This window comes from Vulpes vulpes, chromosome 7 (genome assembly GCF_048418805.1).
Source record: "Vulpes vulpes isolate BD-2025 chromosome 7, VulVul3, whole genome shotgun sequence".
NCBI lineage: Eukaryota > Metazoa > Chordata > Mammalia > Carnivora > Canidae > Vulpes > Vulpes vulpes.
This window is the reverse complement of record NC_132786.1, coordinates 65,649,370-65,721,458: the sequence shown is the minus strand read 5'-3', so window position 1 is coordinate 65,721,458 and position 72,089 is coordinate 65,649,370. Positions and strand designations below refer to the sequence as shown.

Sequence of the window (72,089 nt, the reverse complement as noted above, 5' to 3'; positions counted from 1 at the left end):
TTCCTTCTAGTCGTTTTGCTCAGTGCAGAGTGGCTAAAAACAAGTTGTACTGGAAAAAGGAAGGAAAAAGAGACCAAAAAAGGTGGAGGAAACAAACAAAAAACAAGGAGGGGTATCCTCTGATTCTATATACTGTAAGTCCCTATACTTCCCCTAGAACTTTCCAGTGCTACTTGGTCAAGAACTTGCTCTTCCCCTATCCTTCCAACTGATGTTCTGGGGGAGGGTCCTGCTGTGCTGATTCTCAGGTGTGTGCACCTGGGGGAGCTTCCCCACCCCGTTTCAGGTGCATGGTACAGTGGGAGTTGTTTACCCCTTGCTCCCTGGCAGCCCCACTCAGTCCCAGGTACAAGGTGACACTAGGAGGAATAACAACTGTGGTGGCAGCAAGCTCTCCAGCCCTAGAGTCAGCTCCAGCAGTAACTACCACAGTCTCCTAGTCCACAGGGGCCTTCATGCTCTGGGGGTGGTGGTTGCTGATCTGCACAGCTTGGGGCCTCCCAGCGATAGGAGCGTTTTGCTGTTCCGTGTCCTCCCGGCCTCTGCCTGTCCTGTGGGATAGCCCGATCTTGGGCTGTGTCCCCTGTCGCCCTGGGCTTCGGGGCCTGCGCTGCTGGAATCGGGCTCCCATGCCGCGCAGCCCCCTCTGTGTGGAGCCGCCACCTGAGCCACCGCATGAGCTGCTCCGGGGCCCTGATGGGGCGTGCACTCCATCCCTTTAGGGAACTCGGCCAGTGGTTTTGGCGCGCTCTCCCCTGGGGATGCTCTTGCTCTGTTTTTGACCCTGGAACCGTGAGGGTTTCATTGCTCCTCCTGGAATCCTGACCGAGGTCCCTGCGACAGCCTTTCCGACCAGGAAGGTTGGTAAAGTTCCTGCTTCTCTGAGACTTGGCTTTCCTGTCCTGGGGGCTCTCACCCCCCCTCCCCCCCGGCCTTAGCCCGGTTCCTCGCAGGGGCTCCTCCCCATTGGATGCTTTTTTATTTCTTTATTTTTTCCATCTTCCTACCTTGATAGAAGCACGAACTCTTTTCACTGTAGCATTCCAGCTGTTCTCTCTTTGAATCTCCAGCCGAATTCATAGGTTTTCAGGACGATTTGAAAGTTATCTAGGGAAGTTGGTGGGGACAGTTGACTTGGGGACCCCACTCTTCCGCCATCTTGCCCCGCCTCCCATGTAATTCATTTTTAATTTTGGCCTGATTAGATCTAAATTCTGCAGTCAGGAAGTCTCTTGAATCCTTTTTGCTTTTTTTCCGGAGCCACCTGTAGCTTTATAATTTTGCTTCTGAATTGGCTTTCTGACATTGAATTGTGATCCAAATTCTGTAACTCTGTGGCAGAGAGCACTGTTTCTGATTCTTTCTTTTGTGGTAAGTTCTTCTTTCTAGTCAATCTCCCAGTGCAGAGTGGCTGTATGAGTGGGCTGTGTCAAGAATATCAACTACAACCTAAGTAAATTTCACCCTAGATGATTCTGCTTAGGTCAGAGACCAGAAATTGAAAACAAAGATCAGGACAAAATAAAACAAAGGAATCCTGAAGCTAAAAAACAAATTTTAAAACAAAGTAGTATAAAATAAAGGCCAGGAATCATAAAGAAGAAGAGAGGGGAAAGAAAGAAATGAAAAAGAAAAAAGAAAAAAACAGGAGAAGAAAGAAAAAAGTGGGGCACTGCGAGATGGTGGTGGTGACAAGGTTGTAGTGGAGGGAGAATGTAGTCTACCTGTGGGGTTCTAGAGGGTGATCCTCTTGTTTCTGAGTATATTAAATTCTGTATGTTATAAGGTGCTCAGTCTCAAATTTTTTTTTTCATTTTTTGATGTCAGTTTATTTTATTTTTTAATAATAAATTTATTTTTATTGGTGTTCAATTTGCCAACATACAGAATAACACCCAGTGCTCATCCCGTCTAGTGCCCCCCTCAGTGCCCGTCACCCATTCACCCCCACCCCCCGCCCTCCTCCCCTTACACCACCCCTAGTTCGTTTCCCAGAGTCAGGAGTCTTTATGTTCTGTCTCCCTTTCTGATATTTCCCACCCATTTCTTCTCTCTTCCCTTCTATTCCCTTTCACTATTATTTATATTCCCCAAATGAATGAGAACATACAATGTTTGTCCTTCTCTGATTGACTTATTTCGCTCCGCATAATACCCTCCTGTTCCATCCACGTTGAAGCAAATGGTGGATATCTGTCATTTCTAAAGGCTGAGTAATATTCCATTGTATACATAGACCACATCTTCTTTATCCATTCATCTTTCGATGGACACTGAGGCTCCTTCCACAGTTTGGCTATTGTGGACATTGCTGCTAGAAACATCAGGGTGCAGGTGTCCTGGCGTTTCATTGCATCTGTATCTTTGGTGCAATTGCTGGGTCATAGGAAATACTTGTAGAGGGCCCCAACACTGACCACCAATATAAATGATATAAAAGAACGGGGCAGAATGGGAATGAGGAATCTCACAGAAAGAACCAGCATAGTCTACCACTTGGTTCTGGGTGCATACTTATCATGTTTTAGAAGGTATTCCACCATTGCAGAACAAAATGAGGCAGAGAAATCAAACAACACAACACAAAACAAAACAAAACCATCTTGTGTATCTCCCAAAATTAAGTTGAGTATGTGGAAGGGAATCTAAAAGTGGAAAATATATCTAGGACCTATAATTGTAGAAATATGAAAGTCAAAAAGGAGGAATCTTAAAAATGAAGAGGTGGTAAAAGATTGTAGTTAAGGTGGGAAAAGAGAAAAAAATTGGAAATTTACAGTCTGATATAAAAACGAGTTGTACTGGAAAAAGGAAGGAAAAAAAGGAGGGGTAGTCTCTAGTTCTATATACTGTAAATCCCTTGACTTCCCCTGGAGCTTTCCGGCACTGCTTGGTCAAGAACTTGTTCTTCCCCTGTCTTTCCAGTTGGTCTTCTGGGGGAGGGGCCTGCTGTGTTGATTCTCAGGCATGTGCATCTGGGCGAGCTGCCCTACCTCCTGCCAGGTGCCAGGCTCAGTAGGAGCTGTTTATCCTGTGAGGCTTCTGTTCCCTGGCAGCCCCGCCCCTCCCAGGCACACGGTGAAACAAGGATGAACAAGTACACTGGTGGTGGCTAGCTTTCCAGCTCTGGAGTCAGTTTCCCCTGTAAATACTGCAGTCTCCCAGTCTGCACTGGCCAACGTGCTCTGGGGCAAGGGGTGCTGATCTGCACAGCTTGGGGGCGCCAGGCAGCAGGAGAGTCCTCGCTCCCCTGTGCCCTCCCCACCTCTGCCTGTCCCAGGGGGAGTGCAGGATCACCGGCTTTGTCATCCCAGTGCCCTGGGATCCAGGGCCTGTGCTGCTGGAATTGAGCTCCATGGCTCCCGAAAGCAGCAGGGCACAGACCCCTCTACCTGACCAGCTTCTCCCAAGTCCCTGCCAGGTGCGGGCTCCAGCCCTTTACTGAACTAGGCCCACAGTCTAAAGCGCGCTTCCCCCCGGGGTGCACCTCCTCTATTCGAGACCCTGGGGAGCCTGGAGGCTCCACTGCCCCTCTTTTGGTTGTGCCCGAGTTCCCTGCTGAGCCCCTTTCCATCTGGGAAGATTCTGGTGTGGATTTTTTAAAGTTCCTGTGTCTCCGGGACTGGGCTTTCCTGTCCAGGAGGCTTTCCACACCAGGCCTTAGCCCAGCTCCTTGCAGGGCCCCTCCCCCACTTGATTCTTTTCAGTTTTTCTTTTTTTTTTTTTTTTCAGCCTTCCTACCTTGTTAGAAGCAAAAACCCTTCTCTCTGTAGTGTTCCACCTGTTCTCTCTTTAAATCTCAGGTCGAATTCATAGGTTTTCAGGATGATTTGAAAGTAATCTAGGTAAATTGGTGGGGCTGGGTGAGTTGAAGCACCTACTCCTTGGCCATCTTGACCTCTCTCCACTGCTTTCCATTCTTCATTTCCTATATTGATTTTTTTCACCCCTTACTTTTTTTTTCTTCTTTTTTCCTTTTGTATTTCTTTCTTTCTTTCTTTCTTTTGAATTGGGGTGAAATTCACATAACTTAAATCAATCACATTAAAGGGAACGACTCAGTGACACTTAGAAAATTCACAACCTTGTGCAGTCACTACCTCTGTCTCCTGCCAGAATAAAACCACAAACATGTAGGTGGTTATGATCCATTTCTTCCATCCCTACTGCCTAACACCCACAAATATGCTGTCTCTGGATTTACCTCTTCTGCACATTTCATGGAAATGGAAACCTACACTATATGCCTTCTGTATGTGCCCTTCCACATTGTCTTCTCTTTGCACCTCGGGGAGCCTGACCCCAATGAAGGCTCAACAATGTCCCTGAGGGGCTTGGTTAATGTCCTCTCTAGGTCTTGCTACTCAGATAAAACTCTACAGGCCATGAATGAGCTCATACCTAGTAAAGACTCCTGTCCAGCTGAATCCACCTTGAGGATCCTTGCTCCTAGGCTGCCATTATTTCCTGCTTCCATCACCATTGGCAAATCCATAGTCCCCAGTTCTCCATGCTGACTCATAAATACACTGGAGTTGGGTTTTAGCTGATGTCATCATCTGCTTAAGGCAATGCACAGGGAAATGAAAATGAGTGGCAGGCATAATTCTGCATGTTTATGTAAAGAGGAACAACTCACTTACCAAATAGTTTCCGCTCCCCAGGGGAATTAAGGCCAGGGTTTAGGTTGGCAGCATCTGCCCCTGTGTGAGCACTGACTCTGGAGAGGGGCACAAACCCTTATTCCATAATATCTGGGAAATTAAGTTGAACACCCACCTCCAAGAAGGCTGGTCAGCTTTCCCTATACCTCTGTTCCAACCAAAACTCTCCAGAGAATGTCTACCTTTTGAGTCGACTAGAGGGAGGGACAGGGAGGGTTTAGTCAAGGGACTTACTCAGGCGGTAAAGGAAGTGGGGGTTCTGAACCCAAGTCAGACCCCCGTTGAGGGCAGACTACCATGGCCTCAGAGATAAAGGAAGAGGTTGTCTGAGTTCCTGCACAGGAGTCTCCAAAAGAAATGCCAGAATCTGACCAACTTAAACCTGGTCATGAGAAACTTTCCCAAAGAAAGCAGCCAGCCTTTCTAGGACTGGAGGGCTTTGATAATGGAGCAACTTTATCTGAATCCCCAGCTTCTGCCCTTGGCCTGAATCCTAGACCTGGAGAGCCATGTCTCCTCCTCCGGGCTCCTGGCATCCACGGCAAGCATCCCTCCAAGGGCTGCCTTGCTTGGTCTCCCTCTCGCGCCTTATCTCCTGCTACCAGTCTCTTGCTCCTCAGCACTCAGTGTGTCCATTCTGTTGACCACACCTAGTAGGAAGCCCTTGTTTTTTTTCCCTTGCAACTGCCAAAGAGGCACAGTTGGTTTTTTTTTTTTTTTACATAAATTAACAGGAGAATGCTACAGAAACCACAGAAGTCAGCTGCTCCTCTCTCCCATCACTTCAAGGAGGCTTGTTTTGTGTCCCACCTGGAACTTGCCGAGAACTAAATTAATTCCCTTGAGGCCATCAGAGGCTTCCTGGGAAGCCAATAGCTGGATTTGGGCCAGGTGAGTGGTTCCATTTACAGGGCACTCATTACATCTTTCCTCTCTACACCCTGTCCCTATTCCTGAGTGACAGGGAGAGCTCAGGGGCTGTCACAAAGGGGGCTTGTGTCCCCCCTCCTCCAGCTGCAGGAGCTTCCTTGGGAGAGACAGGAGACAAGAGGGTTTAAGGGGATGGGCAGATATAGTTCTGACCTCATTTCACTAAAGCAGAGGGTGGATTTTCTCCCCAGGACGCCTGTGTTCATGACAGAACAGAGCCTGACATCAGGCAATACTCTTACATAAGTAGTTAAGGAGATGGAGCCCATTCACCCTGGAGAATGTGTCCGTGGCATCTGAGGACAGGTGAGGATAAGAGAAAGGATATCCTCAAGTGGACAGACACAAGAGCAGGTGGGGCTGCCATCTCTCTGACTCTAGGATGAATAACTTCTATGGGAGTATGAGGGTTAAGAGAGTTACAAGGGACCTTTCTCTCCCCTGGCCATGTTTCCTTCACTCCCATTATCCTACTGGTGGTGCATGGCCTCCCTCCAAGACAGAGACACAAACACAGAATAAGAAAGAGAGACAGAGACAGAAAGATACAGTGACAGAAATGAACTCAGTCTCCAATGCGTGAGGCTCAGGTCTCTCCATCCCCAGCAGGCATGGCAAACAAACGTGGTCCAGGCATCTGCCCACCCAGCTGCTCCATTCTCTTCGTGTTTCTGCAGCTCCTGTCCTGCAGCATCCCTGGAAATGGTAGGAGACCTCCACCTGCCCCATGCTAAGAGGATGCCATGTGCATGGAGACGATGCCAGAGGGGCTGGGCTGGCACCTTCCACCTCAGCTGTCAGCCAAGGGTCCAAGCAGTCCTTCCCAGGGGACGCTGGGGATGGGTGGGAGGGCCCCTGGTCTCCTCACACCAAGCCTGGCTAATGCCTGCCCACCTGCTCTCATTAGGGAAAGCCGACTTCTCTGTCTTTGCACCTGACAAACCTCTTCTGGCCGTGGTTGGGAAAGAGGTGGATCTACCATGCCATCTGTCTCTCAATATCAGTGCCGAGGACATGGAGCTGCGGTGGTACAGGGACCAGCCATCCCCAGCGGTGCATCTGCATAAGAATGGGATTAATGTGCAGGATGAACAGATGGCAGAGTACCAGGGAAGGACCACCTTCCTGAGCACCAGGCTGGCCCAGGGCCAAGCCGCAGTGAGGATTCACAATGTCACTGCTCTTGATAATGGGACCTTCCACTGCAACTTCACAGATGGCAACGTGTCTGCAGAGACCACACTGTGGCTGAGGGTGGCAGGTGAGGGCCAGCTTCTGGCACTCTTGGTCTCCGAGAGTGCTTGCCCCCAAAGCTCATGCCCAGCTGCTGATCATCCCTTTATGGCCCAAGCCTGAACATGTCCCATAAGAAGCACTAACATGCTTGCAGCAGGAACAGTGTTTCTAGAAAGCACAGTTTCAGGCACCTGGCTTTGTTTTCTACGTTTGCTCCTCTCCCTTACCCAGCCAACTCATAAAGAGGGAAGCAGAGATAGAGAGGGAAGGGCAGAGGGAGAAAGAGAGACAGAGACACAGGAAAAGACACTAATTTTGTAATAGAGATTTTTTTTCATTTCTGGGCCTTTTCTGTTTGGTCTTGTGCTTTCTTGGAACGAGGGTAACATATGGCAAAGAAATATTACACACAGTAAGTAGTCTGTGAGAAACCCCTAATACCGGTGGAATTCTCAGCATCTGTATTCTTCTGATTGGAAGTGATGGTGGTTGTGGAGACTGGCATGGGCATCTCTTCCCACAGGACTGGGCTCAGAGCCCAGAATCCAAGTGGGACCTGGCCAGAGTGAAGGTGTCTGGGCACAGTGCACTTCGGAGGGCTGGTACCCAGAGCCCCAGGTGGAGTGGAGAGACTTCGGGGGACAATCCCTACCTTCTTTGACCAACCTGTCTGCCTATCCAACAACGGGCCTCTTCAGAGTGGTGTCCAACGTGACTATCCTGGACAGGGATGTGGAGGGCCTCTCCTGCTCCATCATCAGCTCCCTCCTCCAGAGGAGGAAGGTGGCCAAGAGCTACTTGCCTGGTGAGTGTTCTGTTCTGTTCAGGCCTCAAAAGCTTGGGGCACCCCAGACAATAAGTAGCTCATATCCAATACCACACATTGTCACAGGATATTTTTCTTGCAATGAGAACTTTTAAGATCTACTCTCTTACACTTTCTAAGTATACAGCACAGCATATTAACTTTAGTTGCTATGCTGTACATCACCTCCCCAGAACTTATTTTATAGCTGTAAATGTGTATCTTTTGTCTGTCTTCATCCATTACACCCACCCCAATCTCTCACCTCTGGAAAACACCAGTCTTTACTCTGCATTAAGTACTTGGCTCTCTGGCTTTCTGGGGGTTTGGGTTTTTCTTGTTTTATTTTATCTTAGATTCCATGTATACATAATACCACCCAATATTTTTCCCTCTCTGACTTTCTTCATTTAGCAGCATGCCCACAAGATTCATCCATGTTTTTCAAATGGCCCAATTTCCTTATTCCTTATAGCGAAATATATGTATTGTATAAATATATTTTTAATCTATTCATCCATGAATGGACTGTTTCCATATCTTGCCTATTTTAAACACTGCAGACTCTGCCTACAATAAACATAGGGGTGCATATATCTTTCTGAGTTAATATTTTTATTTTCTTTGGATAAACAACCAGGAATTGGATTCATGGATCATGTGGTAGTTCAATTTTAATTTTCTGGGAAACCTTCATCCTGCTCTCTACAGTGGCTGTACCAATAGTCCCTTTCTCATTAAAGCTAAACAATATTCCATTGTCCAAATGGACCTTGCCTTCACATTCAGAAGGAGATCTTGGGGGCTTCCCAGTTTCACTTCATAACTTCATCTAAACTTTTCATTTCTAAAAATAAAAAAAAACCTCAAACGCACAGAAAATTTGCAAGAATATCATGCAGAATGCTGTGCAGACACACCCAGGGTTTAACATTCTGCCATACATCTACTGTTTCTCCTGATTTTGCACCTGTCATAATTTGTCTGTACAAACACGAGTAGTGTTCTCTGAGTCATTTCAGGTTAGTTTGAGACATCATGCTCCCTGACTCATGAACCCTGCAGTGTGTGTGTGTCCTAAGAACACGGGTGCTCTCTTACCCTGATATCTTGCCTTCCCAGACTTCCTTTAGCTCTGTTGTCTTGAGGTTTGCCATCAATGACGTGGAGAACTGTGCTGCCTCTGATCCTCACTGTAGCAGGGCTTGCCGTAGCTGGATCTACTGTCTCTTCCAGAAATGTAAGGGGGAGAGGAATAAGGTGAAGCTGGAAAAAGAGAGACGGTATAGAGCAGAGGAGCAGTGCTCCCAAGGTTAGCAGGCCCTGGTAGGGCAGAAGCACCCCTTCCAGCCAGGGCACAGGTGTGGATCCCTGCATAAAGTCTCTCCTGTGCACACCCTCAAGCATTGGAGGAATGGGAGAGGCCTGGACATAAGTACATAGCTCGAGGACTGCCCACTTACCATGTGCCCAGTAAAATCCTCTGACTGTGAGAGGTGTTCAGCTGCTCTTCAGCAGGTGACTTCAGGAATGATGGAGGGTCTCTGTCTCAGAGACAGAGATATCTGAGCTTGAGCCCCAGAGGGTCTATCCATCCGGGGTGATGAGAGCATGCTGAGAATTGCTCAAGTGACAAAAGCATCAACGTGCCTGTCATGTGACAGCATCCTGCTGTGGGTGCAGGAATATCATCAGTTTGCATTGTTGCACTTACCCATCCACTGCCCTCCCTGCCTCCTATGTCCTTGCCCATAGTGTTCAGACCCCAGCTTGGGAACAGAGCACAGAGGTCCCCATGACAGAGGTGGGAAGCCTAGACCATCTGGATGTGCTTCACAAAAGCCTTCCTTAAAAAGAAAATGACCCTGGTTATTGCTTTATTGGCCACTGAAGGACCTATATTTGTTCCTGTTTCACAGGATCACAGCTAAAATTCATTAAGTCTTGTTTCACTTAGCTTCCACGAACTTGAACTTTGGCCCCATTGGATCAGCTCAATCCCGCAGTTTCACATCTTTCTGTTTTCTTGCAGGCAGGACAAAAGACGTGATCATCAGTGGTGAGGCCCATACTGGGGCCTGGAAGCCTGTTTCCCTGGCCTGTGTGTTTATGTGCACATGTATGTGTGTGCTGTGTGTGCATGTTGTACCTTAATGTGCATATGTTTGCATCCGTGTGTACATACTCATGCATATGCACTGGTGTATGTCTGTGTGCCTGTGTGTGTATGGTGTGGGAGTGTGTGTGTGTGTGTTCCTTTTTATTCCAGAGTGCTGAAGTGCTGTCCTAAATGCTTTTGAGTGGCAGCCACGTGGCTCTAAACATCAAGTTTTGGCTGTCGTGGGAGACCTTAGCTCCTGTTTATTAGCTGAGGTACAGACCTGCAGAGTGGAGGCAGCAAGACAGCCAGCCACTGGAAGGCAACCTGTTACCACAGAGAGTACAGAACCAGTGACTTTCTACCCCAGGACACTCTCTTGGTAGGAGATTGGGGTAGAGAGGGTACAGTCTGTCCATGGACAAGGAACCCCCAGAAAAGGGAAGGGTATAGCTGCAGACCATGAACCAGGCAGATGAGAGGTGTCAGGGCATCTGGAAACACATGTCCTGAGCACAGACGCTTGTTGAGGGTCTAGGAGGAAACAGAGAGAAGCCAATCATCCATTCATTCACTCATTCATTCACGTAAAATAGTGACCAGTCACCTCCTATGCCAGCAGTCAGCCATCTATTAGTGAATAAAATGGCTTCCTCCCTCCTGACCTCATGGAGCATAGAATGTATGTGAGGATGCAAGCCATCAGCCAGTAGTTTTTCTTTAACCGAAACTAGAATTAATCAGGGTAAATATTGTAGGAACAAACTGGAATACAATAATGAAGTGGCCATAAGAGTTCACGTGGGATGTCCAGGCCCCTGAGGATGGTGGGATGGTAACACCCAAATGAAGGGCTGGGTGACAGTGGGGCCACCACCTTGGGAGAAATAGAGGTGGACCCCCAACCACGGCAGGGAGAATGGGGTCTGTGGTATGTGAGAGCTGAGTATGTAGAGGAGGCACCAGGGTTTGTGGGTGTCCACACCTGCAGAGCCTGGAAGGCTCAGGCAGGGGTCTGGATGTTATGTGAAGCATGGTTCAAAATGAGTGAGGGGGTTTAAGCAGAGGAGATGTGCTGATGGAGGAGAGGAAACAGCCCCAGAATGGGTCCTGGGGCCACAAGTAACAGGGTCCAGCAAGGGCAAAGCAGAGTGAGGAACCCAAGGTGACCCTAGGTAGCATGAGTTCCTCGGCCCATGGTGGCTCCATCTAACAGAAGGTTTGGGGCAAAACAAGATATATTTAAGCAAAAGAATGAAAATCATCTTAGACCTCTTAAGACTGAAATATTTTCAATATACAACTGGGGACATCAGATAAATCCTTGGATATACAAGTCTTGCACTCCAGGAGAAATGTGGACTGGAGCTAGGAATTTGGAGTCCGTGGCATATATCTGGCATTGAAATTGAGGAAAGTGAACCATGGAGTGCTCCACTTATCTGCACACCTAAAATTACTCTTCAAAAATTTTTCTTGAATTAAATATCTGAGCACAGTTGGGCAGAGTTGTTGGAGGGCCAGGGGAAGCTTCACTGCTGAAATCTGCAGATACAGTGTGTTGAGGGAAGAGCTGGTTGTGTTCCATGCAACTGAAAAGTAGAGTAAAAACTAGAATGGGAACATGACCCTGAAAAACTGGCTAGTGGGACACATGAAGAGACATGCCTCCTGGAGACAGCTGGGAGGAAAACATCAAAATTATTGTCTGTGCAGCTGAGCCAAAATTGGTGAGTGGGGATCAAGTGAAGTTTTTTTTGGGGGGGGGGGTTGTTTTGGTTTTACTTTAAGGTCCTTGGTAGTAGAATATGTTGGTTCTCTATCTCTCTATCTCTCTGTGTGTATCTATCTGTGTTATCTGTTTCTCCTTGTCTCTCTGTCTCTGTCTCTCACTATCTCTCTCTTCATCTATGCCGGATTCTCTATGTATTGGTCTCTGTCTCTGTATCTCTCCCTATCTCACCTTGCCTCTCCCTGTCTCTGTCTCTATCTCTCTGTCTTTGTCTCTGTCTTTGTCTCTCTCTCTCTCTCTCTCTCTCTCTCACACACACACACACACACACACACACACACACACACACTGAGACACAGAGCCCCAGGAGGTGAGTAGACTGCACTGTGTGCTAGCTATGTACCCTCTTTAGTAGAAATCCTCCCCCGGTTCCCACCTAGAGCTGCCTCAGCCATTCTTGGTGGCCTATTTGCATGGGGTCCTGGACAGAAAAAGCTGGAAGCACAGGGACACCCAGGGAAGCTGTGGTCACCTCTCCCAGAGGTCCTGGGGTCCCCTCCAAGCAGGAATGTAGGCTAGGGACACAAACCTCCAGACCTGACCCTCTTGTCTTCCCACAGTCAGCCCATCCCTGGACCCTGACACCGCAAGCTCCAAACTAGCTCTGTCTGAGGACGGGAAGAATGTGAAATGGCTATTCTTTGACCAGGAGCTGCCTGACATCCTCTCAGATTCAACCAGGACCCCTGTGAGCTGGCCCGGGAGCAGTTCTCTGCTGGAAGTATTAGTGGGTGGGGTACAGGAAGTCCTGGAACTTGGGTGTGTGTCTGGACATCTTGGATCCAAAGGGAAGGATTCCCAAGGCCCCCAAGCATGGATTCTGGGCCCTGGAGCTGTAAAAGCAGACATTTTGGGCACTCACCTTCCTGAGGCTTCGCCTGTACGCTTCTGAACCCCTGCATCAGGTGGGCACTCTTCTGGACTGTGATGCTGGCAGAGTCTCCTTCTACAATGTGGGCAGTGGATCCCTAATCCACACATTCTCTGGACTCTCCTTCTCAGTGCCCCTGAGGCCATTTTTCTGCCTTTGGACTCATGGCGCCAACCCCCTGACCATTTGCACAGAATGCCAGGACTTAGAGGCATTGGGCTCTCCTCAGAGCTAGGGACAGGAAAAGGTGGGGGGCCTCCTCCATCAAGACCCATGATCTCTCTGCTCTGGCCTGTCATAGATATGGGGAAACCATATCCATTCTACATCCCAGCTATACCCATACAAGGGTGCACTTTTCTGAATTATCCTGTCTTATCTTCCTTTTCCTCCCCTGTTCTATACTAAGAATATATTATGGGCTGACCCATGTCACCTCAAATTCACATGCCAAAGCGCCAACCCCCAGGACCTCAGAATGGGGCTGTATTTGGAAATGGGGTTTTTACAGAGGTTTTTGAGGCATAAGGAGGTCTCTAGGATGTGCCTTGATCCCATATGATGGGAGTTCTTATCAGAAGAGAGGATTGAGCACAGAGACACACAGGCTGATGACTGCCTGAGGACATGGGGAGGACGCAGCATGTACATGCCAGGGCGAGAGGCCTTGGGGGGAACCAGCCCCACCCAGGCTAGGATCTGGGACTTTCAGACACAAGGATTGAGACACAATCAATATTTGTTGTATAAACTGCTTGTCCAGTGGTATTTGTTACACAGCCCAGGCTGACTGGGATACCAGATTATTATACAGTGTGGTGCTTTTCTGAAATGTACTTGGGGGCATTTGGAAAGCATTGAACCCAGTGTCAGACGTGAAGAAATTGCTCAGTAAATGCCAGCCTTCCTCATCCCTTCCCTCTCTCCTTCCCCTCTTTCAGTCCTTCCCCCTCCTCATTCCACCTTCCCCTCCTCTGACCCCTGCATACCATACTCCTTCTCTCCCAATCTCCTCTCTCTTAATCTCCTTCCTCTGTTCTCCTTCTCACTCTCTTTTTCCCTCTTCCTTTGCTTCTTTTTCCTTCCCTTTCTCTCCTCCAACCCTCTTTCCCTTCCTACTCCTCTTCCCCTCTCCTGTCTTCTGCCTTCCCCCTCCTACCTACCCACTCCTTTGTTTTCCTCTTCCAATTCCTCCTCACAACACCCTGGACATCTGGTCTACCATGGCACCTCCCTCTTCTCCCCTAACCATGGCAGGTCAACGCAGAGCTACATGGAGGCCAGGCAAAAGATTCCAGGGCTCAAGGTCAGTCATGGAAGAAAATGAAAATGAAAACACTATAATCCAAAACCTTTGGGATGCAGCAAAGGCAATCCTAATAGGGAAGTATATATAGCAATATAGGCCTACCTCAGGTATCAGGAAGTGTCAAATACAAAACCTAAGCCTACACCAAAAGCATCTGGAAAACGAACAGAAAATGAAGCCTAGTATGGGGCAAGTTGGCAAAAGTGTAGGGCCCACAAGCCACCTGTCCCCACCAACTTACCTAGATAACTTTCAAATCATCCTGAAAACCTACAAATTCAGGCTGAGATTTAAAGAGAGAACAGCTGGAATGCTACAGTGAGAAGACTTCATGGTCCTTTCAGGGTAGGAAGATGGAAAAAAATAAAGAAAGAAAGAAGCATCCAATGGGGAGGGGCCCCTCCAAGGACCCCGGCTAAGGCCCCGCGCCAGTGCCCCCAGGACAGGAAAGCCCCGTCCTGGGGAAGCAGGAACTTTACCAACCTTTCCCAATGGAAAGGTGCTCACAGGGAACACAGGCAGGATCCCAGGAGAGGAAAGGAAGTGGAGCCCCCAGGTTCCCGGGGTTACTAACAGAGGAAGTGCACCCTGGGGGGACAGCGGGCCACACACCTCTGGCGGAGCTCCCTAAAGGGCTGGACCACGTGCCCAGCAGGGCCTCGGGAGCAGCTCAGGCGGTAGCTCCGTGGAGGGGGCTGCGTGACCCAGGAGTGTGATTCCAGCAGCCCAGGCCCCGGAGCCCAGGGCTCCGGGGGACACAGCCGAGGATCCAATGCTCCCACGGGACAGGCAGAGGCCGGGAGGACACAGAACAGCAAGGATGCTCCTGCTGCCCAGTGGCCCCAAGCTGTGCAGATCAGCGACACCCACCCCCAGAGCATCCAGGCCCCTGCGGACTGGGAGCTGTGGTAGTTCCTGCTGCAGCTGACTCTAGGGCTGGAGAGCTGGCTGCAATCACAGTTGTTGTTCCTCCTGGTGTCACCGTGTACCTGGGACTGAGGAGGGCCACCAGGGAGCAGGGGCCTCACGGGGTAAACGGTTCACATTGTACCATGCACCTGGCAAGGGTGGGGCAGCTCCCCCAGGTGCACACACCTGAGAATCAGTACAGCACGCCCCTTCCTCCCCCAGAACACCAATTGGAAGGATAGGGGAAGAGCAAGTTCTTGACCAAGCAGCGTTGGAAAGTTCCAGGGGAAGTATAGGGACTTACAGTACATAGAATCAGAGGATACCCCTCCTTGTTTTTTGTTTGTTTCCCCCACCTTTTTTTTTGGGGGGGGGTCTCTTTTTCCTTCCTTTTTCCAGTACAACTTGTTTTTAGCCACTCTGCACTGAGCAAAATGACTAGAAGGAAGAACTCACCACAAAAGAAGGAATCAGAAACCGTACTCTCTGCCACAGAATGGCATAATTTGGGTTAAAATTCGATGTCAGAAAACCAATTCAGAACCACAATTATAAAGCTACTAGTGGCTCTAGAAAAAAACATAAAGGATTCAAGAGATGCCATGACTGCAGTATTTAGACCTAATAAGGCTGAAATTAAAAATCAATTAAATGAGATGCAATCCAAACTGGAGGTCCTAACGACAAGGGTTATTGAGGAAGAAGAATGAGTGATTGGCATAGAAGACAGGTTGATGGCAAGGAAGGAAGCTGAGGAAAAAAGAGAAAAACTATTGAAAGATCATGAGAAAAGGTTAAGGGAAATAAATGACAGCCTCAGAAGGAAAAATCTAGGTTTAATGGGGGTTCCTAAGGATGCCGAAAGGGACAGAGGATCAGAAACTGTATTTGAACAAATCATAGCTGAGAACTTACCTAACTTGGGGAAGGAGACAGGCATTCAGATCCAAGAGATAGAGAGATCTACCCCTAAAATCAATAAAAATGTTCAACATCCGACATTTCATAGTGACCCTTGCAAATTCGAAAGATAAAGAGAAAATCCTTAAAGCAGCAAGACACAAGAGATCCCTAACCTTTATGGGGAGAGGTATTAGGTTAACAGCAGACCTCTCCACAGAGAGCTGGGAGGCCAGAAAGGGCTAGAAGGATATATTCATGGTCCTAAATGAGAAGAACCTGCAGGCAAAAATACTCTATCCAACAAGGCTCTCATTCAGAATAGAAGGAGAGATAAAGAGCTTCCAAGATAGGCAGAAACTGAAAGAATATGTGACCACCAAACCGGTTTTGCAAGAAATATTAAGGGGGACACTGTAAAAGAAAGAGGAAGTCCAAGGAAACAATCCACAAAAACAGGGACTGAATAGGTATCATGATGACACTAAATCCATATCTTTAAATTGTAACTCTGCACGTGAATGGGCTTAATGATCCCATTAAAGGTGCAGAGATTCAGACTGGATAAAAAAGCAAGAACCATATATTTGCCATCTACAAGAGACTCACTTTAGACCTAAGGACACCTCCAGCCTGAAAATAAAAAGTTGGAGAACCATGTACCAAATAGTCCTCAAAAGAGAGCAGGGGTAGCCATCCTCATATCAGATACATTAAAGACTGTAGTAAGAGATGAAGAGGGACACTATATCATACTTAAAGGATCTATCGAACAAGAGGACCTAACAATCATCAATACTTACGCCTTGAATGTGGGAGGTGCCAAGTATATCCATCAATTAGTAACCAAAGTAAAGACATACTTAGGTAATAATTCACTTATACTGGGAGACATGGACACAGCGCTTTCTGCAGTTGATAGATCTTCTAAGCACACCATCTCCAAAGAGACAAGAGCTTTATTTTTTATGTAAAATTTTTTATTTTTATATAAATTTATTTTTTATTGGTGTTCAATTGGCCAACATATAGAATAACATGCAGTGATCATCCCATCAAGCGCCCCCCTCAGTTCCTGTCAACCAGTCACCCCTACCCCCTGCCCACCTCCCCTTCCACCACTTCTAGTTCATTTCCCAGAGTTAGGAGTCTCTCATGTTCTGTCTCCCTTTCTGATAAGTTACCTATTCAGTCCCTGTTTTTGTGGATTGTTCCCTTGGACTTCTTCATAAAGAGGAATTTTAAGAGTTCCCCCTTAAAATTTCTTGAAGAGCTGGTTTGGTAGTCACATATTCTTTCACTTCCTGCCTATCTTGGAAGCTCTTTATCTCTCCTTCTATTCTTTTTTTAAAAATTTTTTTTTTATTTATGATAGTCACACACACAGAGAAAGAGAGAGAGAGAGAGAGAGAGAGAGAGAGGCAGAGACACAGGCAGAGGGAGAAGCAGGCTCCATGCACCGGGAGCCCGACGTGGGATTCGATCCTGGGTCTCCAGGATCGTGCCCTGGGCCAAAGGCAGGCACTAAACCACTGCGCCACCCAGGGATCCATCTCCTTCTATTCTGAATGAGCGTCTTGCTGGATAAAGTATTCTTGGCTACATGTTCTTCTCATTTAGGACCCTGAATATATCCTGCCAGCTCTTTCTGGCCTGCCAGGTCTCTGTGGCGAGGTCTGCTGTTATGCTAATATTTCTCCCCATGAATATTAGAGATTTCTTATCTCTTGCTGCTTTAAGGATCTTCTCTTTATCTTTGGAATTTACAAGATTCACTACTAAATGTTGAGGTGTTGAGCAGTTTTTATTGATTTTAGGGGAGGATCTCTCTATTTCCTGGATCTGAATGCCTGTTTCCCTTCCCAGATAAGGAAAGTTTTCAGCTATGATTTGTTCAATTACATATTCTGGCCCTCTGTGTCTTTTGGCACCCTCAAAACCTAGTTAAAGGTAGGTTTCTCTTACTGAAGCTGTCATTTAATTCCCTTAATCTATCCAGGACAAACAGTGTATGTTCTCATTCATTTGTTCTCATTCAATAGTGAAAGGGAATATAAAGGAAGGGAGAAGAAATGTGTGGGAAATATCAGAAAGGGAGACAGAACATAAAGACTCGTAACTCTGGGAAAGGAACTAGGGGTGGTTGAAGGGGAGGAGGGCAGGGGGTGGGGATTAATGTGTGACGGGCACTGAGGGGGGCACTTGATGGGATGAGCACTGGGTGTTATTTTGTATGTTGGTAAACTGAACACCAATAAAAAATTAATTTATTAAAAAAATCTATCCTAATGATCTTTTAATTGTTTGTCTCTTTTTTCCAAGGTTTCCCTCTTTGCCATCAACTTGTCTTCTATGTTACTCACTTGTTTTTCTACCTCATTTAATCCTCGTCATTGGGACCTCTAGTTTGGATTGCATCTCATTCAATTGATTTTTAATTTCTGCCTGATTAGATCTAAATTCAGCAGTCATGAAGTTTCTTGAATCCTTCATGCTATTTTCCAGAGCCACCAGTAGCTTTATAATTGTGTTTCTGAATTGGCATCCTGACATCGAATTGTAACCCAAATTCTGTAACTCTGGGACAGAGGACTTTTTCTGGTTGTTTCTATTGTACTGAGTTCTTCCTTCTAGTCCTTTTGCTCAGTACAGAGTGACTAAAAACAAGTTGTACTGGAAAAAGAAAGAAAAAAAAAGAAAAAAGGGGGGAAACAGAAAAAAACAAAAACAAACAAAACAAAAAACAAGAAACATTTCAAAATAAACAAAAAATAACAAGGAGGTGTCTCGTCTGATTCTAAATAGGTAAATCCTTCCACTTCCCCTGGAGCTTTCCAGTGCTGCTTAAGAACCTGCCCTTCCCCTTTCCTTCCAGCTAGTCTTCTGGGGGGGGGGGGGGCTGCTCTGCTGATTATCAGGTGTGTGCACCTGGGGGAGCTGCCCGTCCCCTGCCAGGTGCACGGCTCAGTGGGAGCTGTTTATCCTGTGAGGCCCCTACCCCTGGTGGCCCCGCTCTGTCCCAGGCACATGGTGACATAGGGAGGAACAAGACTGGCAGCAGCCAGCTCTCCAGCCCTAGAGTCAGCTCCCTCAGTAACTCCCGCAGCTCCCAGTCTGCGAGAGCCGGGAGGCTCCAGGTGTGGGGGGCACTGACCTGCACAGTTCGGGGTGCCCGGCAGCAGGAGCATCCTTGCTGTCCTGTGTCCTCCCGCCCCCCGCCCCCGTCCCAAGGGGATCGCCAGATCTTGGGCTGTGTCCCCTGGGCTCAGGGCTCCAGGGCCTGCGCCACTGGAATCGCTCTCCCAGGGTCGCACATCCCCCTCCTTGGGAAGCCGCTGCCAGAGCTTCTCCCAGGGTCGCACATCCCCCTCCTTGCTCAGCCGCCATCTGAGCTGCTCCCGGGGCCTGCTGGGTGTGAGCTCCAGCGCTTTTTGGAGCTCGGCCCATGGTGTGCGGCGCTCTCCTCACTTCCTCTGTTAGTGACCCCGGGAACCTGGGGGCTCCACTGCCCCTCCTGGGATCCTCCCCGAGTTCCCTGTGAGCGCCTTTCCATCAGGGGAGGTTGGTAAAGTTCCTGATCCTCCCGGTCTGGGCTTTCCTGTCTTGGAGGATCTCCTGCCCGGCCTTAGCGCGGCTCTTCGTGGGGGTTCTCCCCTCCCCCACTGGAGTCTATTTATTTATTTTTCCATCTTCCTACCTTGATAGAAGGGCAAACTCTTCTCACTGTAGAGTTCCAGCTGTTCTCTCTTCAAATCTCAGGCTGAGGTCGAGGAGGGGCAAGACGGCAGAAGAGTAGGGTCCCCAAGTCACCTGTCCCCACCAAATTACCTAGATAACCTTCAAATCATCCTGAAAATCTACGAATTCAGCCTGAGATTTAAAGAGAGACCAGCTGGAATGCTACAGTGAGAAGAGTTCGTGCTTCGATCAAGGTAGGAAGACGTGGGGTGGGGGAGAAATAAAGAAACAAAAGGCCTCCAAGGGGGAGGGGCCCCGCGAGGAGCCGAGGAGCCGGGCCCAGGCTGGGGCGAGTGTCCCCAGGACAGGAGAGCCCCGTTCCGGAGGAGCAGGAGCTGCACCAACCTTACCTGGCAGAAAGGGGCCCTCAGGGAGGTGGAGCAGGACCCAGGAGGGCGGGGATGCCCTCGGGCTCCCTGGGACACTAACAGACACCTGTGCCCTGGGAGAGCGCCCCGAGCTCCCTAAGGGCTGCAGCCCGCACCGTCTCCGGGCGGGACCCGGAGCAGCTCGGTGGGGCTCGGGCGGCGGCTCCACGGAGGGGGCTGCGGGGCGGGAGCGCGAATCCAACAGCGCAGGCCCCGGAGCACAGGGCACCGTGACACAGCCCAGGATCCGGCCTCCCCCAGGACACGCAGAGGCCAGGAGGGCCCAGGACAGCGAGGACGCTCCTGCCCCGAGCTGAGCAGATCAGCGACCCCACCCCGGAGCCTCCAGGCCCTGCAGAGGGAGAGCCCCGGAGTTACTGCGGGAGCTGACTCCAGGGCTGCAGAGCTGGCCCCGCCACTGGGGCTGTTCCTCCTGAGGCCTCACGGGGTAAACAACCCCCACTGAGCCCTGCACCAGGCAGGGGCAGAGCAGCTCCCCCAAGTGCTAACACCTGAAAATCAGCACAGCAAGCCCCTCCCCCACAAGGCGAGAGAGAGAGAGACCCCACCAAAAAGGAGAATTACAGACCAATATCCCTGATGAACATGGATGTAAAAATTCTCAACAAGATACTAGCCAATAGGATCCAACAGTACATTAAGACAATTATTCACCATGACCAAGTAGGATTTATCCCCGGGGGATGCAAGGCTGGTTCAACACAGTAAAACAATCAATGTGATTCATCATATCAGCAAGAGAAAATACAAGAACCATATGATCTTTTCAATAGATGCAGAGAAAGCATTTGACAAAATACAGCATCCATTCCTGGTCAAAACTCTTCAGAGTGTAGGGATAGAGGGAACATTCCTCAACATCTTAAAAGTCGTCTACGAAAAGCCCACAGCAAATATCATTCTCAATGGGGAAGCACTGGGAGCCTTTCCCCTAAGATCAGGAACAAGACAGGACTGTCCACTCTCACCACTGCTATTCAACATAGTACTGGAAGTCCTAGCCTCAGCAACCAGACAACCAAAAAACATTAAAGGCATTCAAATTGGCAAAGAAGAAGTCAAACTCTCCCTCTTCACTAATGACATGATACTCTACATAGAAAACCCAAAAGCCTCCACCCCAAGATTGCTAGAACTCATACAGCAATTTGGCAGCATGGCAGGATACAAAATCAATGCCCAGCAGTCAGTGGCATTTCTAGACACTAACAATGAGACTGAATAAAGAGAAATTAAGGAGTCAATCCCATTTACAATTGCACCCAAAAGCATAAGATACCTAGGAATAAACCTAACCAAAGAAGTAAAGGATCTATACCCTAAAAACTATAGAAGACTTCTGAAAGAAATTGAGGAAGACACAAAGAGATGGAAAAATATTCCATGCTCATGGACTGGCAGAATTAATATTGTGAAAATGTCAATGTTACCCAGGGCAATTGACACGTTTAATGCAATCCCTATCAAAATACCATGGACTTTCTTCAGAGAGTTAGAACAAATTATTTTAAGATTTGTGTGGAATCAGAAAAGACCCTGAATAGCCAGGGGAGCTTTAAAAAAGAAAACCATAGCTGGGGGCATCACAATGCCAGATTTCAGGTTGTATTACAAAGCTATGGTCATCAAGACAGTGTAGTACTGGCACAAAAACAGACACATAGATCAATGGAACAGAATAGAGAACCCAGAAGTGGACCCTGAACTTTATGGTCAACTAATATTCGACAAAGCAGGAAAGACTATCTACTGGAAGAAAGACAGTCTCTTCAATAAATGGTGCTGGACATTTATTGGACATCCACATGCAGAAGAATGAAACTAGACCACTCTCTTTCACCATACACAAAGATAAACTCAAAATGGATGAGAGATCTAAATGTGAGACAAGATTCCATCAGAATCCTAGAGGAGAACACAGGCAACACCCTTTTTGAACTCAGCCACAGTAACTTCTTGCAAGATACATCCAGGAAGGCAAAAGAAACAAAAGCAAAAATGAACTATTGGGACTTCATCAAGATAAGAATTCTGTAGGTTATAACAAAGGATAGCTATGTAGCAAAGGATACAGTCAACAAAACTGAAAGACAACCTACAGAATGGGAGAAGATATTTGCAAATGACGTATCAGATAAAGGGCTAGTTTCCGAGATCTATAAATAACTTACTAAACTCAACACCAAAGAAACAAACAATCCAATCATGAAATGGGCAAAAGACATGAAGAGAAATCTCACAGAGGAAGACATAGACATGGCCAACACACACAGGAGAAAATGCTCCGCATTACTGGCCATCAGAGAAATACAAATCAAAACCACAATGAGATCCCACCTCACACCAGTGAGAATGGGGAAAATTAAGAAGGCAGGAAACCACAAATGTTGGAGAGGATGCAGAGAAAGGGGAACCCTCTTGCACTGTTGGTGGGAATGTGAACTGGTGCAGCCACTCTGGAAAACTGTGTGGAGGTTCCTCAAAGAGTTACAAATAGACCTGCCCTACAACACAGCAATTGCACTGTTGGGGATTTATCCCAAAGATTCAGATGCATTGAAACGCCGGGACACCTGCACCCCGATGTTTCTAGCAGCAATGTCCACAATAGCCAAACTGTGGAAGGAGCCTCAGTGTCTATTGAAAGATGAATGGATAAAGAAGATGTGGTATCTTTATACAATGGAATATTACTCAGCCTTTAGAAATGACAGATACCCACCATTTGCTTCAATGTGGATGGAACTGGAGGGTATTATGCTGAGTGAAATAAGTCATTTGGAGAAGGACAAACATATTGTCTGATTCATTTGGGGAATATAAATAATAGTGAAGCGGAATTAAGGGGAAGGGAGAAGAAATTGGTAGGAAATATCAGAAAGGGAGATAGAACATGAGAGACTCCAACTCTGGGAAACAAACTAGTGGTGGTGGAAGGGGAGGTAGGCGGGGGTCGGGCGACTGGGTGATGGGCACTGTGGTGGGCACTTGACGGGATGAGAACTGGGTGTTATTCTGTATGTTGGCAAATGAACACCAATAAAAATAAAATTGTTACTTTGTGAGGAAAAACGGGTGTATTCAGGGATAAGAGAAGGGCAATTCAGGACAGTAATGGTTTTTCGTTGGCTCGACTGCAGAGGTGGGGAATTTCTGATAGGAGCTGCAATGCACACCTTGTCCTTTTGGGGCCTGTAACTGCTGTAACTGATGCTCTTCTCTTGGGGTTTGTAATGACAACTCTTCATGTGAGGGACACCCAGAGGTAGGCGTGCCCTTCTGCCTGCCCCCACCCCTCCCAGGGCAAGTGCCCCAGAGCTTCCGAACAAGGGTCAGCCTCACCGACCTCCTGCACCTGCTGCATGGCCAGGCAAGGGTGGGGGGCAGCCTGGGACAGTGGTGTTGGGCTTTTGGAGCACTTTCAGGAAAGCCTGTGAGGCCCTGACTGTCCCCCACATCCAGCTGGGTTTCTGCACCCTACAACCAGATGGATGCTGTGCGCAAGATTATAAATCCGAGAAACAACCAAGGAGCCGACAAGGATGCAAACACACAAGGGTTTATTTACAAGCTCGATCTTGAGTCCAAGTATACCCAACACAGCAGAGCAGGGACTTGGATGCAGAAGTGGGTTACAGCTGGTTTTTTATAGGCTGGTCTAGGGGATTTTCAGAAGGGGTGGAGGAATTTCTCAAGTTCTGTTTACATTCTAATATGGGACTTTCTACCACGGGCGTGGGCTCTGTTGTCTTTCTGATATGGGATTCTCTGCCGAGGACATTGAGGACATTCTGCAGTTTTTCCTATAAAGTTCAGCTCTTATTCACCGGGGCCTAAGTTGGCTGTACTTGTGCTAATGCTAAACTTGAGGTGGAATGGCCTTGATTTTTCTCGGCCTCCACAATGGACACAACGGCTTTGCTCCCTTTAGGAAAGATGCCCCTTCTGTAACCTTCCCACCTTCCAAGCAGAAGGGCCAGCTGAGGAAAGCAACTCACCTGTCCTTCGGCTCACACTTCTCTCCCTAGGGTGAAAGGGAAAGGCGGAGGTGGGGACAGGAGATGCTGAGCAAAATCTGAAGGACCCTGAGGAACCTGGTGGGGGAAGGTGCCAGAGCTTCTCTGAGGTCCCGCTGCCTGCAGTTGTACGTGATGGGATGCCAACCATGCTTTGAGGACATACCTGTCCACACCTGCAGGAGCCCCAGATACACAGGCCAGGCTGACAGAGCAGTCTCCACGCTCGTCACCCCCGGCTCCTGCAGCAGGAAGGTACAGGGGCTCCCTTCCCTGCACCACAGCCCTCCACTCCTGATAACTGAGAGCATGGCCCCTGCCTAGCTCTCCAGGGCTGGGAGGAGCCCCTGGATCTGCAAGTCAGTACCTTCCCTGCTGAGGAAACCCAGGGAGGAGCCTGAGGGCCCTTCTGGGAAGCAGGACCACCCTTGCCTCCAACCCTGTGGCTTTTCACTTTCAAAATGAATCAGGGAAATTACCTCCTCGACAGGCTGACTGCTGTTCCAAGTTTCCAGATGGGTGCCAAAAGTCTGAAATATTACGTGGATGTGGAAATCAGTTGCAAATGTGAAAACTGACTACAATTTGTGTGTCTTTCAAGTTTTACTCCAACCTATAGCTAATAATTACACTGGCAGCAGTGAGAATGGAGGGGGTCCTCACAGGTGAGGCTGGTAGTCTTGCGCCAGGGTTGATGCCCTAACCTGCAGAGCTGCCTCCAAGAGAGCATTTTATCAAACTCCAAACCCAACCCAACCCAAAGCCCCAACCCTCACTGACTGCACAGTCAAGTGTTTCTGTGGTGTCTGAAAATGTCTCAAGCATGTTTGTATTTTCCTCTCCTAAAATTTCCATCCATGATAATTTGGAGCCTGTAGAAAAAATCATTTGTAGAAACCATCATCAGTCACCCTCCTCCCCTCTCCTAGCTCTGGGAGGAGACTATGTGCCATTACTGCATCTGTGAACCTGGGGATGGGATGTGGGCCTCCTGGTGACGACCCTGGACTCAGCTGCAGTCACCTGCTGTACTGCCGTGCTGTTGGCCTCCTGGACAGAAGGCCAGGTATAGCCTCCTAAGGAACACACACCGCCTGTCCTACAGCTTGCATGCATAGAACGTGTCTAAAATTCAATTAGTTCAAAGAATAAAATCAAAACAAGAAAAACAGGGATGCCTGGGTGGCTCAGCAGTTGAGCATCTGCCTTTGGCTCAGGGTGTTATCCTGGGGTCCCGGGATTCAGTCCCATGTCAGGCCCCCTGCATGGACCCTGCTTCTCCCTCTGCCTGTGTCTCTACCTGTGTGTCTCTCATGAATAAATAAAATTAACAAAAAACAAGAAAAACATTTCCTGATACATGAAATAAATGACAAATGTCACAGGCAACTTTATCTGAAGACATCAAGTCCAGGCTGTGGTCTTGTAAACAGCACACCTCAGATGTTGCAACAGACATCATATGGTTCAAAACATGAAGTAGTGAATTCTGGGCCTTTTATAGAAGTCTGCCTGCCCCTACCCGAAACAAACCAATTAACCTCAGGATTGTTTTGTCCTGATTGAAAAGCAGCAGTATCATGTCAGCACAATGCTGATTTGTGCTGCTCTAAGATTCTTGCATTTTGTCCACAGTTATGTTGAGTAAAACTGAATTCGAGACATTTTGTGTTTTAGGAAGCTCAAATACCTCACATGGTGACAACAGACTAACATAATCCAACCCCATCAGTGAAGAGCAAACAGATTTAGGGCAGGAATAAAGCACATGGTGACCTCAGCCCCCACATGGACTGAACGGCAGTGTCAGAGGTCAAGGCCCATGTTAGGAAACTGAAACAGGAAGGAGGAGATGCCACAGGCTGCCTTCAAACAGCCAGCTGCTACTGACAACAGTTGCAGAACAGGGCCCCTGACACTGTCCAGATAATCTACTCACCTGATGCTGAAGAACCAGGCTCCAGCCATCCCACCACTGCTGGGGCCACCTGAGGAGCACAGGAGAGGTCACTAGCCTGACTACTCACCTACTTCCCTTTCAGGAGCAACTCAGTGTGCAGTCCCAGTTACATTCTCTACAAGAGTCCAAAATGCAGAGGCAGAGCCCATCCACCCACACTAGGGAGTAGTACGAGGAGGAGGAGTGAATACACAAAAGGGAAGAGTAGTAAGAGATACAGTTAGAGCACCTGGGGTGGGGAGCAGTGGGGGGTAGAGTTAGAGCACCTGGGGTAGGGAGCAGGAGGGGGGTGACATCAGGGCCCTCGGGGGATCAGAAAGGCATCAGCACCCTTGGGGATTCACAACAGCATCAAGGGTGGGGCACGTTTGATTTCCCCTTGGCTGCTCAGGGCTCTCCACACAGAGATGTGGAGAGAAAGACAATGGGTCTGCGGCCCTCGCTTTGCCGGCTCCTTAGAAATACTTGAGAAGCACGTTTCCCATAGAGACTTTGAGGAGCCTGGGGTCAGTGTGTGTACACGCACGCATGCACGTACATGTGGGTAGGCACACGTGTGTGCATTTTCTGAGTCCCTGGTGTGAGCCCAGAGCACAGCTGTCACTCAGAACCATATGCTCCATGTCTGGGAATGTCACTCCTCCTGGGCTGCTGTGACAAGTGGCAGCTTCTGGGAACACAGCCTGCCCACCTGCACTTGCCCTGGGCCCAGGGCACGGGCTGCCTTTCCTCCAGCATTCTTCCTCACTCCATAGGATGCCATCCAGCCAACACCTCTGGGCAGTACATAACCTCTCAGTGACTGTGCTTGTTGACACATCTACACATCTGCTGTGCCCTCCCTGCCCTCTTCAGCACTGAGCATGAGCAGAAGAACTGCATGGGGCTCAGACCTCTGGAGTGGCTGTGAGCTCTGAAAGCTCCATCCTCATCCTGCCAGGAAAAGTCAGGAGCAACCACTCACACACCAGCATCAGTCAGAAACCTTGATGGGACAGGTGCAGTGGAGGTTGGGAAGTACAGACCAAAAAATGCAGCTAGAGACTAGGAACAGAATTCACCAAGAAGTGAAGAATTAGAAGACCCCTGTGAAGGATACTTTCTGGAAGTGCTACTTCTTGTGTCTTTTTTTTTTTTTTAAAGATTCTAAAGATTTTAAATATTTTTTAAAGATTTTAAAGATTTTATTTATTTACTCATGAGAGACACGAAGACAGGCAGGAAGACAGGCAGAGACACAGGCAGAGGGACAAGCAGGCTGGGGGGAATACGGGACTTGATCCTGGAACCCCGGGATCATGACCTGAGCCAAAGGCAGGTGCTCAACCACTGGGCCATCCAGGTGCCCCTTCCTGTGTCTTCTCGAACAAGTCAGCTTCCAGAAGTCACAGCACTCCAAAATTCACACCCACACCAAACCTCAGAAATGAGACCTTAGTGGAAATTGTCACACGATGCAAAGGCTGATCCTGGCTCAGGGCGAGCCAGATGTCCTTATGAGAAAAGGAGATTTGAGATGACCGTGTAGTGACAGAGGCAGAGACTGGGGAGACATGGCCACGAGCTCAGAATGCCTGGGGGCCCTCCAGGTGGAGAGCACGGCCACGACACCTTGACTGCAGACTCCTGGCCTCCAGACCTGGGAGGGGACAGAGCTTGGTGTCCCGAGACCCTCATTTATGGTATTTCATTAGCAGCCCTAGAAAACTAGCACTGTGCCTGCCCATTCACTCTTCAAACCGTCCAGGACCCAGAACGTCAGCACGGGGCCTGCCGTGCAGTCTGAAAGGGACACTTTGTCAAGGCCTAAAAGCACCTCTGTGCACAGCCCTCCTGGATGCTACTGCAAAGCAGACTGCAGGTGGCCTGTTTGGCTGTGATAGGGGAAGGGGTCACCCACTTCTCCACTTTGGCCTCATCCTTCCCTGAGGGGCCCTTTCACTAAGACACCCAAAACTAAGCAAAAAGCAGCAAGACTGCACATCTTCAAAATACATTCTAAACCATGAGTTCTCTTTTGTTTCTGGATAGAAATAGAGCAGTTAAAGAAAAAAAAAAATCAACACTTTTAAAAATAGGTGCAATATGTATTATTTTCACACTTGGCTACAAACTGGACAAGAATATTCCAGGTGTTCACAGAAAGACCTACAGAAGTACTGGAGGTCACAGTACAACCAAAAGACATAGGCCCGTATTCCAGAGAAGAATGGAACGAAGTGACATGAGAGGAGCCCATGCAGAGCAGCCCACAGAGGGGAGGCAGATTCAAAAATCAGCACATTTCTTTCACAGAGTTTTAAATTGCCCTTTTACACCTAGCAAGAACAGAGAAAGAATGAAAATTCAGCTAGTGGGGATGCTGGCCATGCAAAGCAGCCACTGGGTGCAGCCAGCCGTGTGGGTAAGAGCCTTCCTGTTACTGTGGACCCTCTGAAAGGCTCCAGTAGGAAGGGGGAGCCAAGGCCTGGGGGGAGCAGGGAACTGGGACCTGAGGGGAACAGGGGAGCAGGGAGCTGGGGCCTGGGGGGAGTAGGGGAGCAGGGAGCTGGGGCCTGGCGGGAGTGGGGGGAGCAGGGCCACCACCAAGCCCAGGGCAGGGGCTTGGGGGGACTTGTTGGATCTGCAGGCAGACCTCCCTCTCCTGGAGCTCCCCCTTCCCTGCCTGTATTATGGCAGGAAGGAATCACATCACAGCAGCCCTGCACCCTGAGGCAAGCCCACAGCTCCTGGCACAGGGCCTCCAACTACTAACTGGCCCCTGGGACGACTTCCCAGATTTTTATGTAGGAAGCATGCAAGTGTTGAGGACAAAGTCTTCAGGGAAGCCACTGTCATCAGAACCAGTCACCTCTCTGCTTTCCAGTCCTAGGTCAGTTTTTTTGTACGTTGGTTATGCTTGTCAATGGTTAAGGTGGTCCGGTCAATGGCTGCGGTGATGCCATCCAGGACGTCATCCTGCCTCTCCAGCTCCGTCTCAGTGTCCAGTGCGAGACTCTTCAGCTTCCTCAGGATCTGCAAGAGCAGCATACATGGCAGGAGGGGCTGCCTTCTCTTAAGCTCTCAAAAATAGACACTATTTCTTTCCATCACTTTTGCACTACTTAGGAAATTCTGTGAGTCAGTGGGGATGACAATCCCTCTGCCCTCTGGTCTCAGCTCTGCTGCTGACCAGCACTGACCCCCAGGGCTGCGGAGCCTGCCCTCTGGCCAGCTCCAGCCCCCTCCCTCCTGACGATGCCCCGGGGCACTGCTGTTCCAGCCACAGAGCAGGGGAGGGCTGGCTCAGGGCACAACCAGGCTCCGGCTCTGACCAACCACTGTCTCTATTACCTGTATGCGCCCACGTAAGCCAAATCCCTTTCTTCCTGTTTGAAACATTTCACAGATACATACAAATAGCCCGAGGCCTGGAGCAGCCTCAAAGCACAGCCCCTGGGGCCCCTGCAAAAAGAGGTGGGCTGGCCTGGAAGCATAGGCCCCAGGGCTCTGGGAGGCCAACATCTCTGGGACTCATGTCACATGTCGAAACGTCTCATACCCTGGTAAGAGCAGCCACTTTACTGCAATCCTATTGAGGCCACTTGCATTGAGAAATGTGCTTTAACTACATGCATGGTGAGCCTGCATTAAAAAATTTAGTATCCTCAAGGTAACAACAAAAAGGAATGATTTTAAGAGAGATCTTAATGACCAACTACTTGCAATAAATGTTAATACCTCTTTTAGGGAAAGTTTCAGATCACTGGTTAGGTCAGGACAAAGGAACTGCAGAACATGAATCATCAGAGGAGCCCGGGGGCCTGTTCCCCATGTCAAAGTCCTCTGTCCCTTAGGGACGGATGTCAGTGTGGGCAGACTGGGTGAGCATGAGAAGGGCCCCAGATCTAACTTTACTGGCACCACACCACGCCGCACTCAGAGATCACTGTCGCAGGCACAGCCAGGGACACTGCAGCCTGAGACCTACTGTCATCATGGAGACGACACAGCACCCCAGGGGAAGGCGTGACACTCCCTGTGCATTCACACAAAGTGACGCTGTGCTGCCCACCACGTGAGAGAGCTGCTTCATCGGATACAGGAGGAATGGAATGGAGGAGGCAGGGAGGTGGCTTGGAGTTTAGTAAGATCAACTCCTTCCTCAGGAATGGTGAGGCTGCAATGAGCTCACAAATGTGAACAAGCTGTGAAAACTATAAAGTGGGATGTGAGGCGCCCCCGCCAAGTCCTGGAAGGGCTCCGCTGCAGGAGGGACCTGGTGGTGAGGAGCGCTAGGGCCATCTGCAGTCACAGGCACTCCTGACAGAGGCAGGACTTACCCCACATATCTCTGCACACAAGCATCATCCCTGGGAGCTCCGTCTAGGCGCGGAGGAACAAATCCTGACCCAAGGTCGCAGGCTCAGACACCAGCCTTTTGCACCCTCTGGGAGCCGCTGAGTCACTGGAAAAACTGGACGGAGCTCTGGAAAGTATACTGTGGGGTCAGTCGGCTCTGAGGGACGGGCTAGATGACCTAATACAGGAGGTCTTTTCCATCGCGTTCCTATGACCTCATATGGCTGAGGCCCAAACAGCATAATAAACAGTCGCTGCTCACCATCACCACCGTGTGAGGCAGGTCCTCGCACTCCGTCTTCTCTGCTCAATGACCCCTCCCAGTTGGCCTGTACTTTCAGTGTTCTAATGAGGTTGCTCCAGCAGGTACATTCACATTATGGCCCTGAGGAGACTGGCGTTGGCCACATGCTTGGTTATACCTGACTTCACACTCATGAGTGGTACTTCCACCCCCCTGCCTTGTGCTGGGCAATGAGGCCACATGCGCTGTCCACCACCTCTATGTCCTTGTCAACCATGTAGTGTCCTTCAGAACCACCCGGCTCTGAACTATGAGCAGTCACCACCACAGCTGTGTGGATGGCCGGGTGCAGCCTCACCACAAGGCAACAGCTACTTCCTTCAGAGCGGGGCATCCACTGTCCTGTCCTGTTCCAAGACTCACACCACAGATAGAAAATCAGGACATGGGGCCAGAGAAGAAAGTAAAACCTGTCCTGAGCCTAGATGACAAGCACCGCTGGTGATGCTGTGGCACCTGTGTGAATACCCATACCCATACGCTGGCCTGGGGACATGACACTGGGGGTAGAAGTGCATATCCACACAGCTGTTTCCTGGTTTCTCATCCACAGTCATCCCAAATGAGGGCATGGAATGTCTCTGTGAACCCTCACACTAACTGTTGCACACACGGGGCTGAGAGGCATGTGCAAGGCCCCAGGCTCTGCAGTCAGTGTGCACTGTGTGGCCCTGGTGTGATGAGCTCGTGGACGACAGGTGTCACAGCACCAGTGACACTGACAGGAACTCCACACATTCCTTAGAAAGGCAAAAGGGCCCTTGCCAGGGATCAGCAAGCCATTCAAACAGCCATGAGGGGAGGGCACCAGCCCAGGCCTGCTCTTGGAGCTCTGAGAAGCTATGGCAAAGGCCCCACATAAGGAGGGCCACACCTGGACTTTAAACTTTTTAATGCTCACATTTTCAACAGTAAAAACAGTAAGCATTTTTTAATTTAAGTAATCTCTACATCCTGATATGTGGCTTGAATTCACGACACCAAGATCAAGAGTCACAGGCTCCTCCAACTGAGCCATTCAGGTGCCCTATAAAAAATGGTAAGTGTTATTAATTTGAACAACGCATCCTGTTTAACTCAATTCAATAAAAATATTATCATTTCAACATAGAATCAATATAACGAATTATTAACGAGATATGGTCTTCTATTACGTGAAGTTCTAGCAAGCTGCTGAGTGGTATCCTCACAGCACATCTCCACACCCTCCCCCTGAGCACCGTCCCCCATGCCAGCCCCTGTGTGGGCATCTCCCCTCCCTATCAAGGCAGCAGCAGAGGGAGGAGTCTGTGCCTCCTATGCAGAGATAACAGACACACAACTTACTTCGTGAGCAAGACCAACTGATGTGCCTGTGCAAGTTGAGCATTTTATGGAGTCTATTGTGTAAACACGGGCTCGTTCCTGTTGAACTGTCTGGTTCTGAAAATGTCTCACCGAGACCCCTCCTCTGTGGCCTGTGGAGAGCCCGGCTGACCCGCCAAAACTGCACTTGAAATGAATACTACAAAAACACGTGTGATCTGTGTAGCTACCAAGTCTGCAAAGAAAATCACCGAGCAAGTCTTCAAACTAGGAACCTCAAGTCCTGGTCCAGTGTTTTTCTCTTTAAGGAATGAATGAGAGAAATTAAATGCCATCATGTGCATTCCATATAACACGGGGTGGAAAGAATGGGGAACAGGAAGTCTGGCCAGACCTTCACACAGTTGTTACTTCTGCGGCCCAGGATGACAAGCTGTCTAGTCATCGGTGTGTCATGCCGCCAGCCTCTGAACTATCAGCTGGCTGTCCCTGGGCTCTGCCTCAAGCCCCTGCCATGCCAGTAAGTCAGCCCGGTGACCAGCCATCTCTGCAAGCACGTCCACCTGACACAGAAACTGTCCAACTGAGCTGAGGAGAAAGTGACTTTTATAAACTCCAAAGAAATACACAGGCACAGGTGAGACACAAATGTGTGCCGGCATGGTCTGGAGAACTCAGCGATCTGCAGCCCAGAGGGGCAGAGGTGCTCAACTGTGTCTGCACAGCAAGCTCCGTTCTCCACGGGCAAGGTGCGGGTGTGTCAGTGACCCGGGCTGGAAGTAGGAGGCACCACGTGCTCCCCAGGACACAGCAGACATCACTACGTTCTCCTCTGCTCTGGCCACATGCCCTGACAGCTTCTACCTCCTGGCACCACAGATCTTGGGACAGCAGCACAGATACGAGCGGAGATGGACATGTTTCCACCTTGTTTATAAAAACGGAAAAACAGCTCATCCAGCAGAGGAGGTCCGCTGACCAAAGCAGATGCATCTCCATGTATGCACCTCACACCAACCATCATGATGTGGGAAGCAGGGAGTCGGAGGCCCAGCTCTGCTGCGAGCTGTGCCACCAGGACCCCCAGGGCGTCCAGCCTTGTGGAATCACTGCATAATGGCAGCAGGGGAGTGGTGGTGCACGGAAGCATGGGTCTTGATGTGTCCAAAACATCTTTTATGTACTGGTGGCCTCATGTAGGGTCTGAAAGAAAAGAATGTTTGGTTGTTCTTCATGATAAAGCTCCAGGATTCCAAGTATTACTGTATTAATACGAAGCACCTAAAGTGAGGTTAGTATTAGCTAGACTGTCTGCCCTGATCTTGTTATTAAGCTGACTCACTGAAAAACTGTGAATTTTCTTGCAGTGAGAAATTAGCAACCATTTAAGAACAGAGCTGGGATAAATCAAGCTGTCTGCAACTCCAAATAGTTCTTCCAGTTGGGGCCATTAATATGCTATAGAGAAGGTAAAGAGGGAAAAATTGGCTTCCAGCACAGCCAAAGCTCTGGAGGCTGTAAAGAACATTCTAGGCTACAATCTGTCACATTCAGCACATACAGACCACCCCCACGTCCCACCCTGTCCCTTCTGCTGCATTCCTTGAGGCCCCAAGGGCTATCTGTGGATAGCAGCACAGGATTCTTTTCTAGGGAGGCACCCACCACAGTCCCCACCTCAAGATCTGCAGCCTAACTGTGAGACCCTGAGAGCCCTCACTCACAGTTGGCTGATCAGCCTCCAGTGGCCTCTCTAACTCAAGGTCCAGTCAGGGTACATGCACGTGAGGACCCACAGTGCTGTAGGGGAACCCTGGAAACCAGCCCACTATCAGGTCACTATGGGATCCAAATAGGGCTTAGCCCAGAACACAAGCAAATAGAGGTAAAGGCCTAAAACCCACACATCGCATTGAAAGAAATTAAAGACAACCTAAATAATGAGGGATGTGCTGTGCTCCTGGATGGCAGGACAACAAGACGCCCCTAAGTTACCTACACATTCAACGCAGTATCAAATTTCCAGCAGCCTTTTATTCCCCCAGAAACAGAAAAACGGATGCTCAAATCCATACAGAATTGCATGGAGCCCTGAAGAGCCAGAGCAATCCTGAAAAAGAAGAATGAAGCTAGAGGACTCACTTCCCCACATCCGTGCCGTCAGGAACATAAAATGGTATGGCCATTATGGAAAAGAGTTTGGCAGCTCATCAAAAATCTACACCTAGAATTATCCCGTGACCGAGCAATTGCACGCCTAGCTAGTATATGCCCCCAAGGAGCAGACACAGACCCACACAGATTCTTGTGTGAATGTTCAGAGCAGCACCACGTACTGCAGGCACAGATGAACGGACACACAACTGTCGGCCATCCATTCAGCTGCGAAAAGGAAACACAGATGAGCTCTGAAAACACAGTGCAAAGTGAGGGGGGCCAGCATGGAAGGACACACACATGACAGAGCAAGGACTGGAGGGGCCAGCACGGGGCTGGTGCTGCAGGGGACTGTCTGGAGGCAGTGGCACCGCAGGGCACTCTGCGCATGATCAGTGCCACTGAACTACACACTGAGAGTGGGCGAGATGGCAACGTTTACACCATATACATTCCCTACAATAAAAAACAGCCTGGCAACTCAGTAATAAATGACCAAACCCCCTAACACGGCAGGGGCACGTCTAGGCTGACTGAGAAGACGGGAAAGCGTCTGCCCCTGGCCCTGGTGCTCCTCTGTCTGCACAGCACAGCAGCTGCCCTGGGAGATGCTCACCCAGATGCTGGCACGTCTGGAATCCTGTCAATGGACAAGACCCCTGGGTTCCTTATCCGGCATTCCCACCCTGTTCATGTTTCCGAGACAGCGGAGCATCTGTACCGCTCAGGTCTGTCCTTTCTGAGTGTGGGTGAGGGGCCCTGCCAGCCCCACCTGAGCCACCACTGCCACAGACAGCATGGGCCAGCTCTTGACTGGGGCCACAGCCAACGTGTGAGAGCGCAATGGGCTGTCTAGGATCCCAGAGGAGAGCACGAAGGGCACGTGAAGCCACAGAGAGGCTGGGGAGGGGGTCCACAGTGGCAGGTTATGTTTGCCAGTGATGCAGTTCACCAGCGGAGTGTACAGAAAACCCATGGATAATACATAAGGTGGGGCATGACATTCTCCTGTGAGTCAGCTTTCCTGTCACTGTGCTCATTTGTGCAGCAGGTGGAGGGTTCTAGGGTCCCTGCTGCCCAGAGCCCTTGCTGTCCAGAGGCGGAGGCCAGGGCCAGGGCAAGCGTGCAGCCCACCCGGGACTGTGGGGCCAAGAGCAGGGCCGCACCAGCGCCAGGACCAGACTGCCCAGCTAGGGCAGGTCCCCCGATAGACGTTTGCTCCCCGAAATGTCACCTGCCATGGATGTGAGAAGTTACTCAGCACCTCCTTCCTGGTACCAAGTCCCTTCTGGTGGTTTAACAGATGACATAGGCTTGATGTATTCTGGAAGTTTTGTTAATAATTTACAAAGTAACAGATGCCCAACTGGGCCTAAGTGATGGCCAGTGATGGCCAGTGTTTGCACTGGTATCAGGCCAGGAAAACAATAGCATATAACCCCCCCGCTGTGGGAACCTTGACCTGTGTCCCAGTCCACACTCTGCACGCCCTGCTGTGGGAACCGTGACCTGCGCCCCAGTCCACACGGGGCACCCCCACTGTGGGAACCGTGACCTGCACCCCAATCCACACGGGGCACCCCCACTGTGGGAACCGTGACCTGCGCCCCAGTCCACACGGGGCACCCCCACTGTGGGAACCGTGACCTGCGCCCCAGTCCACACGGGGCACCCCCACTGTGGGAACTGTGACCTGCGCCCCAGTCCACACGGGGTACCCCCACTGTGGGAACCGTGACCTGCGCCCCAGTCCACACGGGGCACTCCCACTGTGGGAACCGTGACCTGCGCCCCAGTCCACACGGGGCACTCCCACTGTGGGAACCGTGACCTGCGCCCCTGTCCACACGGGGCACCCCCACTGTGGGAACCGTGACCTGCGCCCCAGTCCACACAGGGCACCCCCACTGTGGGAACCGTGACCTGCACCCCAGTCCACACGGGGCACCCCCACTGTGGGAACCGTGACCTGCGCCCCAGTCCACATGCTGCACCCCCCTGCTGTGGGAAATGTGACCTGCACCCCAGCCCACACGGGGCACCCCCACTGTGGGAACCATGACCTGCATCCCAGTCCGCACGCCACACCCCCACTATGGAAAAGGTCAGCAGCCCCTAAGGGGAGCCCCTTGGCAGTGCTCACTATTCATCCTGGTCTTGGGTGGGGAGAGGGGGGAAAGGTCAGGATGGACAGTCTGGGGAGCAGGGTGACTGACGGAACCTCAAACTGCATGGACCAGGCAGTGGACACAGATCTGGTAACAAACAAGCAGCAGCTCGAGCGAGGAGAGGTCAGCACCTCAGATGGGAGCCACGGTTCAGGGCGCTCTGCCAAACCTATCCCAGTGAATCTGCTTCCTGGCCTGGCTGCTGCCACCACAGGCCCTCCCCATGGACAGTGGACGCCACAGTGAGGGCTGCTCCGGGGCCCACGTGCGGTGGTAGTTGGCATAGGGTGCAGAACCCTTCTGTCCTGGGGAAACCACACCAGCCGCATCTCTCAGCATCCACTGCGGGCTAAGTCACCGAGACCCATTTCCACGTAAGGACGGTAATCGCATCTGCCACAGAAACCACAGCTGAACGGGAGGAGTGCTTCTCGCATTTCTGTTTTCCCCAGAAATTTACCTCATTCCTACTTATGCTGGGGCTTCAGCTACGCAGCTAAGACTTCTCTAAATAGGAAACATGTGTTTTACCTCCAGAAAACGTTCTCTGGTGGACCCAGGGTGCCTGCAGGGAGGAGGACCGGTGGCTGGTGTGAAGCCCTGCTCTTCCGCAGCGGCTCTCCCCAGTCTCAGCACTCAGGGGTCACCACGTCCCCACCCTGTGGCCAAAGTCCTGACTCAGCACAGCAGCTGCTGTTCCTAGCACGGACACCACAGGGCTCACTAAGCCGCTGATGATGCTCAGGACCAACCCCACAGACATGGTCTCACGTGGAAGGTGGGTGAGGAAGCTCATTCCATTCCCGGCTGCTGGCATCTTCATCATGACCTCTACCTTCTTGGCTTCTAGGGCAGAGGCTGCTGGTGTGAAACTGGAAGGGCCTTCTCACACTACATGGCCATCACCAGAATTAACATAAAATTCCTACATTTCCCATCAAAAAGCTGTGTGCCTGTCTTGGTCTTGACACAGTGGCAGGACAGCTTCACACGAGGGTGGGAGAAGGGTCTCAGATGCCAGCAGCCTGAGGTGTGTGGGCTCGCATCCATTCACAAGAGAATGGGAGTGTTTCCTTATGGGATGGGGGTTTCTCAAGTCCTGAAGCCATATTCTGGAGTCAATGTGTGCATCAAAAACCTCAGTCAGTAACCTGCAGCATTTGCTGGTCACAGCTAGAAAGCAGCATTTCCGTGGTCATTACTCAAAGTGACTAAGTTAGACCTAGGGAAAGAGTGACAAATCATGCATATTTAAAATATCCCATAGCAAAGATGAGCACTTTTTTTCCAGAAAGGAAATGGCCAAGTTTAAAGGAGGCTATGCCTAGGCTGACATGTCAGTAAGCCTTTTTCTTTAAAAAAAAAAAACAGGTTTGAAAGACAAATGGTCTTCCTATGTGCCCTGGTGGAAGTGTGTGGTGCCAGGGATGACACAACCTCTTTAGACCAGAGCCTGGATATGACTAAACTTCGAGCTATGAACCAGGGAAACTGAGTCAGGAAGAAGCAAACCAAAATATCCACAGAGAAACAACTGAGTTTTTGCTACAAAAAGACTGTGAAGCTAACAGAAAGGACAGAGGGAAGCTGTGTAGTGAGAGGCGCTTTGCTGAGCAGCTGGAACAGGCCTCATATGGTTGTGAGCTGAACACACACACACACTCTCTCTCTCTCTCACAAACCAACAAGCACATCTCCCTGAATGAGACCTTGGATTCTGACAAACCAAGGCTAGTGCAGCACAGCGTGAGGGCTTTTAACAGCTTTTATGTTCTAAAGAAGTGCACTGAGATGCTGATGGACAAGGTGACACTCGGTATCTGCTTCAAAACTACTCAAAAAGGAAAAGGAAAAAACACTGTACTGTCCAGCAATAACACAGGAAGACAATTTAAAAGTATTTCTAGCAAATGTTGTTTAAATTTCTACTTCCCGGACAAAAAGTGGCAAGAATCTGGTGTCAAGCCCTTGAGAGCAATTGGGATGAGTGAGTACTCTCAGTTGTATGTGCACCTGTGGAGTCATGCACATGGTGACATGTACAGACACACACAGACACATGCACAGGATGTGCACATGCAGACATGCACACACACAGACATGCACACACAGCACACAGACACATGCACAGGACAGGCACACACAGAAATGCAGACATGCAAACACCGCACACAAACACATAGGACGTGCACACAGATGCACAGACATGTACACACAGCACACACATGCACAAGACACAGATGCAGGCATGCAGAGACACATGCATACACAGCACACAAACATGCACAGGATCTGCACACAGACATGTTCAGACAAACACAGTACACACACGGCACACACACATAAACACACACAGTACATGCACACATGGCACATAGACACAACACACACACACACAGAAAAATATGCACACATGGCACATACAACATACATACACATAGTACATGCACACACTGGGACACCCAGTACATTCACACACCAGCAGACACAGATACATGCAGAATACACGCACACATGAAGACATAGATAAGCACACCAATAGCACACACGTGTATACATGGATGGTATCATAGCACACATGAACACACAGTACATGTACACAGAGCACACATGTACATAAAATGCACTTATAAGTCACAACACACAGATGGGTCTCATAGCACATACACAGTACATGTACATCTCATGCACAGTACATATAACACAGGGCACCACACGGACAGCACACACATGTACACACGAGTACATGTACCACACATATGCACACATGTATATGCACAGAAAGCCCACATGAACCTGCATATCCTGCACACACACAGCCCACATGTATACTTGCACATGTACATGTACAACAGGCAGAGCAGCCAGCAGGGGGGCTGTGCGCACGAAATGTCTGTGTGCCACGGAACACAGGGACTCAGAATGGGCACCGCTCTTTCCTTTCTCCAGCTACAGGAACAGACAGAGCTGGGGGGCACAGTGACAGGCCCCTGCAGAAGAGAGGCCAGCATCACCCAGAGAGGAGCTATGGGCAGGCAGAAGAAGCATGTCACATGCAGGGACCACGTGGTGCCGGGAGTGCACATTACCTGTCTCAGTTCCTGGGCGTCCCCCTCAGAGATGAGCGGCTCGCTCCTCTGCAGCTGAAGTGACGGGCCCTCCTGGCTCCCTGAGCAGGGCTCGTGGGGCATGGCACGGTCCATCAGTCCAGACACTGGAATGGAAAGTCAAACAGCAGTGACATCTTTCAGGAGGTGCGAACAACGCACGAACATTCAGAACCTCACAGGGAGTGATGTTTAAGACCATCAGCTCTCTGGGCTGGCAGCTGTGGTGGGTCCATCTTCCTGAGCTCTGCTGTGTGGAGCTGGGCTGGGGGCTGCCTGGGCTCACTGGGACCCTGACCCAAGCTGCCTCCTTACCCGGCTCTGGTTAGAGAGTGCACCACTGACAATGTCCCAGGTCTGGCTGTGTATTTGGTCTCTCAGGAAAGGGCTACACATGGAGAGTATCCAACAGGCCACTTGCGGAACCTGGTGAAACGCACATAAAACATGGTCCTGGAAACTGCGGCACCATCTCGTCAGCCCACAGAGCGCTGCGGCTCCCCAGAGCACAGGAAATGGCCGGCTGGCTTGGCCAAGCAAAGCTGGTGGTGTGGCCACTTTGGGGTGGGCGTGGGGGGGTGAGTCAGAGTGCTAAATGTGGCTGGGCCCTGCTCAGGGGTGTTCCCAGCACCCGCACCTGGGCAGGCTCCTGGAAGAGCAGAAGGGCAGCCTGGAGATGCAGTGATACTCAAGAGGCCCTGCATGCCCCCCACTGCATGCCACCGTCCTTTATTTAGAGAGCTGACATCCACCAAACCCTGGCACCACAGGGTCCAGGGAAGGGCATCAGTTAGGTCTACTGCCTGTTCTTCCCCATATTACAAGGGCCCTCGGATACACAGCATGGTCACGTTCATGTATCAGGATGCTGGAAAGCAGACAGCATTTGGATGAGAATCCGCTGTTTGGATGCCAGCACCAACTCCTCGGAACGCGTCTCTGCTTCTGTGGAACAGGAGGCACAGAAGGGCCGACAGGATCCTGGACGTGGGGACCCTGGAGGCGGTGAGCAGAGGCTCCTTTGAGCAGAGCAGCCTGATGAATGCACTGTCGGGAAGGGAAGGGGCCCAGCTAGCCATCCCCAGCATATACCAACTGCACAAGCCCCTCCTTCTGGGGCACAGACCAGCCACCTCCAACAATACAGAAATACCCTCTCTTCTCAGTCCTCGAAGTAATCCTTACAAAGTGATACTCCCCAAGGGGTGCCTGGCTAAGCAAAGGGAGCGTGGCCTCACCCAGGATAAACGCAGGCTGCTGTGGGGACGAGAGAGGCTTCTCAAGGCCCTGCAGAGGAGAGCATTCAGGAAGCAGTGGGCGGGCACCCACGCAGAGCGCCTGTGAGGACTGCACCCCATGGAGACCCGCCACACCCGCAGCTGCATCCAGGAGGCCTACCTGTCTTACCAAAGCCCTTACTGTATACCACGCACAGAGATGTCTGCTTTTCTCGTTCATTCTTCAAAAGCAATAAAAGCTGATTGCAACCAATCAAACTGATCTCACAACCTGTGTTCTAAAATCTCCAAAGTCCCATCCTATTCCAGCTTCTAAGGGATTTAATTAGTAAGGAACTTTCCACAGCATGCAACTGTTTGGCCTTACATGATCTAAAGTGTCACAACTAAAACGTTACATAAGGAAAAGTACCGCAAAAGTTCCGCCTGCAGTAGAAGCCGTCAGAGCTAGCTGGAAGGTATGACGGCAGGAATAGCAAACATGTGCCACCAGCTATTATTAGTCTCACAGGCCAATCCATGCACACGTTAGCAAGTCATTGGTGCTGATGTGATGACAAACAGTGGTCTCCTCACTCAGCCCAGAACCTCCTCCTTCCTTGGTGTCCACTCCACTCCACTGTCTCGTGGACTCCTGTTCTGGCCACCCTGGTACGCTGTCCCCAGCCAACTGGCTCTGCCCACTCTGCACCGCCCCCCCGAATACATCACATACATACACAGATGTCCTCCACTCTGCCATTCCATCAGCAGCAGCTCACATGTCCTGGCATCATTTAGCTTGCACAGCTTTGGTATCAACGTGTTGCACCCCACAGCTTCTCTGACGCCAGTGCCCACCCTTGTGCTCCTTCAGCACTGCTCTGGTTTCCATTCCAATACCCCTATGTTCTGGAGGGACATGCTGACATTTTTTAAATGTTAAACAAAAGCCAAAATAGCGAATTTCTCATTACGGAACACACTAAGTCAGGGGTGTCGGTTATGACATGTTGCAGGGTCAGCAGGATCACGCCTAGCACAGAGCTCGGCACTCTGGGTGCTCTGTGTTGAGCCTTGACCCACTGGCTCAGTTACTTCAATGCCTTGAAATATCTTCGAAAAAGAATTTACTTCAGTATACAATGGTTCTGCCTCTAAAGTCATTACTTACCACAGTTAAACAAAATCAGCACAAATTGTTCCAGCTTCAAGGGAACTTAGGGATGATTTCACTTTCCAGGAACGACAGCTGGGCTGGTATGGGCAGCTGCGGACTCCAGCCCCCTGACGTACAGACGCAGACCCTGGCCTCAGATCCTGGCCTCACTGGGGATTCAGAGCAAGAACCACCGGCCCTGCCCCAGGAACAGAAGAACCCCTCTGAGCCCATCTGGCCACGGGCAGATTTTCCTCCTTGTCCCTGGGACCCAAAAGCCTCATCAGTGACACAGGGAAGGAAACACCTACTCTACACAGGGACAGCCCCAGAAGCATACACAACTGGGGTGGGAAGCCCTACAAACATCACAAAATGCCGACGCCCTTCACCCAGCAGAGAGCTGAAACGGAGAGCGAGTAAGCAATCCCAACTGCCTACAGCCAAAGTCACTTACTGGCAAATGTTCAGACCTACACAGTGCACAGCGTGGACCTGGGGCTCCTGGAAAGAGATCAAGTGTGTGAGAGCCACACAGCTCCCAGGGGGTCGGCTGGGGTCAAGGGGTGCCCATTTCTAAGTACCCAATGGAGGTCTGCTAGTGGTCGGTGTGGTGCCTGTGTCCTAGTGACCATGCGGGGGGGGGGGGGGCCTGCCTGTGGTCAGTGTGGTGCCACGTCCTGGCACTGAACTCCACTGCCTGAAGCCCAAGTCTTCAATGAGTAGTCCTGCACTGGATATCAGTGCCCCAGACATGTATTACTGTCTCACAGACGTGTGCCCCTGGATGCCTGGGCCTCTTCTGGGTGCTGGAGACGTGGTCATGAAGAGACAACTTGTGTCTGGTGAGGACAGAGCACATGCCCCAGTGTGAAAGCACAACAGCCAACCAGAGGGCAGCAGTGCCGAGGGCAAGTGTAGGGCAGGTAACTGGAGGTCTCTTAATCAGGTGGCCAGAGAAGGCTTCTCTCAGAATATGGCAGTCAGCAAACAACAGAGACAAAAATAAGTACCAAAAACATAAAAGGCCACGCGTGGGCTATGCTCTGAAGTCATCTTCCTGAACCCATTACCCCAGGACCCTGAGAAAACACGGGTGAAGCACAACTGGGAGACATGCTAGGAAACCTTGGCAGCACTCCTACAGGCCGTCAAGACCGTCAGGGCCAGGGGGCCCAGGGAGACGCCCCCCAGCACGAGGGTTCCAGATGGGGTTCTGGACAGTGAGTGCGAGAGAACCTGGACAGAACTGAGACTTCACAGAGTGATGCTGTATGCACACATGCGTGTGAGCTGTGACGAGGAGAATGGCAAGGCAGGCGAATATCGGGGTCTGTACCAGCCTCCTAGCTCGTCCTCATGTCTGAAATACTCCAGGACGTAAAGAGTCCTTTAAAGATGCTGTGTGAACACACATGGACTCTGCATGGCCTCGCCCCAGGGTAGAAGCAGCCCCCTGTGTCATTCCCCACCCCCGAAGCCCAGGAGACTGCTGTGGCTGGCTGCTGGCTGGGCCACCGGCACTTCACATGACTGTGGAGGTGTCTGGAAAGTTCTTCCAGACAGGGACTCCAGGCAAACATGGGTGCTGTGGTGACGCTGCCACCTGCTGGTCACACGTTCTACCAACACTGCTCCTGGAGAAGAGGAGTACATTTCTGACATGTCAAGTCATGGTTTCCACTTCCACTGCTTCTGTACTTTCCACCCTGGGACAGTGAAAACACAGGTGCTGGCAAACACCATCAGAGGCGACAGAGAGGGCTGCCCAGGCCTCCTGCAGAGGTCCCAGCAAGCCAGACATGGTGCTGCTCACAAGCCCACATGCTGGCCTCTTCCCCAGCTCCCCTCTGCATAAACTCCTTGGGATGGGGTGGCCTCACCACGGGAGGATGGCCCCTCTTGCTCCGTGCAGACGCTGACCTCCTGCGGGAACCCATCCAGAGGCTGAAGTGGGCTGAGTGCAGGATGAAAACCCACTGGTTGTGGTTCCACTCATTCCACACACACAGTCCCTGACTGTGACAGGCGAGGCCACACACCCCGTCATGCGAGCCACCCCGAATCTAGGTGTTGCTGGGAAGGTGTCTGCAGAGGTGGTGGAGGCCCAGCCCCAGCTGACTTTAGGTGAGGGAAACTGTCTGTGGCTTCCCTGAGGAAGAAGACATTCGGCCTGTGGTCAGCAGCCTTGGCCTGTACCCTTCCTGAGGGCGGGCCCTGCGGAGTCTGTACTCACCTAGCTTCCTGCAGCCAGACGACGGCCGCAGAGGCCCTGGCATGCACCTCCTTTTCCCCTCCAGCCCTGTCTGCACCTGGACACGTGGGGTCAGGGCCCAGCAAGCCTCTTCTCCCCTGCACAGTGCCACACTCTGTGCCACGTGTGCTCACAGCTGCCCCCTACACGGGACATTCTGTGCCATGTCCCTTCTCTGAAACCACCAGGCGGAGCTCCATGAGAACAGGGACTGTGGGTGCCTGGCAGTACGCTTGGCACAGGGGGTTCTGGTTCAGCAGCAGCAGAAGCAGTGGCTGGAGGCACTCTGCATTGGGACCCAGCGGCCCTGAGTCTCTTCTTCCCACAGGAAAACAGCAGTGTGGGGGCAAGGGGTGGCCAACGGCCTGACCTGCTCAGAGTCTTAGGCTCGTGGCATTGCCCACCCTTCTCAGTCCTGCCTTGAGAGAGGGGCCAAAGAAAAATCTGGAAATGCTAAGGAAATAAGTTTTTAAATGAAGTTTTTACATTTTGGTGCTTATGGGACCAGATCTATCTTCAGGTATATTTCTTTTGAAACTTGAAGCCATTTACAAATGTTCATGTGTTAGGGAAACAGGTTACATATTAGTGCTGAAATCAATCACTTCAGAGCAAAAAGAAACCAGAACCGTAACAAACACTTCTCTAACTGTAACAGATGTCCAGCAATCAAAGTTAATAAGAAGAGACTACTAGGCTGTTAGAAAAATCATTATAATGCAGACATAGGTCACCTATAATGCTAGCATTAGGAAATATGGCATTTTATCACTTTGGGATTTCTTTAGCTGGGCTCTAAAACAAACTTAATGGGAAACATGCTAGATTAGACCATAGCAAAATTAAGGATTTCTGTAACGGAGAATGACAGTCTGGCAGAGGTACTGGTAGCCTCTAGAGCCAAGAAGGGATGCAAACCTACATGTGAGGAGCTCCTACAAATCACAAAAAATAAACAGCACAGTAGAAAACAACAACAACAACAAAAAAGCCACACAATACACAGAGAAAAATGTGTGAAGCCAGAAAGCAAATAAGGAGCGTCAGATGTTCCACATCACAATCAATGATAGACATGAAAATAAAGGCACCAGCGAGATGCTACCTGACACCATCTGGATGGCAAACTGATAAGTCAGATGACCCCAGGCTGCTCCAGGCAAGGCTGGGGCTTGGACCTGGGACTCTCTCAACCTCCAGGGCCACGCCCAATGCCACACACTCCCCACTAGGGGAGGCCTGCAAACCTACAGAAACTATGCTGCAGTTCTCAGAGATTCTGATTTCTTAAACAGGTACCCAGAAGGCAGGCTGAGACGACCCTGATTGAGGCTGAGGTCAGGGGTGGAGGGACTGGATGCCTACCAGGGCAGGCGGGTCACACAGAGGAAAGTGGGAAATGCCTAACTTGGAGCCTGCCTCTGATCTGAAAGGGCCATCAAGCCCTCCTGCCCTCCGGGGAAACCCACATAGCACTCAGTGGGTGATAAACCTGAGCTCTGGGATTTACACACTCTGAGATGGCAAGTACTACGTTGTTTTCATTCATAAACACATGGACAGTCACTGCTGCAGAGGAATCAGCAGCTGCTCCAAGTGACACAAGTGAACAGTGTACCCCAGGCATGCTACGTTCTGACTCCAAGTTTGGAGAAGGAGGCACACTCCAAATGCCAATGCTCACTTACCCGCCTGCCAGACTGAGCAGCCCTTCTCTATTGGGGAAGACGATCTGGCACTTCTGCGGGTCACAGCTCCATCTTCTTGCTGAACTGCACCTCCAAAATGGGGATAGCCTCTGACATCTTGGCAGATATCAGGCGATAAGCTATGTCTGGCCTCCCAATGAGCCGCTGTCGGATGCTAATTTCATAAGGCGTGTGAACCTTAATGTCATCTATATCTTCTCTTTCGAATCTGTGCATGAGCAAAAACAGGAGTCATGGATTTCCAACCCAGACACAAGGATGGTGAGACTTCCTGCTTTAAGATGAGATGCATTCCCCTGGGAGATAACAGCAGGAATTCGGACCACTACCCCTTCTTTTCCAAGAACTTTGGGACTAGCCATTGAGGTGATTTCCTTGGGGTTTGTTTCTGCTGGCATCTTCCAAAGCTTGGAACTAAATGGCCACCAAGAAGGGGACTCCAGCTCCGTCAGCAACCTAAAAGACCAAACAAAACACAGTCAAGTGAGTTTGAATATTTTCTTCAAAACTGCCTTAGGCTTCATAAAGCAGCTAACCATTTTATAGTGTTCTTTTCCACAAGCACTCCATGAAGCAAAGGGCAGGAATTACTACCTGCATGTTTTAGAAAAGAAAACTGAGGCTAAGAGCAGATCTCTTAAGCTTACAGACTACAAAGCCATCAACAGTAAACACACAACAGAAACACACATCTTCTGACTAGAAATGTTGCCCTTTTCACCCTGGACCCTAGCTAATTCTGACTCAAAATAAATTCTGACCTCAATCTGCAGGGAGCTGTCTGATAGAACTTTCTGCAGGAATCTGTCCTGTCCAATGTGGTAACAAGCACATGTGGCTACTGGGTCCCTGGAGTGTGGCTGATATAATGAGGGACTGATTTTAAACTTAACTACATGTGGCTAGTGGCTACCACAGTGGATGGCAACACTATAAAATAACTGCAAATAACACCAAGAGATCTACCTTGTGCTGAAAAAAATGGAAGCAGGAAAGGAAAAGCAAAGGAACAAGTATCAAGTGGTATAAACAAAAAATAAATATCAAGATGGTAGAGTTAGACTCAGCCATATTAGCAATTATACTAAACATAAATAGACTAACTCCTCTAATTTAAAGGCGTATTGTCATCCTGGATTAAAGACATAAACCAACAAACTATAGCTATATCTTGTTCACAAGAGACACTGAAATATAAGGACACAGACACATCAAAAGCAAATGGATCAGAAAAAAGATAGATCGTGCCAAAAGTAAACTCTAAGATAAGGGGTGTTATCAGGAATAAAGACAGACAATGCATACTAGTAAGAGAGTCATTTTGAAAAAAAAAAAGACAATTCTAAACATATATCTAACAAAATTTCAAAATTCATTAAGCAAAAATTAACAAAACTAAAAGAAGAAATAGACAATCACAGTTGTAGATTTTAATATATTTCTCTCCATAATTAACACAGCAAGAAGACAAAAATGATTAATAAGAATATAAACACTATTTAATCCACTCAGCCTGACTGATATTTATTGAAACATCACCCAACTGCTGAATGTACACCCTTTTAAAGTGTACTCAGAAGATTAAGAAAAAGACTATAACACATCTCAATAAATTTCAAGTATTGAAATCCTACAGAGCGTACCCTCTGTCCCCAAAGAAATGAAATTAATAACAGAAGATTAGCAGAAAATCCTCAAATATTTGGAAATTAAGCACAATTCTAAATAAAGGGCATCAGAAAATATCTGAAATGAATGAAACCAAATAATACGCAGGAAATGGCTGGATGCAAATAGAGCAGTCATGAGTAAAATTTATGGAACTCAAAGCACGCATTTGAAAACTTCTTAGGTTTAAAATACGTGACTTAAGCTTCTGCAAAAAGTTATAAATTAAACTCAAAGTAGAAGCAAAAGCAGAAATCAATGAAATTGAAAAAAGAAAAAATGAACAAAGTGCAAAAGTTGGTTCTTTGAAGTAATTTATTATTTTTTTAAGATTTTATTTATTCATGAGGGCAGCCTGGGTGGCTCAGCGGTTTAGCGCCACCTTCAGCCCAGGGCCTGGTCCTGGAGACCAGGGATCGAGTCCCACGTCGTGCTCCTTCCATGGAGCCTGCTTCTCCCTCCTCTGGTGTCTCTGCCTCTCTCTATGTCTACAATAAATAAATAAATAAATAAATAAATAAATAAATCTTTAAAAAGTATATGGGGAAGAATCAGGGAGTTAAGATAGTGGATTAGTAGAAGGGCCCTATCTTCAAAGTACAAAAACAGCTAGATAAATATCAAATTACTTTGAACACCCAAGAAACCAATCTGAGGAATGAGAGAACAAGCTACACAACTAGAGGGAGAGAAGATGCAACATTGTGGAAGATAGAAGATGCAAAGACATGATCTGGAGGAGAAAAGGACTGTGGGTGCTGTGGAGAGGAAGGAGCCCTGATCATGGAGAGAGGGCAAGAGGGAGAAAGTGAGCGCACAGCACACAGGGGGTCACGCAAGAAAAACACTTGCTCAAAACCATTGACTGGGAAAATGAGTAGTGCTGATTAACACTACTCGTTGTAACAAGTTTTTACCACCAGTGGAGCTCAAAGACTAGGCTTTAGAAGTCCATGCTGTGTTTAGAAGTCCATGCTATGGCCAGTGTGTAGCCCAACAGCTGCTGTGGTGCACCCATGGAGAAGGAGGACAGAGGCCTGGGAGCAGAGGGCACTATCCGAGGATCCCCTGGGACACACTGGTAGAGACATTTACCCCTTCTTGGAATGCATCTGGTTAAGGTGGCATTGCCTATCCAGGGACAAAAGAGCCCATGGATGCTACTGCTCTCCCCTACTCGTTAAACATAGGGGCAGAGACACCTGCTGAGGGTGGTTAACCTGGGCTCAGGCTTTTTGCTGTGCTTTACTCTAAATTCCAAGCCCCTGCATGTTGGTGTGACTGCCCTTCTGGGACAAACAAGCACCAGCCCCAGTGTGATAACACCTTTCCCTAGAGTCCCAGTACACACCATGCCAGGTTCCTAAAGTTTGGAGTTTTGAAACTCAGCTGACATCCCCGAGATAAAACGCCAGTGCACTGTGCTTCCCAGAGGGCAGACAGCCCAGACACAGACAGGATGAAGGCAGGACTCTGAAGGGTGCCTGGGACACACAAGGGGAGTTTGTTTGCTCTTCTGTGAGGGCTTTCCACATGGCAGCAGGCATGAACTCTCCTCTCAAGGGAGGTGGGGGTGGGCTTGCATTGTTTTTCCCTCCACACATCAGCACAGATGGACTTCAGTGAGCAGCACAGCTCCAACAGTGTAGGCCAGAGCTGCTTACACCAAGCCCTGCCCCTCTACAGGTGCTTCTCTACTAGGGCAAATGTGCTGAGAGTCAGAGAGGTGCCCCCTTCTCTGAAAGACGTGGGTGCTGACCAGGGTGCCACAAAGCTCCAGCTCTAGTGGAAATAAGATCAGGCCTCTTTTAACAAGCAGACCAGAGCACTCCTAGTTAAAACTTGCCACACTCTGGACAAGATCCAAACACTCCCCACTACAGACAAGAAGAAGTTCTGCAGAGGACTGACAAGGCACAGCAGCAGAGTGGACACAGCATACTCCAGAAACACTTTCTGAAGTACCAGGCCCTGGACAGTATATGACCTCTTCTTAATAAAGCCCTTACTCTCAGGAGCAGGTAATTTAACAGGCTTTCCTAACAGAGAGGAGAGAGACCTAGACAAAATGCCGAGATGGGGGAATTCATCCCAAAAGAAAGAACAAGAAAAGATCATGGCCAGGTATGTAATCAAAACAGATATAAATAACATACCTGATCCAGAATTTAAAACAACAATCATGAGGATACTAGCGGGGTCTGATAAAAGCATAGAAGACACCAGGGAGCCCCTTACCATAGAGATAAAAGACATAAAAACTAGTCAGGCACAAAATAAAAAAAATGTTATAACTGAGATACAAAACAGACTAGATCTTTTTTTAAAATAATAAATTTATTTTTTATTGGTGTTCAATTTACCAACATACAGAATAACACCCAGTGCTCATCCTGTCAAGTGCCCCCCTCAGTGCCCATCACTCAGTCACCCCCACCCCCCGCCCTCCTCCCTTTCCACCACCCCTAGTTCGTTTCCCAGAGTTAGGAGTCTCTCATGTTCTGTCTCCCTTTCTGATATTTCCTACCCATTTCTTCTCCATTCCTCTCTATTCCCTTTCACTATTATTTATATTCCCCAAATGAATGAGACCATATAATGTTTGTCCTTCTCCGATTGACTTACTTCACTCAGCATCATACCCTCCAGGTCCCTCCACGTTGAAGCAAATGGTGGGTATCTGTCATTTCTAATGGCCGAGGAATATTCCACTGTATACATAGACCACATCTTCTTTATCCATCATCTTTCCATGGACACCGAGGCTCCTTCCACAGTTTGGCTATTGTGGACATTGCCACACTGTCTTGATGACCATAGAAACATTGGGGTGCAGGTGTCCCGGCGTTTCATTGCATTTGAATCTTTGGGGTAAATCCCCAGCAGTGCAGTTGCTGGGTCGTAGGGCAGGTCTATTTTTAACTCTTTGAGGAACCTCCACACAGTTTTCCAGAGTGGCTGCACCAGTTCACATTCCCACCAACAGTGTAAGAGGGTTCCCTTTTCTCCGCATCCTCTCCAACATTTGTGGTTTCCCGCCTTGTTAATTTTCCCCATTCTCACTGGTGTGAGGTGGTATCTCATTGTGGTTTGGATTTGTATTTCCCTGATGGCAAGTGATGCCGAGCATTTTCTCATGTGCGTGTTGGCCATGTCTATGTCTTCCTCTGTGAGATTTCTGTTCATGTCTTTTGCCCATTTCATGATTGGATTGCTTGTTTATTTGGTGTTGAGTTTAATAAGGTCATTATAGATCTTGGAAACTAGCCCTTTATCTGATATGTCATTTGCAAATATCTTCTCCCATTCTGTAGGTTGTCATTGAATTTTGTTGACTGTATCCTTTGCTGTGCAAAAGCTTTTTATCTTGATGAAGTCCCAATAGTTCATTTTTGCTTTTGTTTCTTTTGCCTTCGTGGATGTATCTTGCAAGAAGTTACTGTGGCCGAGTTCAAAAAAGGTGTTGCCTGTGTTCTCCTCTAGGATTTTGATGGAATCTTGTCTCACATTTAGATCTTTCATCCATTTTGAGTTTGTCTCTGTGTATGGTGCAAGAGAGTGGTCTAGTTTCCTTCTCCTGCATGTGGATGTCCAATTTTCCCAGCACCATTTATTGAAGAGACTGTCTTTCTTCCAATGGATAGTCTTTCCTCCTTTATTTTAGTTGACTATAAAGTTCAGGATCCACTTCTGGGTTCTCTATTCTGTTCCATTGATCTATGTGTCTGTTTTTGTGGCAGTACCACACTGTCTTGATGACCACAGCTTTGTAGTACAACCTGAAATCTGGCATTGTGATGCCCCCAGCTATGGTTTTCTTTTTTAAAATTCCCCTGGCTATTCGGGGTCTTTTCTGATTCCACACAAATCTTAAAATAATTTGTTCTAACTCTCTGAAGAAAGTCCATGGTATTTTGATAGGGATTGCATTAAACGTGTAAATTGCCCTGGGTAACATAAAACAGACTAGATCTAATGACCACAAGAATGGAAGATGCAGAGGAATGAGTAAGTGAAATAGAAGATAAAATTATAGGAAAAATTGTGAAGCTGAAAAGAAGACAGAAAGAAAAATATCAGATCACAAATGTGGACTTAGGGAACTCAACAACTCCATAAAGGGTAATAAAATTTGTATCAGTCTCAGAAGAAGAAAAGAGGGAAAGGGAGGCAGAAGGTTCATCTGAGTACATTATAGCTGAATATTTCCCTAATCTAGGGAAGGAAACAGACATTCAAATTCAGGTGACACAGAGAGCACCCAACAATCAACAAAAACAAGCCAACACCAAGACAAATCATGGTAAAATTTGGAAAATACAGAAGGAAAAATTCTAAAAGCAGCAAGGGAAGAGAAATCCCTAATTTACAAGGAAAGACAAACAGGATTAGCAGCAGATCTCTCCACAGAAACTTGGCAGGTCAGAAGTAAGGGTAGCATATATTCGATGTACTGGGTGGGAGAAAGATGCAGCCGGTAACACTTTATCCAGCAAGGCTGTCATTCAGAATAGAAGGAGAGATAAAGGTTTTCCCAAACAAAAACAAAGGAGTTTGTGACCACTAAATCAGCCTTGCAAGAAATATTAAGGGGGACTCTGAGTGGGCAAGGCAGGCCAAAAGCAACAAAACGAGAAAGTAACACAGGAAGTCTCCAGAAACAATGACTTAACAGGTAATACAAGGGCACCAAATCCATATCTATCAATAATCACTCTGGTGCAGCCCGGGTGGCTCAGCGGTTTAGCGCCACCTGCAGCTCGGGTCGTGATCCTGGAGGCCCGGGATCAAGTCCCACATTGAGCTCCCTGCATGGAGCCTGCTTCTCCCTCTGCCTGTGTCTCTGCCTCTCTCTCTCTCTGTCTCTCACAAATGAAAAATCTTTAAAAAATCACTCTGAATTTAAATGGACTAAATACTTCAGTCAAAAGACAAAGGGTATCGGAACGGATAAAAAGACAAAACCCATCTATATGCTGCCTCTAAGAGACTCATTTCAGACATAAAAACACCTGCAATCTGAAAGTGAGGGGATGGAGAACCATTTATCATGCTTAATGTCAAATAAAGCCAGAGTAGCCATAGTTATATCAGACAAACTAGATTTTAACACAAAAATTGTCACAAGAGATGAAGGAGGGCACTATATCATAATAAAGTTGGTCTATCCAACAAGGAGACCTAACAGTTGTAAATATTTATGTCCCCAATGTGGGAGCACCCAAATATATGAAACAATGAGAAAAGTAAAGGAACTCATTGATAATAATACAGTAATAGTAGGGGACTTTTAAGACCCACATATGTCAATAGATGGATCATCTAAACACAAGATTAATAGGGAAACAATGGCTTTGAATGACACATTGGGCCAGATCAACTGAACAGATATATTCAGAACATTTCATCCTACAGCAGCAGAACACACATAGGACATCCTCCAGAATAGATCACATACTGGGTCACAGATCAGGCCTCAACAAATAAATACAAAAAGTTTGAGATCACACCATGCATATTTTCCTATCATACTATGAAACTTGAAGTCAACCACAAGAAAAAAAATTGGAAAGATCACCAGCACATGGAGGTTAAACAACATCCTACTAAAGAAGGAATGAGTACAGCAGGAAATTAAAGAAGGAATTTTAAAAATACACAGAAACAAATAGACATGCATCTTTCAAAATATGACTGACTACCACAGCGACACCTGCCTGGCTCAGTCGGAGCCACAACTCCTTATCTCAGGGTTGCAAGTTTGAGCCCCATGTCTGGTGTAGAGTACTTAAAAATAAAATCTTAAACAAACAAAAAACCCAAAATATATCTGGAACATTTACAATAAAGACCCACTTAATCTGTTGCAGTGTAATTATCTCTGAAACAACATATATTTATATTAGAGAGCAAATGTAATATTCTTGATCGTAATACTGCATTATCTATCCACTTATGTTGTTCATCAGTTAAAACCATAATGTGTATAGGCGATCTTAAACTATTTGGAAAAAAGCAAATACCAATTACATTTTGCCAACAAAAAAATTAAGAGAAAAACAATACGTTTAGAGATCCGTTCAAAAGTTAGTTTACATGCCTGAATTTAAATAAAAGCTTAAAGACAAAATAAATAAGAATTCATACTTAAAGGGTAAAATAAAAACAAAAAGTGAGCTTACATGCATCCCAGCCATTGTTTCCTATTAACTAGGACAGGCCTAAAAAGAAGAAGAGAGGTACTGACCAGACAAAACCTATGTTCAAATACCCTGGCAATTTCATATCCTCCAGACTCTCTAACCTGACCACAAGAGTTGAGGGTGGACTCTTGTTCTTTCCCATGCAGGCAAACGATTGCTCATTTCAAAGCATTAGAAAGTTCCTCACACATTTTCTATCACACAAACACAAATATATTTTTACACTGCATGCAGGCTCTGCAGAGTCAGTCACAGTGCAGAGAGCCAGGATTTAAAATCCCAGCTTCATGCAGAACTTATTCTCTCATACTTGTATTTTTCTTCGCAGTGCCAAGTGCATTTTCTGGCACGTAGGAAGAGTCAATAAATTGAGTTAAATCCAATCAGGATTCTGGGTTGACTTGCTAAGTTTTGTGTACTCCTGTGCATCTGTTTTTCTGTGTTTCTGGGTATTATATTTGTTTCTGCTAAACAACAGTACTCTGGTGTGTTAGACCATGGGCAACACCTAACGTACATCAATTTCACATATTATTGATAAATACCCATCTTAATGTGATGGTGAGAGAGAGAGAGAGAGTTACAGAGAACTGTATTATAGCAAGCTAAAGTAATGTGTCACGTCACAGATTATTTGGGAGTCTCAAGGGTTAAGACCATAAAAGGAGATTTGAGAGTCACCTTATTCAATCTCTGCTCTATCCTCCTGCTAAAATGGGTTCTCTCATTTCATAAATATAACTCTAATTTTTATGTGCTCAGAGAGACATTTGTAATTTATTATTTCATGCATTCCATAGATACTGATTGATAACTTACGAGAGTCAAAACACGCAAGAAAGGTAAAAGAACCAATATAACTGAGAAGTGAAGGGATTATGATTTATGCTGTAATGATTACTTTCAAATCCAAAATACTAAAATCGAATCGAAAATACCCTAATTCAATAGAATCGAATTGAAAATACTGGAATTGAATCGAAAATACTCAAATCGAATAAAAAATACTCGAATCGAATCGAAAACACTTGATTCGAATCGAAAATACTCAAGTCCAATCGAAAATACTCGAAACGAATTGAAAATACTCGAATGGAATCGAAAATCCTCAAATGGAATCGAAAATACTCGAATTCCTTCCAAAATACTCGAATCAAATAGAAAATATTCGAATCGAATCGTAAATACTCGAATGGAATCGAAAATCCTCAAATCGAATCGAAAATACTCGAATCCATTCCAAAATACTCGAATCAAATCGAAAATACTCAAATCCAATAGAAAATCTTCGAAACAAATCGAAAATACTGGAATGGAATCGAAAATCCTCAAATCGAATCGAAAATACTCGAATCGAATCGAAAATACTGGAATCGAAATGAAAATACTCGAATCGAATTGAATTGAATTGAGAACACTCGAATTGATTCAAAAATATATGAATCGAACAGAAAACACTCGAATCGAATCTAATTGAATTGAATTGAATTGAAAACACTTGAATGGAAACGAAAATACACGATTCGAATCAAAAAAACTCGAATCGAACTCAATTGAATCGAATTGAAAACACTCGAATCAAATCGAAAATACTCGAATAGAACCGAAAATACTCGAATCGAATCAAATCAAATCGAATTGAAAATACTCGAATCGAATTTACAATACTTGAATCGAATCCAAAATACTTGAATCGAATGCAAAATACTCGAAACGAATCGAATAAACTCGATTCGAATAGAAAATACTCGAATCGAATAGAAAATACTCGAATAGAATAGAAAATACCCGAATTCAATAGAATCGAATTGAAAATAATTGAATCGATTCGAAAATACTCGAAACGAATCGAAAATACTCGAATCGCATCGAAAAAGCTTGATTCGAATCGAAAACACTCAAATCCAATTGAAAATACTTGAAATGAATGAAAATACTCGAATGGAATTGAAAATCCTCAAATTGAATTGAAAATACTCGAATCCATTCAAAAAAACGCGAATCGAATCGAAAATACTCGAATCGAATCGAATTGAATTGAAAATACTCGAATCGAATCGAAAATACGGGAATGTAATCGAAAATCCTCAAATCGAATCGAAAATACAAGAATATATTCCATAATACTTGAATCGAATCGAATTGAATTGAAAATACTCGAATCGAATCGAAAACACTAGAATCGAATAAAAAATACTCAAATCGTATCAAAGATACTCGAATCGAATCGAATTTAATTGAAAATTCACGAATCGAATCGAAAATTTTCGAATGGAATCGAAAATACTCAAATTGAATCGAAAATACTTGAATATATTCCAAAATTCTCGAATCCAATCGAAAATACTCGAATCGAATCGAAAATACTCGAATCGAAACGAAAATACTCGAATGGAATCGAAAATCCTCAAATCGAATCGAAAATACTCGAATCCATTCCAAAATACTCGAATCAAATCGAAAATACTCGAATCGAATTGAATTGAAAATACTCAAATTGAATAGAAAATACTCGAATCGAATAGAAAATACTCGAATCAAATCCCAAATCCCAAATAATCGAATCGAATCGCATTGAATTGGATACTCGAATGGAATCGAAAATCCTCAAATCGAATCGAAAGTACTCGAATCCCTTCCAAAATACTGTGGGCCCTGGGAAAAGATTGGCGTTGTCGGGTAGCAGACTTCCTACATCAAAGGGATAAGCTGTGGGCCCGGATGGGCTTCCGGGCCATGGTGAGCCGCCAGTGCTGTGAGGAGGTCATGGCCAAGGAGCCGTCCCACTGGGCCTGGACTCGAGAGCGGCGTCCCCACCACGGTGGGGCTCAGAGGGGCTGCACAAAACCCCGAGTTGCCCTCCCTGGGGGCCCCGGCCTCTCACCACCTGCCTGTTCCCTCTGTAGTTTGCCCTCTTCCCACAGCCACTGCAGCCACCAGCCCCACCCCTTGCCTGTCTTGTTCAAGTGTCCTTCCCCAAACCCTGAGCGACACTGCCCTGACCCGCAAGCTTGTCTTTCGGTGGCTGGAGACCCCTTGGGGAGGGGCTTCCTCATCATCCTGCCTCCCCAACTGCAACTAGAGCCAGGCACCTACACTCTCTATATCCTCCCGAAGCCTCCACCATGCCCTGGGCACTGACATGTGCAGGGTGAAGAGCAGCCCACCTGCTTGCCTGCTGACCTAAGCCCCACTGGCTGTGGCCCCCTGGCCTTCTGTCTTATTGGCTTCAGGCTGGCAGTGCTGCCCAGGTCCCCTGTCACCTCCTCCCAACTGTACCCACTCTGACCCTGGCCCCTCTAATAAACTCGTGTCTATAGGACACCGACTGTGAAAAAAAAAAATTTTTTTTTTCACTGTTCAAAATCATCCTTATTTATTTGGTTACTTAACTCTTTCCCTCACCCCCACCCACCTCCCCGAGGATAAGCTCCAAGAAAGCTGTGATGTCTCCCCTGGTACTTTGCAGAGCCTGGCAGATAGAAGATGCTCCATTAGGATTTGCTGTATGAGCGAACTGGCTTCTTTCCATGTGCAGGTGCCTTAGCCTGCTCCTGCTGGAGGGTGAATGGAGACCGGGAGGAGGAAGCAGGAGACCCTTGAGTGTGTACTTGGTGGCTGGTTCAGGTGTCCTTGTCCTCAAATTGAATTGAATTGTATTGAGAACACTCGAATTGAATCGAAAATACACGAATGGAATCGAAAATCCTCAAATTGAATCGAAAATATTCAAATCCCTTCCAAAATACTCGAATTGAATCGAAAATACTCGTATCGAATCGAAAACAATCGAATAGAATTGAAAATCTGCAAATCGAATCGAAAATACTCAAATATATTCCAAAATATTCGAATCAAATTGAAAGTACTCGATTTGAATCGAAAATACTCGAATCGAATAGAAAATACTCGAATCGAATCAAAAATTCTCAAATAGAATCGAATCGAATTGAAAATACTCGATTTGATTCGTCAATACTAGAATCGAATAGAAAATACACGAATTCAATAGAATCAAATTGAAAATATTGTAATCGAATCGAAAATACTTGAAACAAAACGAAAATACTCGAATCGAATCGAAAAAACTTGATTCGAATCGAAAATATTCAAATCCAATCGAAAAAACTCGAATCGAATCGAAAATACTCGAATGGAATCGAAAATCCTCACATCGAATCGAAAATCCTCGAATCCATTCCAAAATACTCGAATCGAATCAAATTGAATTGGGAATACTCGCATAGAATCACAAACACTTGAATCGAATCAAAAATACTCGAATCGAACTGAATCGAATTGAGAACACTCGAATTGAATCGAAAATACACGAATCGAATTAAAAAAACTTGAATCAGGGATCCCTGGGTGGCGCAGCAGTTTGGCGCCTGCCTTTGGCCCAGGGCGCGATCCTGGAGGCCCGGGATCGAATCCCACGTCGGGCTCCCGGTGCATGGAGCCTGCTTCTCCCTCTGCCTGTGTCTCTGCCTCTCTCTCTCTCTCTCTGTATGACTATCAAAAATAAATAATTAAAAAAAAAACTCGAATCAAATCGAATCGAATTGAAAACACTAGAATCGAATCGAAAATACTCGAATGGAATCGAAAATCCTCACATCGAATCGAAAATACTCGAATCCATTCCAAAATATTCAAAATGAATCGAAAAAACTTGATTCGAATAGAAAATACTCGAATTGAAATGAATTGAATTGAAATTACTCGAATCGAATCGAAAATCCTCGAATCGAATAGAAAATACTCGAAACGAATCGAATTGAATTGAAAATACTCGAATCGAATAGAAAATACTCGATTCGAGTAGAAAATACTCGAAACAAATGGAAAATACTCGAATTGAATCGAATTGAATTGGAAATACTCGAATCGAAGAGAACATACTCGAATGGATCGAAAATCCTCAAATTGAATCGAAAACTCGAATATATTCCAAAACACTCGAATCGAATTGAAAATACTCGAATTGAATCGAAAATACTTGAAACGACTCGAATCGAAAATAGTTGAATCGAATTGAAAATACTCGAATCAAATAGAAAATTCTCGAATAGAATCGAATCAAATTGAAAATACTCGAATTGAATTGAATCGAATTGTGAACACTCGAATTGAATCGAAAATACTCGAATCGAATCACAAATACTCGAAGGGAATCGAAAATCCTCAAATCAAATCGAATCAAACATACTCGAATTGAATTGAAAATACTCGAATTGAATCAAAAATACTCGAATCGAATCAAATCGAAAATACTCGAATCGAATCGAATCGAAAATACTCGAATCGAATAGAATATTCTCGAATAGAATCGAATCGAATAGAAAATACTCGAATTGAATTGATTCCAATTGAGAACATTCGAATTGAATCAAAAGTACTCGAATCGAATCGAAAATACTCGAAAGGAATCGAAAATCCTCAAATCGAATAGAAAATACTCGAATATATTCCAAAATACTCAAATCGACTCGAAAATAATCGAATCGAATCAAATATAGTCGAATCAAATTGAATCGAACTCAAAATACTCGATTTGAATTGATTCCAATTGAGAACATTCGAATTGAATTGAAAGTACTCGAATCTAATCGAAAATACTCTAATGGAATCGAAAATCTTCAAATCGATCGAAAATACTCTAATCCATTCCAAAATACTCGAATTGAATCGAAAATACTCGAATCAAATTGGAAATACTCGAATCCATTCCAAAATACTTGAATCGAATAGAAAATACTCGATAGTTTCAAATCTAATAGAAAATACTCGAAATCATTTGAAAATACTTGAATGGAATAAAAAATCCTCAAATCGAATCGAAAATACTCGAATCCTTTCCAAAATACACGAATTGAATTGAAAATACACGAATCGAATCAAAAATACTCGAATGGAATCGACAATCCTCAAATCGAATCGAAAATACTTGAATATATTAAAAAATAATCGGATGGAATCGAAAATACTCGAATTGAATCGAAAATACTCGAATCGAATCAAATTGTTTGAAAATACTCAAATCGAATCTAATCAAGAATAGTCAAATCGAATCGAAAATTCTCGAATATAATCGAATCCAATTGAAAATACTCGAATTGAATCGAAAATACTCGAATTGAATAGAAAACACCCGAATTCAATAGAATTGAATTGAAAATACTTGAATCGAATTGAAAATACACGAAACGAATCGAAAATCCTCGAATCGAATAGAAAAAAATAGACTTGAATCGAAAATACTCAAATCCAATCGAAAATACATGAGTCGAATCGAAAATACTCGAATGGAATCAAAAATCTTCAAATGGAATCGAAAATACTCGAATCCATTCCAAAATACTGGATTCAAATTGAAAATACTTGAATCGAATCGAAAATACTCAAATCGAATTGAAAATTCACGAATTCCTTCCAAAATACTCGAATCAAATCGAAAATACACAAATTGAATTGAAAATAATCGAATGGAATCGAAAATCCTCAAATTGAAATGAAGATAATCGAATATATTCCAAAATAATCGAATCGAATCACAAATATTCGAATCGAATCGAATTGAATTTAAAATACACGAATCGAATCGAAAATACTCGATTTGAATAGAAAATACTCGATTTGAATAGAAAATACTCGAATTGAATCGCAAATACTCGAATTGAATCGAATTGAATTGAAAATACTCGAATCGAATCTAAAATACTCGAATCCCTTCCAAAATACTCGAATCGAATCGAAAATACTCGAATGGAATCGAAAATCCTCAAATCGAAACAAAAATACTCGAACAGATTCCAAACTACTCGAGTCGAATAGAAAATACTCGGATCGAATGGAAAATACTCGAATCGAATTGAATTGTTTGAAAATACTCGAAACGAATAGAAAATACTCAAATAAAATAAAAAATACTTGAATCGAATTGAAAATTCTCAAATAGAATCGAATCGAATTGAAAATACTCGAATTGAATCGAAAATACTCGAATTGAGTAGAAAATACCAATTCAATAGAATTGAATTGAAAATACTTGAATCGAATTGAAAATACTCGAAACGAATTGAGAATACTGGAATCGAATCGAAAAAACTTGATTTGAATAGAAAATACACAAATCCAATCGAAAATACTAGAATCGAATCAAAAATACTTGAGTGGAATCGAAAATTCTCAAATCAAATTGAAAATACTCGAATCCATTCCAAAATATTCGAATCGAATCGAAAATACTCGAATCGAGTTGAATTGAAAATACTTGAATCGAATCGAAAATACTCGAATCGAATCGAATATAGTCGAATAGAATCGAATCAAATTCAAAATACTCGAATTGAATCGAAAATACTCGAATCGAATCGAAAATCCTCAAATCGAATCGAAAATACTCGAATACATTCCAAAATACTTGAATCGAAACGAAAATACTCGAATCAATTCGAGAATACTTGAATCGAATCGAAAATACTCGAAACGAAATGAATCGAATTGGGAACACTCGAATTGATACAAAAATACACGAATCGAATCGAAAAACCTTGAATCGAATTGAATCGTATTGAAAACACTAGAATAGAATCGAAAATACTCGAATCGAATCGAAAATACTCAAATCGAATCCAAAATACTCGAATCCAATTGAAAAAACTCGATTCGAATAGAAAATACACGAATCGAATTGAATCAAAAATACTCGAATTGAGTTAACAATACACGAATCGTATCGAGAATAATCGAATCGAACCAACAATAATCAAATTGAACCGAAAATACACGAATCGAATCGAAAAAACGAATTGAATCAAATTGAATCGATTGAAAACACTCGAATCGAATCGAAAATACTCGAATCGAATAGAATATACTCGAATCTAATCGATCGAACAGAATTGAAAATACTCGAATCGAATTGATAGTACTCGAATCGAATTAACAATACACGAATCTTATCGAGAATAATCGAATCGAATTGAAAATACTCAAATCGAATCGAAAATACTCGAATCGAATCGAAAGAACTCGAATCGAATCGAATTGAAAACACTCAAATCGAATCGAAATACTCAAATAGAATAGAAAATACTCGAATTGATTCGAATCAAATCCAAGTGAAATTATTCGATTCGAATTGAAAATACTCGATCGAATCCAATATACTCGAAACGAATCGAAAAAACTCGATTCAAATAGAAAATACCCGAATCGAATAAAATCGAAAATACTCGAATCGTATAGAAAATACCCCAATTCAGTAGAATCGAATTGCTCGAATCCATTCCAAAATACTCGAATCAAAACGAAAATACTCGAATCAAATCGAAAATACTCGAATCGAATTGAATCGAATTGAGAACACTCGAATTGAATCGAAAATACACGAATCGAAATGAAAAAACTCAAATTGAATCGAACTGAATCAAACTGAAAACACTCGAATCGAATCGAAAATACTCGAATCGAATCGAAAATACTCGAATCGAATCGAATCAAATCGAATTGAAAAAACTCGAGTTGAATTGAAAATACTCGAATAGAATCCAAAATACTCGAATCGAATCCAAGACACTCGAATCGAATCGAAAGGCTCGATTCGAAAACAAAATACTTGAATCAAATTAAATTGAAAATACTCGTATCGAATGAACAATACGCGAATTGAATCGAGAATTTTCTAATCAAATCGACAATACTCGAATCGAATCGAAAATACTCGAATCGAATCGAAATGAATGAAAATACTCGAATGGAATCGAAAATACTCGAATGGAATCGAAAATCCTCAAATTGAAACGAAAATACTCGAATATATTCAAAAATACTCAAAACGAATCAAAAAAACTCGATTTGAATAGAAAATAATCGAATCGAATAGAATCAAAATACTCGAATCGAATAGAAAATACCCGAATTCAAAAGAATCGAATCAAATATACTCGAATCGAATCAAAAATACTCGAATCGAATCTAAAATTCTTGAAAAGAATCGAATCGAATTGAAAATACTCGAATTGAATCCACAATACTCGAATCGAATAGAAAATACACGAATTCAATAGAATCGAATTGAAAATACTTGAATCGAATAGAAAATACTCGAATCAAATAAAAAAAACTTGATTCGATCAAAAATAATCGAATGGAATAGAAAATCCTCAAAACGAATGGAAAATACTCGAATCCATTCCAAAATACTCGAATCGAATCGAAAATAATCGAATGGATTCGAAAAATCTCAAATCAAATCGAAAATACTCGAATATATTCCAAAATACTCGAATCGAATTGAAAATACTCGAATTGAATCAAAAATACTCGAATCGAATCAAATTGTTTGAAAATACTTGAATCGAATCGAGAATACTCGAATCCAATCGAAAATAGTCGAATGGAAACGAAAATCCTCAAATCAAATTGAAAATACTCGAAACGAATCGAAAATACTCGAATCGAATCGAAAAATCTCGATTCGAATCGAAAATACTCAAATCCAATAGGAAATACTCGAAACGAATCAAAGTACTCGAATGGAATCGGAAATCCTCAAATCGAATTGAAAATACTCGAATCCATTCAAAGATACTCGAATCGAATTGAAAGTACTCGAATCGAAACGAAAATACTCGAATCGAATTGAATTGAATTGAAAATACTCGAATCGAATCGTAAATCCTTGAATCGATTAGAAAACACTTGAATCGAATTGAAAATAGTGGAATCAAATCGAAATGAAAATACTCGAGTCGAATCGAAAATATTCGAATGGAATCGAGAATCCTCAAATCGAATCGAAAATACTCGAATCCCTTCCAAAGTACTCGAATCGAATCGAAAATATTCGAATTGAATCGAAAATACTCGAATGGAATCGAAAATCCTCAAATTGAAACGAAAATACTCGAATATATACCAAAATACTCGAAACAAATTGAAATCTCGATTCAAATAGAAAATACTCTAAAAAAACAGGCAAGATGGCGGCAGAGTAGGGTCTCCAAGTCATCTGTCCTCAACAAATTACCTAGAAAACCATCCAATCATCCTGAAAATCCACCAATTCGGCCTGAGATTTAAAGAGAGACCATCTGGAACGCTACAGTGAGAAGAGTTTGCGCTTCTATCAAGGTAGGAAGACGGGGAAAAAGAAATAAAGAAACAAAAGGCCTCCAAGGGGAGGGGCCCCGCGAGGAGCCGGGCTGAGGCCGGGGCGAGTGTCCCCAGGGCAGGAGAGCCCCGTCCCGGAGGGGCAGGAGCTGCACCAACCTTCCCCACGGAAAGGCCTCCCGGGGGAATTGGAGCAGGATCCCCAGAAAGGCGGGGATGCCCTCGGGCTCCTGGGGACAGTAACAGAGGAACTGCGCCCCCGGAGAGTGCGCCGAGCTCCCTAAGGGCTGCAGCGCTCGGCGGGACCCGGAGCAGCTCGGAGGGGCTCGGGCTGCGGCTCCGCGGAGGGGGCTGCGGCTTCGGGAACAGCTCAGAGGGGCTCGGGCGGCGGCTCCGCGGAGGGGGCTGCGGGGCGGGAGGGCGAATCCAACAGCGCAGGCCCTGGAGCACAGGGCACCGGGACACAGCCCAGGATCCGGCCTCCCCCGGGACAGGCAGAGGCCGGGAGGGCCCAGGACAGCGAGGACGCTCCTGCCTGGAACTGAGCAGATCAGCGGCCCCGCCCGGGAGCCCCCGGGCCCTGCAGACGGAGAGCCCTGGAGTTACTGCCGGAGCTGACTCCAGGGTCCCAGAGCTGCCCCCGCCACTGTGGCTTCCTCCCGGGGCCTCACGGGGTGAACACCCCCCACTGAGCCCTGCACCAGGCAGGGGCAGAGCAGCTCCCCCAAGTGCTAACACCTGAGAATCAGCACAACAGGCCCCTCCCCCAGAAGACCAGCGAGACGGACCAGTTCCAAGGGAAGTCAAGGGACTTAAAGTACACAGAATCGGAAGATACTCCCCCGTGTTTTTTTTTGTTTTGTTTTGTTTTGTTTTGTGCTTTTTTTTTTCTTTCTTTTTTCTTGATTTCTGATTGCTTCCCCCACCCCACCCCACCCTTTTTTTTCCTTTTTTCTCCTTTCTTTCTTTTTCTTTCTTTTTCTTCTCTTCCCCCCCCTTTTTTTTCTTCTTTCTCTTTTTTCTTTTTCTCTTTTCTTTCCTTCTCTCTCTTTTTCTCCTTTTCCCAATACAACTTGTTTTTGGCCACTCTGCACTGAGCAAAATGACTAGAAGGAAAACCTCACTTCAAAAAAAAGAATCAGAAACAGCCCACTCTCCCAGAGTTACAAAATCTGGATTACAATTCAATGTCAGAAAGCCAATTCAGAAGCACTATTTTACAGCCACTGGTGGCTCTAGAAAAAAACCATAAAGGACTCAAGAGACTTCATGACTGCAGAATTTAGATCCAATCAGGCAGAAATTAAAAATCAATTAAATGAGATGCAATCCAAGCTAGAAGTCCTAACGATGAGGGTTAACGAGGTGGAAGAACGAGTGAGTGACAAAGAAGACAAGTTGATGGCAAAGAGGGAAACTGAGGAAAAAAGAGACAGGCAATTAAAAGATCATGAGGATAGATTAAGGGAAATAAATGACAGCCTGAGGAAGAAAAACCTACGTTTAATTGGGGTTCCTGGGGGCGCCGAAAGGGACAGAGGGCCAGAATATGTATTTGAACAAATCCTAGCTGAAAACTTTCCTAATCTGGGAAGGGAAACAGGCATTCAGATCCAGGAAATAGAGAGATCCCCCCCTAAAATCAACAAAAACCGTTCGACACCTCGACATTTAATAGTGAAGCTTGCAAATTCCAAAGATAAGGAGAAGATCCTTAAAGCAGCAAGAGAAAAAAAGTCCCTGACTTTTATGGGGAGGAATATTAGGGTAATAGCAGACCTCTCCACAGAGACCTGGCAGGCCAGAAAGGGCTGGCAGGATATATTCAGGCTCCTAAATGACAAGAACATGCAACCAAGAATACTTTATCCAGCAAGGCTTTCATTCAAAATGGAAGGAGAGATAAAGAGCTTCCAAGACAGGCAGGAACTGAAAGAATATGTAACCTCCAAACCAGCTCTGCAAGAAATTTTTAGGGGGACTCTTAAAATTCCCCTTTAAGAAGAAGTTCAGTGGAACAATCCACAAAAACAAGGACTGAATAGATGTGATGACACTAAACTCATATCTATCAATAGTAACTCTGAACGTGAACGGGCTTAATGACCCCATCAAAAGGCGCAGGGTTTCAGACTGGATAAAAAAGCAGGACCCATCTATTTGCTGTCTACAAGAGACTCATTTTAGACAGAAGGACACCTACAACCTGAAAATAAAAGGTTGGAGAACCATTTACCATTCAAATGGTCCTCAAAAGAGAGCAGGGGTTGCCATCCTTATATCAGATAAATTAAAATTTACCCCAAAGACTATAGTGAGAGATGAAGAGGGACACTATCTCATACTCAAAGGATCTATCCAACAAGAGGACTTAACAATCCTCAATATATATGCCCCGAATGTGGGAGCTGCCAAATATTTAAACCAATTAATAACCAAACTCAAGAAATACCTTGATAATAATACACTTATACTTGGTGACTTCAATCTAGCTCTTTCTACCCTGGATAGGTCTTCTAAGCACAACATCTCCAAAGAAACGAGAGCTTTAAATGATACACTGGACCAGATGGATTTCACAGATATCTACAGAACTTTACATCCAAACTCAACTGAATACACATTCTTCTCAAGTGCACATGGAACTTTCTCCAGAATAGACCACATACTGGGTCACAAATCGGGTCTGAACCGATACCAAAAGATCGGGATAGTCCCTTGTATATTCTCAGACCATAATGCCTTGAAATTAGAACTTAATCACAACAAGAAGTATGGAAGGACCACAAACACGTGGAGGTTAAGGACCATCCTGCTAAAAGATGAAAAGGTCAACCAGGAAATTAAGGAAGAATTAAAAAGATTCATGGAAACTAATGAGAATGAAGATACAACCGTTCAAAATCTTTGGGATGCAGCAAAAGCAGTCCTGAGGGGGAAATACATCACAATACAAGCATCCATTCAAAAACTGGAAAGATCTCAAATTCAAAAGCTCACCTTACACATAAAGGAACTAGAGAAAAAGCAACAAATAGACCCCACCCCCAGCAGAAGAAGAGAGTTAATTAAAATTCGAGCAGAACTCAATGATATCGAGACCAAAAGAACTGTGGAACAGATCAACAGAACCAGGAGTTGGTTCTTTGAAAGAATTAATAAGATAGATAAACCATTAGCCAACCTTATTAAAAAGAAGAGAGAGAAGACTCAAATTAATAAAATCATGAATGAGAAAGGAGAGATCACTACCAACACCAAGGAAATACAAACGATTTTAAAAACATATTATGAACAGCTGTACGCCAATAAATTAGGCAATCTAGAAGAAATGGACGCATTCCTGGAAAGCCACAAACTACCAAAACTGGAGCAGGAAGAAATAGAAAACCTGAACAGGCCAATAACCAGGGAGGAAATTGAAGCAGTCATCAAAAACCTCCCAAGACACAAGAGTCCAGGGCCAGATGGCTTCCCAGGGGAATTCTATCAAAAGTTTAAAGAAGAAATCATACCTATTCTACTAAAGCTGTTTGGAAAGATAGAAAGAGATGGAGTACTTCCAAATTCGTTCTATGAGGCCAGCATCACCTTAATTCCGAAACCAGACAAAGACCCCACCAAAAAGGAGAATTACAGACCAATATCCCTGATGAACATGGATGCAAAAATTCTCAACAAGATACTAGCCAATAGGATCCAACAACACATTAAGAAAATTATTCACCATGACCAAGTAGGATTTATCCCTGGGACACAAGGCTGGTTCAACACTTGTAAAACCATCAATGTGATTCATCATATCAGCAAGAGAAAAACCAAGAACCATATGATACTCTCATTAGATGCAGAGAAAGCATTTGACAAAATACAGCATCCATTCCTGATCAAAACCCTTCAGAGTGTTGGGATAGAGGGAACTTTCCTCGACATCTTAAAAGCCATCTACGAAAAGCCCACAGCAAATATCATTCTCAATGGGGAAGCACTGGGAGCCTTTCCCCTAAGATCAGGAACAAGACAGGGATGTCCACTCTCACCACTGCTGTTCAACATCGTTCTGGAAGTCCTCGCCTCAGCAATCAGACAACAAAAAGACATTAAAGGCATTCAAATTGGCAAAGAAGAAGTCAAACTCTCCCTCTTCGCCGATGACATGATACTCTACATAGAAAACCCAAAAGACTCCACCCCAAGATTGCTAGAACTCATACAGAAATTTGGTAGCGTGGCAGGATACAAAATCAATGCCCAGAAATCAATGGCATTTCTATACACTAACAATGAGACTGAAGAAAGAGAAATTAAGGAGTCAATCTCACTTACAATTGCACCCAAAAGCATAAGATACCTAGGAATAAACCTAACCAAAGAGGTAAAAGATCTATACCCTAAAAACTATAGAACACTTCTGAAAGAAATTGAGGAAGACACAAAGAGAGGGAAAAATATTCCATGCTCATGGATTGGCAGAATTAATATTGTAAAAATGTCAATGTTACCAAGGGCAATCTATACGTTTAATGCAATCCCTATCAAAATACCATGGACTTTCTTCAGAGAGTTAGAACAAATTATTTTAAGATTTGTGTGGAATCAGAAAAGACCCCGAATAGCCAGGGGAATTTTAAAAAAGAAAACCATAGCTGGGGGCATCACAATGCCAGATTTCAGGTTGTACTACAAAGCTGTGGTCATCAAGACAGTGTGGTACTGGCACAAAAACAGACACATAGATCAATGGAACAGAATAGAGAACCCAGAAGTGGACCCTGAAATGTACGGTCATCTAATATTCGATAAAGGAGGAAAGACTATCCATTGGAAGAAAGACAGTCTCTTCAATAAATGGTGCTGGGAAAATTGGACATCCACATGCAGAAGAATGAAACTGGACCACTCTCTTTCACCATACACAAAGATAAACTCAAAATGGATGAGAGATCTAAATGTGAGACAAGATTCCATCAAAATCCTAGAGGAGAACACAGTCAACACCCTTTTTGAACTCGGCCACAGTAACTTCTTGCAAGATACATCCACAAAGGCAAAAGAAACAAAAGCAAAAATGAACTATTGGGACTTCATCAAGATAAGAAGCTTTTGCACAGCAAAGGATACAGTCAACAAAACTGAAAGACAACCTACAGAATGGGAGAAGATATTTGCAAATGACATATCAGCTAAAGGGCTAGTTTCCAAAATCTATAAAGAACTTATTAAACTCAACACCAAAGAAACAAACAATCCAATCATGAAATGGGCAAAAGACATGAAGAGAAATCTCACAGAGGAAGACATGGACATGGCCAACATGCACATGAGAAAATGCTCTGCATCACTTGCCATCAGGGAAATACAAATCAAAACCACAATGAGATACCACCTCACACCAGTGAGAATGGGGAAAATTAACAAGGCAGGAAACCACAAATGTTGGAGAGGATGCGGAGAAAAGGGAACCCTCTTACACAGTTGGTGGGAATGTGAACTGGTGCAGCCACTCTGGAAAACTGTGTGGAGGTTCCTCAAAGAGTTAAAAATAGACCTGCCCTACGACCCAGCAATTGCACTGTTGGGGATTTACCCCAAAGATTCAGATGCAATGAAACGTCGGGACACCTGCACCCCGATGTTTCTATCAGCAATGGCCACAATAGCCAAACTGTGGAAGGAGCCTCGGTGTCCATCGAAAGATGAATGGATAAAGAAGATGTGGTTTATGTATACAATGGAATATTCCTCAGCAATTAGAAACGACAAATACCCACCATTTGCTTCAACGTGGATGGAACTGGAGTGTATTATGCTGAATGAAATAAGTCAATCGGAGAGGGACAAACAGTGTATGTTCTCATTCATTTGGGGAATATGAATAATGGTGAAAGGGAATATAAAGGAAGGGAGAAGAAATGTTGGGAAATATCAGGAAGGGAGAGAGAACATAAAGACTCCTAACTCGGGGAAACGAACTAGGGGTGGTGGAAGGGGAGGAGGGCGGGTGTTGGAGGGGAATGGGTGACGGGCACTGAGGTGGACACTTGACGGGATGAGCACTGGGTGTTTTTCTGTATGTTGGTAAATTGAACACCAATAAAAATTAATTAAAAAAAAACAAATAGAAAATACTCGAATCGAATAGAATCGAAAATACTTGAATCGAATAGAAAATACCCGAATTCAAAGAATCAAATTGAAAATACTTGAATCGAATCGAAAATACTCGAAACGAATCGAATCGATTGAAAATACTCAAATTGAATCGAGAATACTTGAATCGAATAGAAAATACCCGAATTCAATAGAATCGAATTGAAAATACTTGAATCGAATCGAAAATACTAGAAACTAATCAAAAATATTCGAATCGAATTGAAAAAACCTGATTCGAATCGAAAATACTCAAATCCAATTGAAAATACTCGAATCAAATCGTAAATACTCGAATGGATTCGAAAATCCTCAAATTGAATCGAAAATACTCGAATCCATTTCAAAATACTCGAATCGAATTGAAAATACTCAAATCCAATAGAAAATACTTGAAACGAATAGAAAATAGTCAAATTGAATCGAAAATAGTCTAATGGAATCGAAAATCCTCGAATCGAATCAAAAATACTCGAATCGAATCGAATTCTTTGAAATTACTCGAATCAAATCAAAAATACTCGAATCGAATCGAAAATAGTTGAATTGAATCGAAAATTCTCGAATAGAATCGAATCGAACTGAAAATACTCGAATTGAATAGAAAATACTCGAATCGAATCGAAAATACTCGAATAGAATCGAGAAAAATTGTTTCGAATCGAAAATACTCAAATCCCATCGAAAGTAATCGAATCGAACCAAAAATACTCGAATGGAGGAGAAAATTCTCAAATCGAATCGAAGATACTCGAATCCACTCCACAATTCTAGAATCGAATAAAAAATACACAAATCCAGTAGAACATACTCGATACGAATCAAAATACTCGAATGGAATCGCAAATCCTCAAATCGAATGCGAAATACTCAAATCCATTCCAAAATACTTGAATCGAATCGAAAATACTCGAATAGAAACGAAAATACTCGAATCGAATCAAATTGAATTGAAAATAGTCAAATCAAATAGAAAATCCTCGAATCGAATAGAAAATACTCGAAGCGAATCGAAGATACTCGAATCGAATCAAATTGAATTGAAAATACTCAAATCGAATCGAAAATACTCAAATGGAATCGAAAATCCTCAAACCTAATTGAAAATACACTAATCCGTTCCAAAATACTCGACGAATCGAAAATACTTGAATGGAATCGAAAATCCTCAAATCGAATCGAAAATACTTGAATATATTCGTATGAATGCAAAAAATATAAAATCTGGAATAAATATATTTTTAAGAGTTGAAAATAATTGTTTTTGCTTTCAATTTTTAAAAATATTTTATTTATTTCTCTCACAGAGAGAGAAAGAGCACAAGCAGGGGAAGCAGCAGAGGGACAGGGAGACACAGGCTTTCTGCTGAGCAGGGAGCCCAATGTGGGGCTTGATCCCAGGACTCTGGGACCATGACCAGAGTCGAAGGCAGATGCTCAACCAACTGAACTACCCAGGTGTCCCTGCTGTCAAATTTCAAGACATGGATATTAAAGTATAATTCAGATAAATCCAACTGATAAGTAATAATTAGACTGGAAGAAAAGTATTTGTGAGTTACCTGTCAAGAAAAAGACAGATATGCAAAAGATAGAAGGAATTCTTATAGCAATAAGAAATAACTAAAAAGTAGGCAAAAGATCAAAAGAGATTCTTGACCAAAACAATTGCAAATATCAAATAAGCATATGAAATGATGCTCAACATAAGTTTGCATTAGGGAAATGCCAATTAAAACAAGAATGAAATACCAATGCATACCTGTTAGAATAATTAAAACCCAAAAAAACTGACATTATCAATTGTGAGTAAGCATATGGAACAGCATGAACTATTATTATTTACTGCTGGTGAGAATACAATATTGTACAGATAATTTGACTGCTTCTTGCAAATATAAACATAGTCCCACCATATGATCCAGCTATTGCTCTCCTATGATTTCATTCAGTTGATTTGAAAACTTATGTACACATAAAAACCTGAACAAGAATATTTATAGCATCTTTATTCATAGTTGTCCCAAACTAAAAGCAATCAAGATGTCCTTTAATAGGTACCAAACCAGGTAAATATATGCACAAAACTTAATGGGATAAAAGAATAATGAATGCAAAAAGAAAGAATATTTTAAAACCTGGAGTGCATTTTTTTAAAAAAATTGGAAATAATCTGGATTTTGCCTTCAATATTTAAGATACATATACTACCATATTGACAAATGGAGTAAAATCAGTATGAAAAGACTACCTTTTAATTACATTTGTATGAAATTATGGTAAAATCAAAATAATATAAAGATAATAAGCAGACCAGTGGTTGCCATCAGTTTAGAAAGGAGACAGGGAGCTTGCATAGTGTAGCAACTCATATTAGGCTTAATATTGATACAGAAACATATCTATAAACATAATAATTTAGTTATGCCTATATGTGCTGGCTAGTAAATTTATACATTTCCTTGCTTTGTTAGCTGTGAGAGTGTTGAAGTAACAACAGTCTTTGATCAAGAAGCCTACTCATTGCTTAAATTATGGTTTCTAACAGCATTCTCTAATGACAAGGAACCAGAGGACTTTGGGAAATGGCTGTTTCTAGGTCTCATTTAAGGAA

General features: G+C 45.8%; 3 protein-coding genes across 3 annotated transcripts; 2 read left to right on the top strand and 1 right to left on the bottom strand.

Moving 5' to 3' along the window:
- Positions 1-6,205: 6,205 nt before the first annotated feature.
- Positions 6,206-12,536, top strand: BTNL10 (Butyrophilin-like protein 10). Its single transcript, XM_025988709.2, has 5 exons — positions 6,206-6,299; positions 6,502-6,855; positions 7,354-7,635; positions 12,086-12,213; positions 12,528-12,536. The coding sequence occupies exons 1-5, from the start codon at positions 6,206-6,208 to the stop codon at positions 12,534-12,536; spliced, it is 867 nt and encodes a 288-aa protein (XP_025844494.2).
- A 15,147-nt stretch (positions 12,537-27,683) lies between these two features.
- Positions 27,684-45,814, bottom strand: LOC112911973 (synaptosomal-associated protein 47; the record flags this gene model as incomplete). The annotated part of the gene is given in 5 exon segments (XM_025988699.2): positions 27,684-28,632; positions 38,982-39,106; positions 45,318-45,380; positions 45,383-45,565; positions 45,568-45,814. Coding segments are annotated over 5 exon segments (765 nt in total), but the record flags the coding sequence as incomplete, so codon positions are not given.
- Positions 45,815-48,618: 2,804 nt separating this feature from the next.
- LOC112911991 (speedy protein C-like) lies at positions 48,619-56,482 on the top strand. Its single transcript, XM_072762705.1, has 2 exons — positions 48,619-48,692; positions 55,834-56,482. Exons 1-2 carry the CDS (start codon positions 48,619-48,621, stop codon positions 56,348-56,350), a joined length of 591 nt encoding a protein of 196 aa, XP_072618806.1. The 3' UTR covers positions 56,351-56,482.
- Positions 56,483-72,089: the final 15,607 nt, after the last annotated feature.

Coding starts and splice junctions, on each gene's coding strand:
- LOC112911991 (XM_072762705.1), top strand. CDS start 48,619: ATGGACTTCAGTGAGCAGCACAGCTCCAACAGTGTAGGCCAGAGCTGC. Junction 48,693..55,833: donor CAAGCCCTGCCCCTCTACAG/GTGCTTCTCTAC, acceptor TCGAATCGAAAG/TACTCGAATCCCTTCCAAAA.
- BTNL10 (XM_025988709.2), top strand. CDS start 6,206: ATGGCAAACAAACGTGGTCCAGGCATCTGCCCACCCAGCTGCTCCATT. Junction 6,856..7,353: donor ACTGTGGCTGAGGGTGGCAG/GTGAGGGCCAGC, acceptor CTCTTCCCACAG/GACTGGGCTCAGAGCCCAGA. Junction 7,636..12,085: donor GGCCAAGAGCTACTTGCCTG/GTGAGTGTTCTG, acceptor GTCTTCCCACAG/TCAGCCCATCCCTGGACCCT.